General features: G+C 41.1%; 2 protein-coding genes across 2 annotated transcripts; one reads left to right on the forward strand and one right to left on the reverse strand.

The window, feature by feature from the left end:
- Nucleotides 1-684: 684 nt before the first annotated feature.
- Nucleotides 685-28,751, forward strand: shop (shopper). Its single transcript, XM_065229146.1, has 4 exons — nucleotides 685-753; nucleotides 22,092-22,291; nucleotides 22,391-22,636; nucleotides 27,298-28,751. The coding sequence occupies exons 1-4, from the start codon at nucleotides 722-724 to the stop codon at nucleotides 28,551-28,553; spliced, it is 1,734 nt and encodes a 577-aa protein (XP_065085218.1). The 5' UTR covers nucleotides 685-721; the 3' UTR covers nucleotides 28,554-28,751.
- Nucleotides 28,752-36,415: 7,664 nt separating this feature from the next.
- Hsc70-5 (Heat shock protein 70 cognate 5) lies at nucleotides 36,416-49,316 on the reverse strand. The gene is made up of 7 exons (XM_065229126.1): nucleotides 49,085-49,316; nucleotides 48,735-48,772; nucleotides 38,446-39,731; nucleotides 38,170-38,379; nucleotides 37,626-37,813; nucleotides 37,416-37,556; nucleotides 36,416-37,339 (listed from the first exon to the last, which is right to left on the reverse strand). The coding sequence occupies exons 1-7, from the start codon at nucleotides 49,145-49,147 to the stop codon at nucleotides 37,244-37,246; spliced, it is 2,022 nt and encodes a 673-aa protein (XP_065085198.1). The 5' UTR covers nucleotides 49,148-49,316; the 3' UTR covers nucleotides 36,416-37,243.
- Between the last annotated feature and the right edge of the window lie 2,394 nt (nucleotides 49,317-51,710).

Genomic DNA, 51,710 nt, shown 5'->3' on the forward strand with positions numbered 1-51,710 from the left:
GCTGTGCTCAGAAAACGAAGCTCTATCAGATGATGTATAAAAATCGGTATGTTTTTCGAAGTTAAACAACCCAATTTTTCTTCGCATCAATATACTGATACGTGTGGAGTTCGCTTTATGCCGATGGCCTGTCCAGGGTTGCCACATGCACATATTATTCTATATTTTGCAGATTTTCTTGATCATTTCTTGGCCAACAATCTGATTTACAGATTTTTAGCTAAAGCTGAGCTGTTGATTGTACATATATTGCGATTTATGTTTTTATTTGCAATGAATTTTATTTAGCGTGTACAATACGCTTATTTTTCGTTTGAATCGACGATATATGCTCTGAAAAGTAAAGAAATGGTTTAATTTACGTTTACTAACATTTTCTTCCCAAAAACTTTTTTTAAACAGATTTTTTGCCTCGCGATACAGATATGTAAATTTTTTCAAAAAAAAAATACAGGTTTAAATGTGGAAACCCTGGACCTGTTGCACTACTACCTATCATTTGAAAGCAAGCCCACATTAGTGTTATTTCCACCTTTTTGGATAGCCATCGCATTCAGTGGGTGTGTGAGTGTGTGTGAAAAATCTCCGTCGAATCGTCATAAGCCGGCTGGGAGCCAACCAACCGATAGTGACTGTGGTGTGGTGTTGTTCAGCGTTGCAAACTTCATACTTTATTTTTCATACTGCTCTTCAGTCTGTTTCGTGACGCGTAGAAGTGAACATGTTATCGCGTAGTGTCATTCAACTGAGCAGGTAGGTGGATTCAAAAGATGAAGAAGATCATATTTCAATTTCTCAAAGGTTACTGAAGTGCATGAAGATTGATCAAGTTGAAGCAAATGTCACACGAATGTAGTGATAGCTCTGTTAATGTTTTGTTTGTGTTTCAAGACCGGTGCTAGGCAATGGTGTGAGTTATCGGCTAATGGGATGAATTCATGCTGATTGACGTCAATGTTGTGGACAAACATTAGAATTTTTTTTTTAATGTTCGGTGTGAGATTATACATATTGACCTGATTTGATGCTGCAAGCTATGGTATGAATATAATTTTTGATAGTAATATTTACGTTCACTAGAGTTGGTTGTTTACGTTATTTATATTGTGACAAATGACATAATCTGAATAAAAATTGTGCGGTCATGTTCATGTTCAATGAACCTAAAAATGGTCAAACCCTCGCCCTCCTATATTTTTCCGAGCTCACACGAACTTTATGCTGTAGGAGAAACGGCTGGACCTCCGTATCTCAGTATCGATGAAGATACAATAGGTATAGCTGGAAGAGCCCTCTTGCTACTGCTGGTTCAGAGTTTGTCGGTATGATTCCAGCTACCGCCGTGATGGCCTCCCGAAAAAAATTATAATAAAATAATGAAATTACAATGATTTTTGCTGTTGAATTTCGAGTACATTAAAATTTATTGTTAAATTGTTGTATGGGAGAAAAATTTAATTTCTATTTTAAACGATGAACCATGAATATTAGTGTGATGAGATAAGATTTTTCCAAGGGGGGCGACACATCTAAATCTCAATTTTAGATGCTCAATAAATCTCACACTAGCGAATAAATTTTCGAAAAATCTTTTTTCATTTCTCGCATCTACTTGCATCGCGCATCATCTTTTTGCAGGAAATCTTCAAAATCGTGATAAATCTTCTTTCTATCTACTCAGCGTACGCGCAGCTAGCCACAGCAAAACACAATATTTCCTGCATCGTAGATAGAGTCGTCCCCCTCGGATTTTTCGAGAAAAATCTGTTTTTTTTTTATTGTTAAGATGCTTAACAACCCCCCTTTTTTACTGTAAATTTCTCAAATACCATGATTTTCATTTATGGGAACCATGAATTTCGTTGTGATTTTATGGTAATCGACAAAAATGTTCAGTGTTTTGATAGTTAATATTGTAACAGGTGGGGTACTCCACTGGTAAGCGTAACTGTTTTCTCACCGCAATGGGTCTGGGTTCAATCCCAGCCGAGGTCGGTGGGATTTTTCTGATTCATAAAAAAATCTCTGGTCACGTCTTCCTTCGGAAGGGAAGTAAAGCCGTTGTGGAAGCTGCGTTTCCTGCACATTCGATTGCCGTCGTCAATGGATGGCAATCGATGTCCGTCGGTGATTGGCACTAGATTGTGGAACAGAGACCGACGTTAAATAAAAACATAAGGTGGGTTACTTCCTGCCCAGCACTACAAAGACCCCCCTCTACACTGCCTCAGGGTCGGCATATGCGTTTGAATATAGTGACTAAAAAACACTCAAATCTAGACCAACAATTGAAATAGGCGGAACAACCAAACGTAAACAATAGGTCGTATGAATAAAAGCGTTTACTTTACTTTTCCCGTAAGAAAAGCACGGGACAGTAAAGTAAACTCTTTTTATTCATACGACCCAATGGCTTTAAACGCAAATTCCTCGAGAATCAAACCACTCCCACGCAAGCTAACCATGCCATTCAATAAAGGAAGTTTACTCTATCAGATGGTGGTGTTAGATTGCTTCGATGTGTTTTGATTATAGAGGAATTTGCGTTTAAAGCCATTGTTTACGTTTGGTTGTTCCACCTATTTCAATTGTTAGTCTAGAAATATCCTCGCAAATATCTAAAGCCTTGTTCAGACTACAAAGTTATAACATGTTAAAGCGTTATCTTGATGGTGGTTTCTGTGTTGCAATTAGTTTACAACCATTATACCACAAACGAAGTGACAGACGACTTTCTCCGAAGAAAATAATTAAAATAATGTGGTTCTTTGTAATAGAATTTTAGTCCACCTTCCGCCCCTCACCACCAGGTTCGCTAGTATTTTTGTTTTGAATTAATTCATGTTGGTTATGTGTGCAATGATCTGGCAACCCGCGTTCTCGCTCGCGTTGACGAGGTGCTGTTTTCTCACTCATCGAAGGAAATTTTTGATTAGAGTGAGAAAGTAAGGAACAGTCAGCGCGGGAGCCGTGTGCGTTACTATAGGTGCGGCAGAAGGAATGTAGTCGACTCTTTCGTTCTCACGGTGTTCTTACGCATGATCCAACGTTTCGTCACACTAGATTATGCATAAGAACGTCGTGATAATGCAAGTGCTGGCTTGTTTCCTTCTGCCTCACCAAGCACATTGATCACAGCACCTGCGATTCTCCGTCGGTTCCTGGTGCAAACACTAGAAGTTTTGGAAGGTTCTCCCTCAGTACCTGTAAGCAGCGTGATACTAGCTGACATTTGCTCAATATGGGTAGAGAAATCCGGAACATTTTCTCACCTTTGAGTATCAACGTCAACCCGGTCTCGAATCGCATTTCCGCTTGAGGTAGCACCGTTGGCAGCAATCTACTGCGCCGTGAGAAAGACCTGCTTAGTGCACTAGTGCTGGAAAATTCACCTTCTAAGGAAGGTCGTCATTAAAATGAAATCAACTTTTTTTCGCTGTAACGTACTCCGGATCAGACTCGCTGGTGGAACGTTTTCGTGGGACGGTTTTCGACCCGAAAAGCTTCTGTTTGAACTGCTTTGCAAAAGATTTCTGGGCAGGCGTCTTGAGACGCACGATCTCCTGCCCCAACGAGGCATCCGTTAGCGTGTTCGTGTCAGAACGGATGACCTCTTTGATCGACTGCAATTCTACCATCGATTTTCGGCGCTGCTTTTTGTTTAATTTCACACGATAGTTGAAATCGAACACGGTCGACGATCCGACGGAGGATGCTTCTTCTTCATTCTCCGAAGAAGTCAACGATTTGATCTTTCCGAGCTGAGCTTCTCGAGCCTTACGACCGGTTTGGCTCGAAGCAATCTTTCGACGAAAGTTCCTCGTGGCAGTGGAAACTTCTTGACCAGTTCCTTCAGACTGATTTCTTCGCTTTGAAGAAACGAACGAGGAAGAACTAGACGAAGACGTGGACAGCCGTCACTTCGACGTTGGTTTCTTTCGTGTAGAAACCAGATCGGAATCGCTGTCGTCACTGTCTATTGCGGTTCGTCTTTTCTGAGATTTGCGTTTGGTCGTCGATACAACTGACTCTTCAGAATCTGAATCATCCGATTCAATCTGACGTCTGCCACGAGATCGGCCCCTGGAACTCCCCTCTCTGCTATCGTTACCGGCTTCCGCCCATCTTGCTGCTTCCGCTCTTCGGGAAGCCTCGGCTAGGTTCAAAATCGCTTCCGGCGTCTTTCGGACAATCGGACGACAAAAGGTGCAAACATAGGTCTTCGAGGGAACCTCCATGCACTGCTCGTGGCGACAAGTCGAACCGCTCGTTGCACACAGTATCAGATCCCAACGCTTGCAATCGTCGTAATCTCGCCCATACCGACAGCAACACTCTACAGCGTCACACTCCGAAGAACGTTCCAACTGATCGTTGAATGCATTCGGTTCCAGCTCCCACGACGCATCCTTGAAACAAATAAAATAAAATATGCAGTATTCAAATACCGATTCACCCACCTCCGCCGCTTCACTTAATTTTCCGGAATATAAATGCCACGCTGATGCATCTGCTGACTAAAATCGTCCTTGCTGTTGCACAAAGGGCACTTGAGAAAGTACCTCGCCGATTGGGCAAACTGTGCCACGTAGCTCCGATGGAACCAGCTATTCTGACAGCACGGGGCATGACTCGATTCCAGCTTCCTGTACGGTCCCATATCATCGCAGAAAATCCCACAGGCTTCGGTCTCGGAGTGTTTCACCTTATCCACCAGTGCTACGTGCTTATCGCACCACGACTGGAACGTATCCACGTAATGCGACAGGCACTCATTCTGCATCCCACAAAGCGTATGGAATGAACGGAAGCACTTCTTCGCGCAACACGAAACGTGTGCATACCGTTCCTTGCAGATGTAACACTTTTGTCCTCGGATACGAGCTTCTTCATTTCTGATGTCCTCCTCCATGAATCCGAAGATTCCCTGCCCGTCTTCAGGTAACAAGGTACACGTAGCAGATATAATGACTAGTTTTGCCACGTCTAGTAGACCGGTCCAGAATAGAGCATCGTACCATCGTACCGCAATCATGCTCAAACGCGTGACATACAGCATCTTTAGCCGAAATAAATAATAAATTGAACACAATCGGTTTCATCCGATCCTCCTTCATTCTCACCTTCAGCACGTCGATCGCCTCTGATGCGATGGATCTCGGCATGATTTTGGAGTAAATTTTCCTCCTTCAGATCGCCCTCGTCGAGAGCTTTCGGTTCCGCTACGGAGGAGCGAATGCATACCGAGTATGGCCGCCCGAAAAAAAAAATAATTATAATGAAATAACTAAATTACAATGATGTTTTCGGGCACATTATAAATTTATTGTTAAATTATTGGACGGGAGAAAAAATAAATTTCGTTTTTAACGATACAATATCAATGAAAATTAATTTGATGAGATCAAATTTGTTCGAGAAAAATCAGTTATTTTATTGTTAAGATGCTTAACAACCCCCCTTTTTTACTGTACACTTCTCATATACCATGATTTTCGTTGTGATTTTATGGTAATCAACAAAAATCTCCATTCAAAATCATTGTATTTTTATAGGATTTTTTTACGGGTGGGTCCTGTTTGGCGTCCAACAACGATATCTTCTCGGTCGCGAATGACCGTGGCTTTGGTTAGGAGCACCGAATGATGAAATCTTTAGCAACAATTGCCACCAACAAGCGCGAGTCATTGACAGCTCAACATCGTTTACTTGTAAGCAAATGTTAACCCGATGTGTTTACCCCTAATCATTTTGGCCTATGGTCTTTCATTATACAAAAGAAGTGCAGATAACAACAAACACAACATAGTGATATGCACTTTGACAACAGGCTCTCCCTTTCAATTTTCGTTAGATAAAAAGAGATAAGAGGCGGTGCCCCAATAGCATCAACTTCTTTAAGCTAGTACATATGAGTAGATAGTGTTGCCGTGAGTTACACTCGAAAATTTCAAATGTAAGTGCGTCAAATCAAATTTCGAGCCGCTCCGTCTGTCACTTCGTTTGTGATTATACATGTTATAACTCTCCAGTCTGGACAGCGTATAACGCACACAACAAACTCCCACTGTTTTTTTTGTTTAGCTATACAGGTACCTTTATTCTTCCCACTTTCGTCACACTTTCATATTGTCTATCTCCTACCTCGTTTCGCCTAAAGTTTATTCTTCTTCTTGTTCTTCAGCGCGGGCCCGTTGTTGGTCCTTCCACAGTCACTCCTTCACCTTCCTCAGCTTCCTTCTGGGCACTTTTCTTCACTTTTCACACTCCAGTCGGTTCCTTGCCTTCGACTTTGAACCCTCGACGTGGTTCTCAAGCCGGTCGCGTACTTTGGGACTTTCCGTGACGGTTCTTTTATCTCTCTCTCTCTCTCTCTTTCCTCGCTATCCTCGTGGCTTTTAACGGTCGATGGGCCGTTTGGTGAGTTTTCCGGATACCTTAGTATCGGAAGATGCTCGGGGTCTAACCGCGCCGTATGCCTAATGACGGACACTACGGGGTCTGCCCACGCCGTAGATGAATTTCCAGCGGTAAACTACGGGGACATAATGGGGAATCATGATGGCGGTTATTGACGATCGAGAAGGTGTTTCTCTAGATGGGAATTTTACCTGGATGGTTCTGCACCTCACTCTTCTTCTTCACTTCTTTCCCGTCCTCTCGGTTCTTATTGAATTTAAAACTTGCTAATTTATAATTTACGAAGTATCGCTGTTGAGTATCGCCAAGCAAATGATTCTCAACGATGGCGGTTGACCTATTATTCCTCCTCCTCGAGGAGCCATCGTCCTTCCGTCCTATATTTCTCCGCATAGTGACCCACATCATGCCACCTCCTAATGGCCTCCAAATTTAGTTAGCGGTGACGTCTGGTGGTAGGTAGAGGAACTTCATGTGGCTTAGTGGTGTGACTGCGTACTGTCCAGTGGGTGATGTTGTGGGCGATGGGTGGTGTTGATGGCTTGTATTCAAACCTTTCCTTGGAATATTTTTATACACAAAATACGGAACACTAATCGCGACAATCTCACTAATCTCAAACAGGCAGACACACCTCTGGTTACAATATCATGGTTACAATGAAAATGAAAATCATTGTATTCTCGATGTGGTTGTTCAAGTACACGGTATGTCGAGGCTATGGCATCCTACCCGACAGTGAGTTCTGCCCGCAGCACCACTTTGCAATTACTGACCATTTCCGTTTTGTGGAGGACTATCTGCACCTTAGCTACTTGCATCCAGTTTCCCCTCCCCATGGACATGGAGGTTGACGGTACTGAAGCAAAGGGTTATGTTTAATTTCTTTATATTTGCAACGATGATGATTTCCTATTGGCAAATCAAAGTTGACACTCGTGGAGAATAGAAGAACTATGAAAGTGATGATGGTTTCAAAATTTTCCACGGGAAGGTATACGAATGCAATCTTGAAATGCTTTTATTTTTCAAATGGAGCATTTTATTTAAATCTGGTTTCTGCTATAGTGGTAGAAAAGCTGAAATCTATGTATACATTTAAAAATCAGGAAAGAAATTATTTTTTCTATATTATATGTTTATTGAGTAGTCCTTATGTTTTCTACTAACGTAGCATTAACCAGATTTAAATAAAATGCTCCATTTGCAAAATAGAAGCATTTTAAGATTGTACTCGTATACCTCACCGTGTAAAATTTTGAAACCATCATCACTTTCATAGTTCTTCTATTCTCCACGAGTCCAACTTTGATTTGCCAATAGTGACACATATCACCTTCTTAATGCATCAGTATACCTCAAACGATTAATTCTTGGTTGTTAATAGAACTTCCTTGATGCAATCGGTTGCATTATGCAGACTGAGCAATTCTGATTATAGTATCAGATTTGTTCTGTATACAGAGGAACTGGGAGGGCTTATTAAAAACTTCTCACCAATAAAGTAATGATCTTCTTGTAAATTTTGCATATAATTTTATTAATATTTTATTTTATTTAAGCATATTATTTTTGTTACAGTCAATTTGCATTAGCATATGATACAAGAGATTTAATATTACTTGCTCGTTTTCGCATAAAATAATCAATATTTATCTTACTTGTAATTACCTTTGAAAGTTTTTTTTTTTCAAGTTTTTTTTTGTGATCTGGAAATTTACCCAGTTTGGTTAGAAGTTTCGAAGCTAACGCATGTCCACAGGCCTAATAGAAAGATAGGCAGAAAAAGTGAAGAATGGTTGCATGCAGGGTTGCTTCCACTCACTTGCTATAGATGAGTGATTTTCGGAGTTTTGAATTCGTTAGATGTTGTAATGGAGATTTGTGCTGTTGGATGCGGGTGGAGATTGGAGGGCGGGTGTTTGACGCATAGAGCCTGTCAATTTCGCTTTCAGAGTGTCGCAGTCAGCGGTTTTATGATTCGTGAGCGCTCGCGATTCGTAGAATCGTTGATTGTGACTGCAAGTGGATTTGACGGGTTTTGTGTGTCGGACGCTTGCTTTTTGGCCTCTTCTTGTGTCTAATATGTGCAGAGTATCATTATAACGTCTAATGGTTTTGAGATTCCTGGTGGCGTGAAATATATTTGTGAGAATATCTTTTTGAGATTTTAGCAGTCACGTTTTGTTTGTAGTTTATATTTTATTTATTTCATGTAATTATCGTAAATAATAGTTATTCAAAGCGCTGTGGATTATAAGATGTTCGATGACCCTCGAGGGATCGATTTTGCTTACTGAGCAGAAAATCATGGATTTAACCCCAAGCTCTTCCACAGCACAATAAATCGCCACCATCATTTGTATATTTGATATTGAACATTAACCTCGGAAACTATTTGCATATCAAGCGAAAACGTAGTCCTGTATTGTCGCGAAGCGTTATGGTTCTGAGATGCTCGATGACCCTGGAGGGATCGTTTTTGTTTACTGAGCAGAAAATCATGGGTTTAATCCCAAGCTCTCCATCATGACTATTAAAATTCATTATCACTAAACAAAATTAATATGTTCTTTCGATAGCCGGCTATCGAGAGATTAAATAAACAACAAATAAACAATACATACTTTTGGTTGCATCGCCAACTTGAGGTGAATCCTAACCGAATACCCTACCCAACCCTCCAACTCCGTAGCACTTATGAGGGTGTCGCTAAGTCGGTGGCCTCTCGTTAAGTAAGTACTACATCAACATTTCCTTCCCTATCCCTAGTTATGGTAAAGATGGGCGTGGCCGGGAATAGCGACAGTCATGCTTCTGTTACTCTTGTTTAGATTGGAACCAATGTTTACTCCTCAGCATTATTCCTGAAAGTAGTCTAACTGAGAATTTCAGAAGAGACGTGAGTGTCGCTAGTATCCAATCTACGAAGTATATCATAACAACGCTAACGCTAACGCTAACGCTAACGCTTCGCTACTTGCATCCAGTTTCCAACCATTTCGATCGCCTCGTTTGTCAACATTTTCACCTGTTGTCGTTAATGGTGTATTCAGATTCTGAACGTGCATTAGCGGAGCGGAGCCAAATTTGCGTTGGAATGAGAGAGTCAACTAGTAGTTTTCTCTCTCTCGTACCTTCGCAAAATCTCGCCCCGCGCGTGAAATATCGCTCAGGACGGAATTCACCTTAAAGCAAACCCTACACGCATCAATATATTGACGCGAAGGGGAATTATTGACAATAATATTGATGATGTGAATTCATAAATATTGTCAATCTCGATGTATTGACGTCAATATATAATGTATTGACAATATGATTATTGTCAATAAAAGCAATCGTGTACGGTCCACTTAAGACAGCGTCGTTCACAAAGCCAACGATCTCGAAACCTTTAGGGTTTAGACAGCTTGAGCGTCAGCAGGTCATTGCACATCCCGGTCCAGAGCGTTGAACCGAGGATGATGCCTTGTGGAACTCCCTCCGTGATCCCAATCGATCGCTGTCCCATGCCTGTCTCGTGACCAACACCCAGTTCTGGAAATAACTCCCTGATATTTCGACAACACCATCCTGAACATGTCTGAGAACGCCTGGATCTCCGTTTTCAAACCAATGTTGGGGATACCTGTGACACCAAAACGGGGTAATTTGTCTCCAAATTCAAAACACACGTTCACTCCACCGTGGCTCGGATTGTTCTCGAAATTGTTCTACTCCAGCTGGGAATTAGATTCCTAATCGCGTTTCGAGTGCCAATCCACAGGATTTATTGTGCAAAGTGAGTGAAAGCCGGCTCAGTGGCCGTGAAAGTGCAGTGAATAGAGTGCCGGATCGCCATTGTGGGAAGCAGGAACTACAGGCTCAGCCAATAGAGCCAGTCTCGCCACCACAGTTAATCGTCAAGCAGGACAAAGCAGGCAGAACTTCCGGGGTTGCCTACGGCGGGTAAGCAATTCGGTGATTCGTTATCAACGTCGCCGGGGGGTTCCTCCAAACGAAGCCCGCTCATCCCCCCGCTAAATGTCAAGGACGGCTGTTAATTAGAAGAAGAAGAAAACCACTCAGCACAGTCCGTGCTTTGTAGCAGCAGAACCGCCGCCATACCGTCATCGAAGGGCCCCACCGAACAGCAGCAGCAACATCGAGGACAAAGCTAAGTAACTAATGGACGTCTGAAATTGATTCCTTCTCGTCGTTTTGTTGTTTCACCCTAATTCGAACGACTTTGAGGGAAGTACCACCAACACACAATTTGAGCTGCTTAAAGGCTGAATAAGTTTTTTTTTTTAGCTGAAGAAGCTCTTGTTCTGCTTCCAATGTTTGTTGGGACCCTACCCTAACCACAAGTTCGCAACTCTATTTAAAGTATGAAATTCATAACCAGGTTTGCGTCTACTCACTTGCTATAAAAAATGGTTTTTCGGAATTATGAAATCATTAGATATTATAATCACAGACAAACAGACATAACACATTGAATGTTTCTCAATGTAAAACATCGTCGCTAAAACATTACCGCCATCTGTTGAGTACACTGTGGTGGGTAGTACACTGAACAGATGGCGGTAGTGTGTAAACGTCAAACGCAAGGGAATTGACTATGCGTGCCACAGGTGACGGTACTGCCAACTATGATACTTTTGAATTGACCGTTAAATGCTTGTTCGATGAACAACTTGCGAGTGTTATGTCTGTTTGTCTGTGTTATAATGCTAGTTAGTTGCTGTAAGTCACAAGATAAGGTGGTAAACTAGGTGTTTGACACATAAAACCTGTCATTATTGCTTTCAGTGCGTCACAATCAGCGATTTTACGATTCGTGAGCGCTCACTCTGAGTGAACGCTCACGAGTCATAAATTCGCTGATTGTGACGCACTGAAAGCGAAATTGACAGGTTTTATGTGTCAAATACATGCCTTCCAACCTCTTCTTGTTTCTGATAAGTACAAACTTTCATAATAGCATCCAATGATTCCATAATTCCGAAAAACATTTTTTATAGCGAAGTGAGTGGAAGTAACCCTGTTCATAACCATCCACACATTACACCAAGTAATTAAGTTTTATGAAACTAAGAAGGTCAGTTATGCTTAAGAATATGATTCTCTGATTAAGAAATATTTCCTTGAATTTGAATGAAATTCCTGATTTTCCAGGTCAGTGCTGTTAATTATCAAAATCAGTTGACCATTTTTGATAAAAATGAGAAAAGCAGCTGGGTAATATCAGTTTGCTTAGTCATTTGACGAAGGCATGGATCATTCTTATTTAAGAAACGCTTGTTATCATTCAATGGAGCAAACGAAAATGCTGAGGTTTTGACAGAACTATGCTGTGGCTACCACAGTATTTTACATTTGATCGTCTATATACAATAGCGCCAAAAGCATGATTTGGTGGGTTCAAAACTTGACCTAGAAGGTTTTTTGATCAATTGAGTGTAACCTACACACGAATGGAGCTCTGGTCGACCTTAAATTTGCCTTACATTGAACCGATATCGGGTTGACATGTCTATTCTGGACCATTTTGCTGGGTTTCTTGCATACTCCACTGTCGTATATCAAATGATAGAGAGTGATTCAATTGACAGTGACGATAAGGTTCGATTGAGAAAGGGGCTCTTCAAATGATGGGCATGAGATAATTCATTACTTCATGAGATAATTTGTTTTCTACAGAAATGATTGAATGGTTGTATTGGTTAATCTTCAATCGAATGATAAGAAAATTAGCAGCACTGTTCCAGGTCCAAAAGTAAATTCCCTTAAATTCTCAGCTTTTCCAGGTTTTTTTTTTAGATAGTTAACACCCTTACTTTTCGTAAAAAAAGATACAAACATTTTTTTCTTAAGCTTCAAAAAACCCTTGAGATTGTATTTAATTTTTAATATGGTTAATTTTTGAAATGACGTATTTTTGAAAGAAACAAATAGAGGCGGTATGAATTAAGGAAAATAAGTACACAATCATCCCGGTATACCGTTTTAGATAATCGAGATTAATACTCGGTAGCAACACCGCAAAATCTAAGTCATAATACACTTTGAAAGTATCGGTATAGATAAGATATGTAGTGTGTACCACCTGCTGAGTGAGCAGAGCTATTTGCATTGTCCTTATCACGGTCAAACTCGAGAAAGCAGTAAAATACGTACCGTAAAACGGCATAACTTTGATAGATTTTTGACGTCTGTGATGTCTGTGATTTCTATATGGGCGTACACTTTGTGAAAACCGAAAATGGAACATGTAACACAATTATGAAAGATTTTGAACGTTAATAACTCAGCTGCCCCTGGACCAATTTCAAAATTTTTATCACCAATCGATCAGAAATATTTCTACGCATCTGTTGACTTTAGACATTGTCATTTTTCAAGCTGTCACTATTGAAAATTACAAGAATGTGCAACTGTTGCTATGATAGTTAAAATTATCACCGATTGCCTGCGAAAGCGATTTCCCTAACACAGATTTCAAAGTTGAATTCCATCCGGTCTCACCAAACGGTGTTTATTCTATCACCGCGTGGTAAGTGGTGGTGTTCTCCAGTACACAACCCCCACTCCCCCCCCCCCCCCAGTTTCAATCACCGTGTGTGGTGGTGTCCGGTCGTCGGCATCAGCAGCAGCAGCAGTGTTTTTGGCACGTGGTATTGAACATTGTTCTACAGTACACAACGAAAGGCTGTCTGCATGCAGCGAGCTGCAGCCCACTTGAACATCCATAGACGAAGGAAGAAGCCGCACCGTTATTGATTGGAATCAGTTGCTCTTCGTGAGTCGTCTATGTCAAGCGCGTCATGCTAAAGAGTATAAACAAAGAGAACCCCGCTCAAATTCCTATTCCTACACAAAACACAAGCTCCTGATGCAGTTAACAAATAAGATTTATTATATAAGACCACGTGACGTCCTACGTCACCATTGCGTACAACCTCACAGGGCTGTCCTTTGTAGTTTTTAGGTATATTCTAAATATTTTTTACAACAATTATTGTTTTTCAATTTTTTTTAAACTAGTTCTTGCATTTGCTTTTTGGTGCTTTGTGACCGCACATGCTACACCGATGCCAGGGAAGCAGCTCTCACACTTGGACCCTAGCTATCGACTCATCAGCTCATGAACCGGAGACCAACGGTTTTACTTCCCTAAAATTCAAAAAATCCCAGCGGTGCCGACTGGGATTGAACCCAGACCCTTTGGGATGAGAGGCAATCACGCATACCACTACATCACCGGTGCCGCTGTAATATTCAACTTTGAATGAGTATATAACATTGAATTTGTGATGGCTATATCGGTGATCCCACTCTAAACTTTAGTTCCAATATTCATTAAATATTTTTAATTATCTCGTAAGTATCGCTAAGTATTTTTAAGTATTTTATTCCTAGGTTTTTTTTTCATCGTAGTAACGTTTGTTTTATGACCGGTTGCTAGTACTGGGTTTGTTGTTTTTTGCTCCATCAGTTCGATAATTTTAGTCGCGTGATCTGATCTAGAGTATAAAATGAGTTTATTTGAAATGAAGTGTGAATTCATTGTAAGGGGTACGTATTTCAAATCTGCCTACGAAAAGATTTAACAAAATGTATGTTTTTCAGTGATCTATAATGTTAAAATGAAGTACACCAAGTCTTTTTAATCCGTTTTCTCCAACATCAGATTCCTAGAAGACGATTGTGGAACCAAAGAGCTTTAAATGTGTACAGTCCACTAGAATTAAAGAACATTTAATTACTGTACAGTTAGTCTATCGTGTTCATCATATGGAAGTGTTCCACTGTTGTGGAAGAATGTATGTTGTTGTTGGTATTATGAAATAAAAGCTGAACACAATGAAACTGTTTATTCTCAAGACTACTAAACATTTAGCAGACTAATCATACTTTACCGAACCACCGAATCTATAAATAACAATAATTTGAAAATAACAATTTGGTTTTTTAAACGACAAAATGGAAAATGGAGCATTTTTGTATGGTTATCGTTCAGCTCATTAACCCATTTAATGAGCATGCCCCCAATATCGCCACATTTTTTATAATCTGTGACGTAAAATCATTGTAGCTATCCACTAGAAGTTAGTTCAAGCCTCTAAAGGAGCATCCATTAAGTACGTCACGTTCTTAGGGGAAAATGCATTGGTTTCTTTAGGGTGAAATGATAGAATTTCTTCAAACGAAACCTGTGGACACATGGGAATGTTCAAGGTAAGCGTCTGTAAGAAAAATATCGAGTGAATTGGATGTTATGATAGTCAATTTTAATGACCGTTCTAAATTTTGTTCTGAACTGATTTTTCCATTTGAACTTGTCTAACTTGGTGACCTTTATGTGCTTCAAGTAGAAGAACATCGTATGGAGGGAATGTTGTTCATTTCTGCGGTCCATAATGCTACGGAAGCTATGAGACTTGGCTCTCCGGATGCCACAAGTTCCGATACCAGCTCCCATCAGCTTAAATGTCCGTAGTCATTATAACAGGATCAAGATCCTAGTGGGTGAAAACCTCGATAAAAACCTCCGTGACAACTATACTTATAACACGATAGTCATTTTCAGATCTGTATTTTGAACGATACATTTAAACGAGCCTTAGTCGAATGGTTTCAATGGCCATCAGTATAGTTTTCTCCTGGAACTGTATCAACGAGTCACGTACGATACGGTCAGTGGCGTGTAGTTAATTCTATTAATATTGAAACTCACAACTGTTTGACACCGGGAGCTTGTGCGCCGTCCATGAAGGGTACGTGTCTACATCCCTGACTGCTGGTCTAAGCCTGTCGGCAGTTGTTGGGGTGGGCATCAAAGGCCTCTTTTGCTCCTAAGTCTCCGGGCGTTGGTGAGGTAGGGAGAGTTTTCGGAATTATTAGAAGCTTGACAAAAAGGGTTAATTTAGGCTTTAATTGAATAGTTTTAGTGATCCAATGGCGGGTGGGAGGTGAAACACTTACGCTGCTGCAATAGAGAAACCGGCCGCTGTCTATGTCAAGCTACCGATCCTCGTTGCTATTGGCGGCTGTAGTGTGGCTGATCCCAGATCCTGGGAGACCACGGATGTTAGCTGTTCCAAAGGTTGAAATCTCGGTCTCCGAAAGGCACAGTATATAGGCTCTTCACACACTACCTTCCAAAAGTGCACTTTAACAACGTGCCTCACGTCTCTGAACCCCATCCAAATTTCACCAGATCCACTCTCTTCCAGAGCTCCAGACTCACTGACCTTTTCTCCTCTTCATCATAGCTCATCCACCACCCAGCAACTCCCTTTCGTTATGCGTTTTGCTCTATCCGCTGTTCCATCGTGGCCCTCTTCATTATGAGAGTCCAATCGCCACACGTCACGAAACGTATAGATGGCTATCAACTACAAATTGACCATTCACTTTCTGAGCATACTGAATACTGTGACCTATCGTCTCACAATTATACACAACAAAAAACTGTTACCGTTCGGTAACAATATAATAAATGTTAAATGTGCACAAAATCAGATAAACAAACAAATTAAATTTGTTTATAGGCTATAGCAACCGAGCAAACAAACCATCGCTAGATATTTCTTAAGTATTTTTTAAGTATTTATAAATATTCCCAGGTATCTATAGGTATATCGATAGAAATACAAAGTTTAGAGTGGGATGCCCCTAGGTGATAAGTGTTTGTTGATTGTTGAAGGAATGTTTCCTCTACCAGCTAGTATTCTTGATTTATAGGGGTGAGCTCTTATTTACGAGAAATCGATGGCTATAGCCATTGTTTACAAAAGTAATTACGCCCCTTTGAAATGTTGGCACTTATTTGGAAAATATGTAACACATACTATATAAAACTCTATACTATATCAAAGGTAATACCAACCGGTGAAATTCGACCGGTGGAAACTAACGATTTCAATTTGGCTCACTACTTGAATAGCCTATTGTTTCCAAGCAAATCGATTAACGTACCCCATTCTATTCAAAATTCTAGTACTACACTATGTTTGTTTTGATTCGCTATGAAATTTTGACAGATAAAATGAGGGGTTCGTGGATTTTCCTATGCTTCAAGGGGTGCATTGATTAGCTTGGGACCGAAGAGAGTACCAGAGCTGAGCCAAAAAGTACTCATTGCAAGACAGCTTATATTACATGATATAAGCCATAGTCTGTACAGGGTATAAAGGAAGCTTCATCTCATACCCGCCGTCCTCGCTGTGGTGGCTCAGCCAATAGAGCCTGCCTCGCCTCCGCAGCTAACCGTCAAGGAAGGACGAAGCAGGCAGAACCTGAGGTAAGTTCGCCTGGGCAGCATCACCATCATCACCAACGTCACCTGGTGGGGGAGGGGGGGATCCGTCAGACGAGCCCCGCTCATCCTCCCTGCCAAGTGTCAAGGACGGCTGTTATGCAGAAGAAGAAAACCGCTCAGCACAATCCGTGCTTTGTATCAGCAGAACCGCCGCCAAACTGTCATCGAAGGGCCCGACCGAACAGCAGCAGCAACAGGAGGACAAAGATTAGTAGCGAATAGACGTCTAAAATTGATTCCATCTTGTTGTTTTGTTGTTTTACCCTAATCCGAACGACTTTGGGGGAAGTACCCTTGCTCGAGGCCACTATAGACTGGCACGTAAGCGGTAACTTACAAACGAAATAACACAATGTCATATAATAGATAAATTTGATAATTTTCTTTTTGAATGTTGTTGCTTGAATGTTGTTCTACCGTCTGTGTTTTGTGAGAGGGACGTCGGTAGAGCATGAGTGTACTAATACCATAGAGGTAACTCTAAGACCACTGGGTCCCGAAGAAAATCATTATTATTTTTGGCTCACTCAGTACCAGAACACGGTCCCAAGCAGTCCCAAGCTATTTCACTCACCCCTGCATGTTCTGCATGAATCCACACACCCCTGATGTTATCTGTCAAACTTTCATAGCGAATCAAAACAAACATAGTGTAGTAATAGAATTTCAACTAGAATAGGGTACGTTAATCGTTTGCTTGGGACCAATAGGCTACTAAAGTGGTGAGCCAATTTAAAATCGTTAGTTTCGTATTGATTGTTGCTAATACCATAGAGGTAACTATAAGACCAGAAGGTCCTGAAGAAACGTGCTCAACTTTTTGGCTCAGCTCTGGTACTATCTTCGGTCCCAAGCTAATCGATGCACCCCTCGAAACATAGGAAAATCCACGAGCCCCTCATTTTATCTGTCAAACTTTCATTGGGAATCAAAACAAACATAGTGTAGTACTAGAATTTCAACTGGCATGGGGTACGTTAATCGATTTGCTTGGGACCAATAGGTAGTGAGCCAATTTAAAATCGTTACTTTCCACCGGTTGCTAATACCACAAACGAAGTGCTAATACAACAGACTATCGCGCACGACAAAAAACGTCAACAGTATCAACCCCGACCCTAAGCTACAAACTGGAATCAACGTGACCAATTCTGAAATAGAGCAAAAAGTAAATTTAATCTTTATATTTTACTATTAATGCTACCCGCATTATCAAAGATACCCCGTTTTACGGTATAAAGAAAAAAAAAAGGTGATGAACTGAACCGTGACAGGTTCTATCTCACGTGCGAATGTTGATAGCAGCTAATCAATTTATGAACTTTCCACCGTTGAGGGTTCCTAAAACTGTGTGCCTGTAGGTTGATGTTTAAGCATTTCAATATCGCGAGTCCATTTCGATCCAAACATTTCCATTCAATTGGTTGGGAGTTATTTTCTTAGATTTCTCGCGCGATAGCTTATCAATAAGGTTTATTTTTTTATCGTCATCCAGGTCAACAACAAAAATATTGCGCTACGCCTTCCAAGCACCAGAAAAAAATTTCTGCATGTTATTTGTTATCACTTTTTTGTGCGCGTGGCTATCGATTTCAAATTTGAAAACAACACGCCATTGCATTGAGAGTTCAGGTACAGTTAAACGTTTTCGTTATTGCACCGGATGTCTTGCACCGATCACTTTTATAAATTTGACAAAAGCATCAGATAACGGACGATCCGGTTCAATGTTCCTTTGGGAGTAAATTAGCACACATTCAAAATAGGCAGCTATGGAAATGTAAAATTAAAACGATAAAATGCTCCTTAAACTTTGGAAAAATACTTGCTATTCAGATTTGCTCTCCTGTCCGTGGTTTTTGACGTAGGGCTACGTCTGTGATTACTATATGGGGGTACACTTTGTGAAAACCGAAAATGGAACATGTAACAAAATTATGAAAGATTTTTAACGTTAATAACTCAGCTGCCCCTGGACCAATTTCAATAGTTTTATCACCAATCGATCAGATATACTTCTATGCATTTGAGATTTTATCATTTTTGAAAATCTCACTTTTATGAAATAATTTACCGATTGCCTGCGAAAAGCGATTTCCCTAACACAGACTTCAAAGTTGAATTCCATCCGGTCTTACCAAACGAAGTTTATTCAATCAGCACGTGGTGAGTGGTGGTGTTCTCCAGAATCAGTAGCTCTTCGTGCGTTGCTGCTTGGCCATCTATGTCAAGCGCGTCATACTTCTTCGTGTGCGATCGCTTATATTGACGAAGCAATTCGTGTTATTTTGTTCTCCCACCCTTCCCTTCATTCGCTGAGTGACCACATGCACCCATTGAGCATGGGTCACTCACTCTTAAATTTCCAGAAATACGATCCCAACAATCGTTTTTCACGAGCGATACCACTCGTAGAAGAATACACCCGGATTGATTCTCTTCATGAAGAGCATCATTGCTATTATTGTTCATGAACGAGGCTTTGTGTGGTTGCTTGTGATGACGAGTGTCTTGATTTTGATAGTGGGTTTACGTGAGCTAGTGCAAAAGGGAATATTTTTTGTTTCGTTTACACAAACATTAATGAGAAACATCGTCAGAGAAAAAATAGCATCCCGACTGAGAGACGTTTTCAGCGACAATACGCTTCGTGCGACATCATTAGAGCATATTCAAATATTATTCGTGAGGATCAAAGCATGAGCATCGCGTTGATGGGAAAAACTATTCGCATCGTCATGAAGAGCATATGAAGAACGTCTCCACCGCTCGCGATGCGAACGACAAAGAGAAGAAGAGCCGAAGGTTTGAGTATAGCATCGGCACTCACACTCCTCACTCATTGAGCATTCTGTACGATTTGCTTTTATGCACATCATTCAAGAGTTTTGCTGAGATACCGATGCTACGAGTACCGTCGCAAACGATGAACGAATATAAGAGAAATGAAGCGAATATCAGTAACCTTGCGTGAGATTTTCGACATGAATAAAGTGCATCCGCTTGGATGTAATATTAAAATTATGTTTTTGCTATGTTCTTTAGAAGTTTTTCCCGGCGACTTTACAAATAAATAAAATCAAACAAAATCATCATGCAGAACTAGCTAGGATTTGTTTTACTTCATATTTCACAAAATTGCTTTCGAGTGTTAAGACATTGTCTCCCGCAAAGTTTACATTTTCCCCTCTACCAACACATCTCCACAGGATCTATAGAATCCACGCAATTTCAAAAAACCAAAATGCACAGCATTACGAAAAGAGGTCAGGTTTCGACCAATAGCAGATAGATTTTAATTCTACAAACAAGCCAAACGATTGGAAATTTATCTACCAATCTGCTAAAATGAACTCTTAGTTAATTTTGAATAGGTCACTATTGATAAATACCAAATGTCCAACTGTTGCAATGGTGATCAAAATTATCACCGAATGTCTGAAAACAGTGCATTCCCTAACACAGACTTAAAAATCGAATTCGATGCGGTCCCACTGAACGGTGCTCATTCAATCACCGTAAGTGGTGGTGTCCAGTCCAGCAGCAGCAGTAGTAGCAGCAGCAGCAGGAGTGCTTTCAACAACAACAACAACGAAAGGCTGCCTGCAAGCAGCGAGCTGCAGAGCTCATATGAGCAACCATAGAGAAGGAGGAAGAAGTCCCACCGCTAGGCTAGGATCGGAATCAGTAGCTCGTCGTGCTCAGCTCAGCATTACTCAACCATCATTACAAAACGGCCTTTTCAGGACCACCATAAATTTGTTAAGAGTATTATTTGGACATTTGTCAAGGTCATCAGTTCCCGCAAGCAGCTAGCTATCAAGGATCAACCTGGTCTCTATAGAAGGTGTGGAATTGTAGGCCCGAATGTATTGATGAGATTAATCGTCCCACCATTTTCCAGAACACGCTGGTAGGAAGTGTTAAAAATCCATATAGCATTTGAGAGAAGTGGGAATAATTCGCTTTAGGTGTATATTCAGTCCCCAGAAAGCCAATAAAATCAAATTTGTGAGAAAATTAGCTCTCACGAGTTCGATCTCTCTTTAATACCAAAATGCACAAAACTTAAAAATTCAAAAATAACAAAAACAATCAAAATACACCTTTTAAAGTCGGGTAGATGAATCGAAAATACTCAAGTTGACAGTCCCTTGGATTCTCTTCATCAACTTTCTCTTTGAAATAAATACTACAAATTTGATACGCTTACAAATAAAAAACGGGTAGAGTTAAGATAATTGATGATTGATCAATTAAAAGAACTAAATGTTCACATTTGTTCCGTCCACTAGCGGTCCTACGTCAAGCTTCCGTTCGTGCCCCTAGGCACAGACCCTTCTTTTCTTTAGAATCTTCGTTTAGAAGCTTATTCTAGACGCTTGCCCGTCGCTCCGCTCCTCTGACAAAAAATAAACACGGGTAGGGTAGTAAATCTTGTTAGCTATGCAATAAAACTGCATTTGTCCGAGGTATAGGAGCATTTCATCGTTTTAATATACGTTTCCATACACCCAACCGAGAAATGTAAGATTCTGTTACAGATTTGCATAAAAATATGCAGAATTTGCCGAGGAATTTGCAATGTTTCGCGACACAAACATATGTAAGGGGTGATTCATATATTAAGTCTCGCTCATAAGTGGAAGTGGGGGTTTAATATTTTGTGACAAGCAATTCATTAGGTACACACACAGCAAACAAAAAATGTAATATCGATAAACGTAATTCAAGCTTATGAATGAAATAATGATGTAATAGCAAAAAGCAGATACAATATTACATCAATGGATTTAATTTTGTTCGCAAAATCGATGTACATCGTAATATTACACAACCCGCAGAATGACCTCTGTGCAGCTGTTTGGAGGTAATACTCAACAACTTTTTTCTGTGTATACGAAAAACGTGATGAAAGGGGGAGGGTGGGAAGATTTATCCTGACATACTTAATTCGTGGCCCCTAATGTGGTCGCCCGGATTTATAATAATTTAGAAATTTTTATGTTTGTTTCCCCAAATGCATTGCGTCAAGAAAATCATCTCGTGAAGGTTTTATACAAAAATATGCATTCTGTAAAAACTTGCTTGTACGCTGCAGTCCATTACAAGAATTACCATTTGTTGCATGAAAAATATGCAGAGGATGTAATAAATTCAACCTTACATTGGATGTTAAAGAAATTTATTTTGCGTGTAGTTGTCAATTAGAGCACATTCAAAATATCAAATCTTAATTCCATACTTTGCATATGCCGTCAAGACAACCATCTTGATCAAATTAGCCGATAACCGGTTGCACGACTTGTTAGCGCCATGGTTACGTAAGAGCAGCTGTGCTAAATGTTGCTTTTCGCAGGTTTCCATCAAAATCGGCTGTGGTCCAACAGCAGCACAGGTGGCTCAAAGTCAATAGTCGAGCAGCAAGCTATGATTCCAGTACTGGCTCGCACGACGGATCCCAAGATGCTAGTAGTAGTAGCAGTAGCAGCTTACTATCCACTGCTGCCACGATCGTTGGAGGCTCGCTGCTAACCTACCTGATTGTGAAGAAGCTGAGTAAGTTAACCCCTGTTTTTATTTTATTGGTTTTAAAAAAAAAAAACTTGTTCACACAACATTGACATCTCACGGTATGTTTTCTTATTTTTATTGCAGAGGATGACTCGGCGAAAGTGTACGCAAAAGCTGCCACCGATTCATCAAACGCACCGAGTGCACAAAAAGATATTAGCAAGGCACACAACGAGCTTCGCCGCGATTTGCCGGTGTATGCGATGGAAGATGTTGCCAAGCACAATTCCCCACAGGCCGGCATTTGGGTGACGTACGGTATCGGTGTGTACGACATTACCTCGTTCGTGCCGCAACATCCAGGCAGCGATAAAGTTATGCTTGCCGCAGGTAAATAGAGTGTTTTTGATATCTCGAGCTTTTAATCCAGTAATTGGGTAATTGCAATTTGGGGACGTATTCACCCTGAAATTTGAGCCTTTTGAGTACATTAAATATTTCACTTAAGCAATGGCGAATGTTATTTAATTGGGCCTAATTTCCGCGGCGTGTGAGGTGAGCTGACAGTAAAGTGACAATTGTTACCTCGGATGAGCTTAATCTTTGTGCAAATCAAATGGAGAGTCACCTCACCCAAGATGACATTTGTCACTTCACTATTGACAGCGAGTCACTTCAGCTCACACGCCGCGCAGAATAGGCCTAAATTCTAGGCGCTTTTTTCTATCAGTCTAGAAGCGCTTCTTTGAAGAAAAATAGATGCAAGAATACATGTTATGCGTTCTTATAGATTTTATTTTGTAGCTTTTGAACTAAATTATCGTACCAAACGGTAATTTCCCTAATGTCAGCCTAAGTATCCCTTATATTGGGCCTATACATAAAATGTTAAAGTATTCAAAGTGTTTTTATGTTACTTCATACGCGAAGTTAACGATTTTCAGAGTTGGTTGGAAATGCTAACATGAAGCTTTAGTGTGATGATTTATTAGCTAGAGAATGATCTTTAGAAGAGGGTAGGTGGATAGTTCCGTTAGAGTACGGCAGTATGAAAATTGAATAGAAGTTGAAAATGAGCGAAGGGCCATTAATGCGACAGTTTTTTTAAGATCGACGCACATTTTTGCCTAACCCGTACGATGTACGCGGGGACTTGAAGTATGTCTCCAAGTCCACAGGGAAAAATGTGCGTCCCTCTTTTTGCTCATAAACTGACTGCGGCTGTGGAATAGTTCTAGCGACGTTTTCATCACTACCTAATAACACATTTTTGCCTGTGGACTTGGAGACATACTTCAAGTCCCCGCGTACATCGTACGGGTTAGGCAAAAATGTGCGTCGATCTTAAAAAAACTGTCGCATTAATGGCCCTTCGCTCATTTTCAACTTCTATTCAATTTTCATACTGCCGTACTCTAACGGAACTATCCACCTACCCTCTTCTAAAGATCATTCTCTAGCTAATAAATCATCACACTAAAGCTTCATGTTAGCATTTCCAACCAACTCTGTTAAAGTATGTTTTGACATATGTTCACTAGCAACCAAAAATATACATTTATATTTCCCAGATGACGCATTTTTCTAACATTGAACTTTTTAAGAGATTTTTATCGAACTGCCCGATCTTTAAATCCATATGCTAGAAGCCTATTTGATGTATCTACTCAATAAGACGGAAATACGCACTTATGCCGAAGTAGTTCTCTACCTTACTTAATCAGTCTTGAAAAAATTGGCAATAGACTTACAGAAATCTTTCATCCGCTGAAGATCTTTCAAATACTTCAAGGTCAACCTGCCGTCTATGGGAGAATAACCAACAATCAAAACGAAACTAACGATTTTAAATTGGCTCACTACTTGACTAGCCTATTGGTCCCAAGCAAATCGATTAGCGTATCCTATTCTAGTATAAATTCCAGTACTACACAATGTTTGTTTTGATTCGCTATGAAAGTTTGACAGATAAAATGAGGGGTTCGTGGATTTTCATATGTTTCGAGGGGTGCATCGATTAGCTTGGAACCGAAGATAGTACCAGAGCTGAGCCAAAAAGTTGAGCTCGTTTCTTCGAATCTTCTGGTCTTAGAGTTCAAGTAACCCTGGTTGGAGGTAATTAAAATAACTCACATGATTATATCTGATCAACCAGCATTCTTGGGAAAATATCTGGAGGCATCGTTTTAATTGTTTGTACAATTGAAGATCTTCAGAATAATAATTGATCGAGCTGAAGTCTTGAAAAAAATAACCAAAAGACTTTACTGAAATCTTTGTTCCGATCAACTTGCCGTCTTGAAAGAAATTCTGAGCGACGACATTCGATTTCTTGCCCCTTTTTTTGTGTTACATGAATTTTTAATTAGTGTTCCTTCAACCAGGTTTTGGACCTCTTCAACCGCCGATCATCGTCATCGATTAGTTCGGTAGGCTTCTCGGGACCTAGCACCATCAACCGACCTTTTGGTTGTTCTTTCCGGCTCTTTGGGTTTTTTACGAATGGGTCAGTTCTTCCTATTATATAGCAACCTGAATCCATTCAACCGCAAGTCATCTTCGTTCACCTTTTCTACTGGCATAATTTGGCCGATCAACTGATTGACCACTAAGGGGGTAAGTCACTCAGCACATTTTGCCGAAATTAGATTCGGCACAGCTTGGGTACATCCATCGACACACCTTCAGCATACCTTCGGCACAATATCGTAGTCATTGGATTGTTGTAAATAAAATGGGAGCACACAAATGTTGGACAATTGTCATTGAAGTTGTTCACAACATTACGTGCTGTTTGATTGACTGAGGAACTCAGACCAGCAGTTCACTTATAAATCTAATTACCAAATGAAGGTGGGCTCTAGAGTGGGCTCAAGAGAAAGAGACAGTTAATTAGACCCCATTAATACCCTTAATTAAAATAATGCTGCAACTCACACAACACAAACTACAGAAGTCTATTCATCATCCTCTACAGTCGGTCTTCAACAATGTTCCCCACCGGTTTCAACTCTTTTCGGTCGCTATTGGACCGTTGTTTTTTCACATCACGAAAGGCTAGGTTTCTGGTCTGCCTTTGAGGGCATTATAAAACCCTAAAACGCAGGACTTTTATTATCCTATGGACACAAAACACCAAAATTTTGCACACCCGCCACTTCCCGCGTCATCTTCAATCCGGTTTATCCTTGCGATTTCAAACCAAAACATTCAAGGTGTCAGAAATGCCGGGTTTCCGGGATGGATATTTTACAAACAATCGCTGCTTGCTCTATGACCGGCACAATCAGCACACCTGCGGTACACTGACAAAAAATATGAGTCAAGACTGGTGTGCGGAGTGACCTACCCCTTGTTGACCACACATAATTTTTAATTCGCTTGTATTCATCATTGAACGTAATCTAATCACCAACACTAAGAATAGGCAAACCTATTATCGTGCTCAGTCAACCAACTCTTGATTAGCATGAGATTAGCATGGAGATTAGTGACGTTTAACGCACGCAAACTAGCGGAAGCATCGCCGTGTAAAGTTGTTTATTATTATCATCTGGCTAACCTAGAAAATGTATGAAATTAGATCTGTCAAAATGATTTAGACAGCGCTTTGTTATGTATTTGCCTCGGATTTTCCCAAACACGCTCTCACATATCGCACCAATACGTGATGGGCGTGGCTGGGAATAGTGTCAGTCATACTTTTGTTATCCTTGTTCAAATTGAACTAAAAATGTTTACTCCCCAGCATTATTCCTGAAAGCATCTGCTTTCAAAAAGAGACGTGAGTGTCACTAGTATCCAATCTACAAAGTATATCGTAACAATGCTAACGCTAAATTAGATTTGTTTCTTAATTGTATTGGAGGAACGAGTACTTAAAAAAAATTCGGTTGGATAAAAGAAGTAATATTTAAGTTTAAGAACAGGCGTGTGGATTGGAAATCCATGTATATCAAATCCTTCTCAAGAGAAGTAGTTGTTGTCGTCGTCGGTGAGGTCGCCGTCGGGATCGTTTTGTGATATAAGGAGCTCGGTTTTCTAGTGGCGACAGATTTTGCTTACTGAGTAGAAGACCGTGGAATTCAAACCCAAGCTACTACAATTCATTTTTTTAAATCTTTATTAAGGAGATTTTTAGCCTATGGCTAGTTCATCTCCGTGGACATCAATTCAGCATATCGTTTACCAAAACTGGAAATGCTTTATAGCGAAGTGAGTGGAAGCAACCCTGCAGGGAAATTACTTCAACTTCTACAAAGCCCCCTATACTTTTTTCTATAGCTATAGGTATATACTGCAACATAATTTACACCAAATTTGCTGAGTTTGTACGAATTTCATATAGCTATAGTTATAGTTTTACGAAGTTGTTCGAATTGCTAGGTAATTCGTCAAACCTCTGCAAAGTTTGCTGAACTACTATGAAAAGTTCGCTGCACAGAAATTTCCCTTCACTCACAAGGAATTCTCTGAACTAAGTCCTTTAAACTTTAACAAAGTTCCATGAAGTTAAAAGAAGGTCCAGGATTTTTTTTGAAGTTTTCTGAAATTGAACAAAGTTCCCATAACGTTATGGAAGTTTCCAAACTTGTGTAAAGTTCCCAGCTAGTTTCTTGGAGTTCAACAACGTTCCCTGAATGTTTACGAACTTCGCCTAACTCTTAGAAACATTTGTGTTCTCTTAGTTTCTATACGAATTGTCCTTGACTTCTAAGAAGTTCGCTAAACTTATAATAGTAACTTATAGTAGTTTTATAAATCTGAAATAATGAACACTTTTCTCCATCCGCAAGTTTTAAAAGTAGCAGTGAAGACATGTGAAGACATTTCGTCGATCTTGTTGAAGATTTTTTTTTTTCTAAATACAACTGTCATCCCTTATGATAATGGCAGACTCGGTATCCGTTAAAGTTAGCAAATTTTCGGGTTGACTACTTTTCTAAATATTGGTTTACGGGTTTACCGTCCAAGTGGGGAAGTGCTCCAAACAACAAAAGCTTGTGGACGTCTCACCTTTCTAAAGTCAACTTTCCGTTTCCATCCCGCAGGCAGCGCCATCGATCCATTTTGGCACATCTTCCAGCAGCACAACACCAAGGAGATCCTCACTCTGCTCGACACGTTCCGCATTGGAAACCTCAAGGAAGAAGACGTGATCTCAACCAAGGATCAGGCAAACCCCTGGGCCGCTGAACCAAAGCGGCACGCTATACTCAAACCGGCCACCCAAAGGCCATTCAACGCGGAGCCTCCAGCGTCAGTTTTGGTCGATGCGTTCCTCACACCGAATGAGTTCTTCTACGTCCGGAACCACCTCCCGGTACCGGAGGTCGACATCAAGGAGTACGAGCTGGAAATCGACGTGGAATTGACTGCTAAAACGAAAAGCAAATCGTTTAAATACGACGACCTACGAAAGCTTCCGAAGCACACGGTCACCGCTACGATCATGTGCGGAGGTAACCGTCGAGGAGAAATGATGGAAGTCAAACCGATCAAGGGACTCGCTTGGGGTCCATCAGCCGTTGGAAATGCCCAATGGACCGGTGTGCGATTGGCAGATGTGCTGAAAGCCATGGGTGTTGTGTCGGATGAAACCAGTCACGTCCATTTCGAGGGATTAGATACGGATCCGACCTCCACGCCGTACGGGGCATCGATTCCTCTGTCCAAGGCCATGGATCCCCGCGGTGATGTGATCCTGGCGTATGAGATGAACGGTCAACCACTGAACCGTGATCACGGCTACCCGGTGAGGGTGATCGTTCCCGGTGTTGTTGGGTCCCGGAATGTCAAATGGTTAGGTCGGATTGTCGTATCTAAGGAGGAGTCCGGTTCCCATTGGCAGCAGAATGATTACAAATCGTTCAGTCCCAGCACCGATTGGGACACGGTTGATTTCAAATCTGCTCCGGCCATTCAACATATGCCGGTTACGTCGGCTATTTGTGCTCCTGCCAATGGAGACAAGCTCAAGTCGGAGGATGGCTACATCACGGTAAAAGGGTACGCTTGGTCCGGCGGTGGTCAGGAGGTAATTCGAGTCGATTTGACGGCTGACGGTGGAAAAACTTGGATTGTGGCAGACCTGGATCAGGTGGAAAAGAATACCGGTAGGGGAAGACACTGGTCGTGGTCTTTGTGGACGGCAAAGATACCCGCTAAAGCGGGTCAGAAGTTGGAAGTTTGGTCCCGAGCCGTAGACGATAGTTACAATTCACAGCCGGAGACGTTCAAGAATATTTGGAATTTACGGGGCGTGGTGGGCAATGCCTACAGTCGCATCAAGGTCGAGGTTAAGTGAGATGAGATTTTTAGCTACCGTTAAAGGTTTAGGGGAAAGTGGGGCAGTTTGTGGCCACCCTACTTAAAGTCAGCTAATTGTATATATTTTACAATAATCTCTTGTAAGCGTAATGATTGAGGCCATGATTTATATGGGACCAGGAACTATCCAGTTGATTGGAAATTATTAGGGTGGCAAAACTGGTTCATCTCCCCCTATATGTTGTTTTGCTACATTGATATTGAAATTATTAAATATATTTTCTTTAAGAAAGAACTGTCCATAATTGTGTGCTGATTAAAGGGAATAATTCAACATAACATAAACGACAAGGATCAGTCGAAATGTAGTTTTCAAAGCCCGAATTAAAAAATATCATAGACGAACAATAACCAAAATCATAGAACTATTCTACAAATGGTTTGGATGATACGCCTTTCATCAAAACACCCATAGAAGTTTTACATGATAGTTGTACACTGGAGTCGCTTTTTACGCGGGTGATACGTCCCGCGTAAAAAAAAACCGCGTAAATTCCGGAATCCGCGTAAAAAAAAACCGCGTAAATTCCGAAATCCGCGTAAAAAAAAACCGAGTAAAAAAAGACCGTGTAAGAAAAACCCGCGTAAAAAGCGATATACCGCGTAAATTCTGAAATCCGCGTAAAAAAAAACCAAAATCCGCGTAAAAAAAAACCGCGTAAATTCCGGAATCCGCGTAAAAAAAAACCGCGTAAATTCCGAAATCCGCGTAAAAAAAACCGCGTAAAAAAAAACCGTGTAAAAAAAAACCGCGTAAAAAGCGACTCCAGTGTACGTTACTATTCGAAAAAATGATTACTTTACCTGCATTTGAAAAAGCGAACAATGAAGATTTTCAATAGCGTTAAAAACCATGCGATTTAATCACTTTTGAACAAACAAACCGGTACCTATGGCGTACAAATTAGAAAGTGTCTCCTTCACCCTGCCTTCACAACCCAAAGTAAGTCGAACAGTGGGTGGTGGCAGAAACAGAAGTGAAGTAACTACAACGATGCAAACGAACGAACCTGGAACGGGACCCGTACAGAAGGCCGAAAATATTCTAAGGTACCACAAAAGGCCGAAAACCAAAAAGGCCGAAAATTTATCAAAAACCGAATTTGTTGAAACCCGCATCCAAACAATCTGTTAGCCTTTCTGCTCGCACAACTGACTCGGCTCGTTAGATGGTTTGCATTCACAAAAAATGAAGCGAAGATGACATTAGATACAGAGGTATTCTCACTTGCTGACTTTTTGGGTAAGTGGTAAGCTGCGGGTAAGAGAAGGGCAAGGAAATAAGAGATGCGATAGAGGCGAACGGTTTATTTACGCAACATTCTGATTGGGTAGCGAGTTGCGCAAGCAGTTGAATGTGTGTAACTAGACCGTTCAGCAAAACGGACCAAGAGTACTATCGCTGCTAATGACGATTTTCGATTTGAGAATACCTCCCATATTGAATTTCATCTTGAACGAAGCCATCATTGTCATTCCATACTCAAACATCTGGAAAAATAAAGCTCTTACAACTGAGTCACCTCGTTGAATTGTCTGCATTCACACAAAACGAAGCCATCTTGTCATTAAATCGTCGTTAAACACTCAAACAAACATAAAACTAAAGCTACCCAAATTTTAAGTTTTTTTTTTCATTACGGAAATCGAATGGCTATTAAGTAGCTTCTATTACATTTTATTTCGAAGATGCAGAATAATAATTATTGTAACTTTACTTTAATAATGTAATTTAATTTATTAAAAACAAATTAACAAAAGCCTGAATCGGGAAAGCGACAAAGTGGACCGGTGTGAGCGCGCGCGTCCACTGTCGCTTTCCCGAGCTTTTTCGGCCTTTCGTGATTCGTCCTTCTGGGATTCGGCCTTTTGTGTATTTCGGCCTTTTGTGATTCGGTCTTTCGTAGTACTCTCCCTGGAACGCCTACTCTTTTTTTTGCATGCCTACTTCTATTTAACCGAATTCAAAATTTTCTTCCTTCAACACCAAGAGTAAGTGACGTATGAAGGAGCCTCTATGTACAAATGCAAGAAACCGATTATCTGTACACGGTTTACTATAGTTTGGTAATAAGCAGATCAGCAGAGAATACTAAAGAAGACTAATTATTTGGTATGCATTGGGCAGCATTTTAAGTATATTTTGCCCAACTTCGAGCTATTGACCTTGGAAATAGTGCTATTTTTTTTTCGAGAGTTGACTTGCTGCAGTCTTAATAGGCTAGCATCTCGGTTGGGCACAATACTAACAGATGACTCGAGCTATGGTGCTCACTAGGTCACTGCATCTTTTAGGCTCGTATTGTGATCAAATATGTGTATTAGATCACGACCATAAATCCGGAGAACCCTGAGATCTGGACGTAATCGCCCCTGCAAACAAACACGTCAATCGCCGGTCTTCCGCGAACAAAAGAACAATCCTGCAAACAAACTATACCAAACCATAGAGGAACTATTCCTCTACCTATTTGTGTTATTAGTTTTTCCAGACTGAGCCCCAATTCGCGAGAAACCGGCAAATGACGTGCCCATCTACAAAAGCAACCACGCCCCAACCTCGAAGTTCTCGGGAAATATGTGATAAATCATGTAAATGTAAATGGAATACAGTAATGTCCCGATTTTGTCAGCCCCCTTTTTTGAAAATGTTTTCCAATGTCCTACAAAACCCATGCCCTTTTCCAATAACCTTCTTGAACCTATTGCACCAAAGTATACTGTAAATATCCCTCTTAACGATGAATGAGAAAAATTTAGATTTATGGGTATGTGAAATTATTGAAATAAAAAAGTCTGAAGCGCGCAGGGTCTGACAAAATCGGGTCATTACTGTATTTAAAATAAATAAATTAATTCTTACCTGTTTATGGTTGTTTTATTATTAATTGCTACTATTACCTGCTTAGAGTTGGCTCCTTTAAAATACTGTGTAGAATTTACCTCATTATTCCTCAGCTCCATCGATTTCCGTTCCTGCGTGGTTTTTGTGATAGAACCACGCTCGGCATATTACCCTGTAGTACGACTTGGGCGTGCACCATGCAAGTAACGCATCTTTCGTCAAGATGATGGGATATGGGGTGATGGTGAAGGGATATAGAAAACGAATAAAAGAACAGAGAGAAAGGTATTAGTATTGCTAATACACCCCTTAATACACCCCCCCCCCCCCCCCCACACACACACACACACACAACGAAAAGAAACTTAGATGCAACAGACAATCAGAAATAACACATTTAATATTGAATATTTAAAAAAAATCGCCAAATGATTCAGAGCCTAAGTGCACAAACTTCTCCCAAGACACAACTTCACTTCACGGAAAGACGAAACAACTCAAAACCGAGATATAAAGTACTTAAAAATGAATACGATCAGTGTTCACTCGGCTGTCGACAAAAGCAGGCCACTCTCGATGTGTGCTACGCGATCGTCTGTTTTCTCGGCAGCAACCATTGTGTGGTCCTCCTCATTGTTCTTCATCAGCAGTTCTTTCGGTCGATGCCTCGTCGACTTTGGAAAGCAACCGTTTTGTGATGAGTGTGTGAGTGCTGACCACGTTTTCCGTCCATTGCTGCAATGGACGCGCTCTGACCCTCGTTGGTGTACAACAATTTGCCTTACAATGAAACCACTGGAAGCGGCTCCAGTTCTGATGGAGGAGGCTTTTTGGATAGCGGAAGATAAAGTGTTTATTGTGTTGTACCTTTTGACTATAGTTTTAAGATGTATTGTATAGTGACCAAGAATCTTGTGAATGAGTACTTATAAGTTAATCCTGAAGTACAACCAGAACTCTTACTTTTTGTGAATTGTACTCAACCAGTAGTCTTGAGAGAGTTCTTATTTTTGAGTACATTGTATCTAGATTTTGAATTGTTTTGTCTCCCGCGCTATGAAAGTATCCAAAATCAAGTGTTGCGATTGCACTTAGTTTTGGATGAAAAATCGTAGTCTGCGCCATGTTGCGAATTTCCCATGCGCTGGATGGGCTCAAGATTCTTGAGGTGATGACTATTGGACCAACCTCGAAACCAACGGACTATTCGACACACAATTGTTATACGTCAATCTATAGATTTCCTCTATTTTGATAGAAAAACATTACACTGTAATAAAATTGCATACAATTTTAGAAAACTCATCCTCCATTAATAGGAACACTGTTCCAATAGTTGTAGTTCTTTATTGAATAGATTTGTCTCCTTTAGTTTACTTAAATCTTTGGTTTTAATTAGTTAGGTAGGTTCCGATTCAACACATTGTAGTTTCATTTTTATACCTGTGATCTTGACTTTTTTACCTAGGAGATGAGTACTTAAGGGGGTTAGATTTAGATAAGTTCTTTAGTCGTAATGACACTGATGAAGACTGCACATTGTAGTCGAAATACGTATCTGTCATGGATACCAAAATTAATTAAGTGGAATTAAACGGAGGATAACCTTTTTTTTGCTGTTTTATTTAGGCATTCAGCTAACAACCCAATTTCATTACTTCGCGGAATGCGTTGGTTTCTTATGGGTTCCACTACCGCAACTATATAGGTGCAAAGGAGTGAAAATATTAAGGAAAATGAATGATTTTCCGTAATTTTTGGGATAATTTTAAGTTTGAAATATGAAAATATGCTTTATTTTAGGACAGCAACCGATGAAAAATAATCTTATCCGGGTCCTCCTCACTATTCCGGCACAACCTCCATACCGCAACTATAGGTACACCACTATTACTGGAACACCTACCCTTCAACAATCGACACAGAACTCTGATATCCTTAAACTATGTAACAAACACTATGTAATTTATTTATCTTTTTCTCTCCGGGACCCCCTCAGGAGTTCCTTCCCTCCAAAGAGACGAACTAGCTAAAGTCTGAAAGTCTCTATAATAAAGCAAAAGAAGAATAAGTTGTTTGTCGTTTTAATTAAGTTAAAATCAATTCTCCACCAGTAGAGGTGTTTACTGACATTACATATAGTGTGAACGGGGTATTAGACACTTTCTACACGTAACGTAAATTAATTATAAAAATGTGTTTCACTTATACATTTTTGCCTGGAAATAAGCTGAGATGTTTCTAGTGCATGAGAAGGGATGCAAAAGATACATCGACAACTATCGCGGCATCACATCGTTGTGTGCCATATCTAAACTGTTCGAGTTGGTCGTTATGGAACCATTAGTTTCTCACTTCAAGCAGCACATGGTTTCATGGCAGGGCGGTCGACTACTTCCAACCTTCTGTGTCTTACCTCGTACATTACGGAGAGCATGACAGACCATATGCAAACAGATGTCATCTGCACTGACCTATCCTGCCTGTAATCTCATATCAGTCCCATATGGAAAAAGTAGGCATTGGCAAAATGGCAGTTGAAGTTGCGAAGTGCAATTCCCACGTAAATATTTTTAAAATCATAGTAAATTAATTGACAATTCTTTCAAGTTGAAATCAGTTACAATGAAGCTTGCATGTTTTGTTATATCACCGAAAAATATGGTGATGCAAAAGGTAGAACTGTAACTTGACCTCTGGACGTTTGAATTTCAGGATGGGACTGATATGCGATTACTTTGCATGATGGGACAAACTATCTTGATGCTGTTTTCACATTTTTCATGATCATAGTCCGTAATTTACCACGTAATATGTAAGGAGATGCCAATTAATAGTGTATAACGTTGTAATCTTAAAATTAACGAAAATCCATATGGGACTGATATGCGATTATAGGCAGTATCAGCCGCCTTCGACAAGTTAAACCATCATATAGCGATCGCCAAACTGGATAGGCTCGGTATAAACGGCAGTCTCCTACGATGGTTCGCATCCTATCTATCTGATCGTCAGTTGGAAGCTGCAATCGACGACTGCCGATCTCCTTCGTTCCCTGCCATTTCGGGTATTCCGCAAGGTAGCCACCTCGGCCCGTTGATATTTCTTGTGTATTTTTTGACGTCAATTTCGTCCTCGACTATCGTTCGCAGACGACATGAAAATCTATCTCCGAATCCGAGCCATCGCTGACTGCCACCTTCTTCAACTCCAACCTCCAACTCAACGCTTTTGCTAATTGGTGCCGCATGGTTGTAAATCCAACAAAATGTTTTTTTTTAATCTTTATTTTAGAGATTTTTAGCCTAAGGCTAGTTCATCTCTGCCAACAAAATGTTCAGTAATCACGTTCTCACGGAAGAAACATCCAATTACATTCAGTTATATCCTAGAAGGTGTTGACGTACATCGTGTGAATCACATTAAGGATCTGGGAGTCATCTTAGATTGTCAACTCACATACAGCCAGCGTATCTCGTACGTGATCGACAAGGCATCCAGAACGCTCGGCTTCATTTTCAGGATAGCTAAAAGTTTCACGGACATCTACTGTTTGCTGCTCCCTCGACCGGTCGGTGTTAGAATACTACTGCCCAGTATGGAATCCCAAGCAGTGCTGAGATTTGTCATTGTCCTTGACAGACTTTCACGCGTACATCGTACGGGCTAGGCAAAAATGTGCGTCATCTTGAAAAACTGTCGCTTTAATGGCCCTTCGCTCATTTTCAACTTCTATTCAATTTTCATACTGCCGTACTCTAACGGAACTATCCACCTACATTCTTCTAAAGATCATTCTCTAGCTAATAAATCATCACACTAAAGCTTCATGTTAGCATTTCCAACCAACTCTTTCACGCGATATTGACAAAATTGTTCGTCACATAGTCACTGACAGACTTGATCCTCAAAAAAACCTTCGTCAAAATCTCATTCATTTTTTCGTCAATGACAAAGATTCACCTGGTAACAAAAAGTGTAATTTAGTACATTCTGTGTCACATTATTGTTATCCAAGTAGCTCAGGACGTAGATACTTTTTCACTAAAATGGATCCATGTAATTGTTTTGCTCAAGTCATTTAATTTTGTTACAAATTTAGCTAATAAACAAATCTGCACATGTTCGTCACTGACACCATTGTCATTGACAATTGACATGGTTTGTCTTGACTATGACTGTTAGCTAAAATGAGTGACCAAAGCAGAATTGTCAATATTACCGTGTACTGTCGAGATTTTGCAGCACTGATCCCAAGTACCAAAACAGTGAACAAAGAGTAGAGTCTATTCAACGACGATTCATCTGGTTTGCCCTTTGACGATTGCCTTGAAGGGATCCTCATCGCCAACCAAGCTACGAAAGTCGGTGCCAGTTAATGGATCAATGAAAATGCTGAGGTTTTGACAGAACTATGCTGTGACTACCACAGTATTTTACGTATGATCGTCCATGTACAGTAGCGCCAAAAGCATGCTGTGGTGGGTTCAAAACTTGAGCATCTAAATTGATCAATTCACCTGGATCCTTTGTGGAGTCGAAGAGATACGACAAGGGCCCTGTTTGTGACAGACATTCTACAGGGCAGAATCGATTGTCCTTCTATTCTACAACAAATCGACATTACGTTCAACCACGAGCACTCCGTAACAACGCAATGCTGAGGATTCCTTATCGTCGTACAAACTATAGTTCGTATGGTGCTATCAACGGGCTACAAAGGGTTTTCAATCGTGTTGCTTCCTTATTTGATTTTCACTTGGCACACGAGACGCTGCGTTAGAGATTCCGTTATATATTTTTAAGAATTAGGAATTAAGTTGGACTTCACGGCTTTGCAGCTTGTTACTTCTGAACTATATTGTATTTCCTAGTATTGCTTAATCCATCATTAGGACTAAACCCAGTCTGTTTATGTAAAACCAAAGAAACAAACAAATACACTTTAATAATCAGGGAATTTCTCTACTTCTCAATAAACGAAAAACATCTACCACGGTTCACATTATGGTATTCTTATTCATATTGCAGTAAAAATCATTTCCATCGAGCAGCGATGTCTTCCTTCACTGGTATGCCACAGCAGTTCAGTTTTATCTACAACAGCTTTTCATAATCTTGTTTTCAAACGAGTAAATTCGTTCAATATAATTATTAGGTTATCATTTGGTTTTCAGAGTCGAAACATAATGATCAACATTATTCGATAATTTCTCTTACCTACCAAGCCGCCAAAGAGAAGCCAGAGTACTCTCACACACAAACGGAAGGATGCTCAGAAATAACTACGTTTCTTTCTCGCCCATGTAACAACCAACTGGGAGACGATATTCAAACCTTCGATAGCTATTTTGTTTTGCTTGGAATTGATGTTCTGTTTCGTCCTCATCTTTTGTACTCACTAACAATTGTAATAAAACAATAAAAAATAACTAACACATGGAACCCCACTGGACGAAAGATAATTGATAACACAGATTCTGAAGCAATGGCTGACTATTTTAAGTGGGGGAGTATGTACGAACGCGTGTCCTAATGCAATTTCCGAGATGTCCTCTTGTGGCTGGTACGCACGAAAAAAAAACTGGCTTACTCGCTAAAGGCTTCCAAACAGACAGCTCTTCCTACCACAACTAGTAGAGTAACTCTAGTTCCTAAATAAATTGTATGTGTGCTGTTCTGTTGTTGTGTTGAGTGTTGCGGTTTGTTCCAATGTCCGGCGAAATTTTGCTAAACGCTATCAAGTCTACAACTATATTTTACAGGATATTTTGTTGATTAGAAGAAGTTAGGAAAGGAGAGATGGGAAACGTCTTACACGCTTAGTTTTTGTTTTCCTTCTTCTCTGCGCTATCTTCGCTACTGCTGCTGCTACTGCTGCTTGAGCTGCTACCGCTGCTTTCCCGCTCGGAAGCCATCTGTGAAATGATTTAATTTATTGGGATTAGAAAATAGAAACCTACTAGTGAGCAGTGGCAATTTGGCAGAACAAACCTTCTTGTAAGCCATCTCGAACAGTTTCAGGGAGGACTGCTGCAGGGTGCTGACGGTCTTGCGGATTTCCTCTGGATCGGCTTCATCCTTGTTGACCAGGATTTCACGCACCTTGGCGATTTCTTCGCGCAGTTTGTCGCACTGCAAGAGGGAAGGGGTAAAACTTAAAATCGACCCTAAATTTCATCGGTAGAAGGTTTGGAAACGTACCTCATCCTTGGGCAACTGTTCTTTGAATTCCTCCATCTTGGATTCGGTGTCGTGCACAATACCTTCGGCCTGGTTGATTGCCTCGATGCGTTCCTTCTTCAGCTTGTCGGTGGCGGCGTACTGTTCGGCGTTCTTGACCATGTTTTCGATTTCGTCCTTGCTCAGACCACCGGATGATTGGATGACGACTGCGAAGCGGAAATGGGCACATTGTTATTACGAGGGAACTGCCATGTTATTTGGATGGCAAATTAGATTACTTTCACGTTCAATCGTTGCTATTCGTGGGGTTGTTGTTTAACTTAATTTTAATCTGGGAAACTGGAAGATTGAAGATTTGAGAAACCTCGGAACTTCAAGGGCAGATCCAGAAGAATTTTCAGAAAATTCGGTAACAGTCAAAGAAGCTACTATTATTGCATATACTTCCTCTTCCTCTTCATATTGAAGTTTACAAGTATTTCAGAGCATTTCCCGCACCCCTATAGCAACGCACTGGTGATCTTGGTAAAACAATCAAAACTTTTTCCACGAAGCTACTCACTTTGCTGTTCCTTTCCGGTTCCCTTGTCTCTGGCCGACACATGCACAATACCGTTGGCGTCGATATCGAACACGACCTCAATCTGTGGTACACCGCGAGGTGCCGGTGGAATACCAACCAATGTGAACGATCCCAGCATCTTGTTGTCGGCGGCCATCTCACGCTCTCCCTGGTGGCACTTGATTTCAACCTGGGTCTGACCATCGGCGGCTGTAAACAAAAAAACAAGAATTTACAATCAATACAATCACCCGACAGCCATCGGTAGCAACTTACCCGTCGAGAAGACCTGCGACTTCTTCGTTGGAATGGTGGTATTACGAGTGATCAACCGGGTGAACACACCGCCAAGGGTTTCGATACCCAACGACAGAGGAGTGACGTCCAGCAGCAGCACATCGGTAACGTCACCAGCCAGGACACCACCCTGCACGGCAGCACCGACGGCGACAGCCTCATCCGGATTCACGGCACGGGAAGGCTGGCGACCGAAGATATCCTGCACGGTTTGCTGAACCTTTGGCATACGGGACATACCACCGACCAGCAGAACCTCGCCGATGTCCGACTTGGCCACCTCGGCATCCGCCAGAGCCTTCTGGCAGGGGCCGATCGTGCGCTTGATCAAATCTCCAACCAACTGTTCCAGCTTGGCACGAGTGAACTTCAGGTTCAAATGCTTCGGTCCAGAGGCATCCATGGTGATGTACGGCAGATTGATATCGGTCTGCACGGACGAAGACAGCTCGCACTTGGCCTTTTCAGCGGCTTCCTTCAGACGCTGCATGGCCATGGCATCCTTGGTGATGTCAACTCCCTGGTCTTTCTTGAATTCCTGAACCAAGTAGTTCACAATGTGGTGATCGAAGTCCTCTCCTCCCAGCATAGTGTCACCATTGGTCGACTTGACCTCGAATACACCCTTTTGGATCTCAAGGATCGAAATATCGAAAGTACCACCTCCCAAATCGTATACAGCAATGATCTTATCTTCGCTCTTGTCCATACCATAGGCCAGCGCAGCGGCCGTTGGTTCGTTGATCACACGCAACACATTCAGACCGGCAATCTGTCCAGCGTCCTTGGTAGCCTGACGCTGAGAGTCGTTGAAGTAAGCTGGCACCGTAACGACGGCATTCTTAACGTTGGTGTTCAGATAGGCTTCGGCCGTTTCCTTCATCTTCATCAGCACGAAGGCACCAATCTGACTGGGCGAGTAGACCTTACCGTCACCGCCCTGAACCCAGGCATCACCATTGGAAGCCTTCACCACCTTGTAGGACAGGTTCTTCATGTCCTTCTTGATTTCCGGATCCTCGAAGCGACGGCCGATCAATCGTTTGGTGGCGTAGAAGGTGTTTACCGAGTTTGTGACAGCCTGACGTTTCGCTGGCATACCGACCAGCCGTTCGCCATCCTTGGTGAAGGCCACGTGCGATGGAGTTGTGCGGGCACCTTCGGCATTTTCGATTACCTTGGCCTGTTTGCCCTCCATGACGGCCACGCACGAGTTGGTCGTTCCCAGATCGATACCGATGACGGCACCCTTCACCGTGTCGGACCTGTTGTGTGGGGCGCGAGGAGAAGAAACGGTTGAATGTTTGTGTTCGATAGATGATTTCTGAAAGGTGGATGACATTCTCTTTTTTTCGAGTGTTTTAATGTTATATAGGTATTAGACCTGTTCATTTTTACAAAAAAAAAATCCGGATCCGGGCTTCTGGACAAATTTTCAGCAAAATCAGAAATGATTTAGAGGTGGTTCGAGTCAGTTTTGTAATTTTCAGGTAACTGCTGTCTTATAATATTTGTATCTCAAGACTGAAAGCAAGACAACTGCTGTAACAACTTACATACTAAAGATAAATATGTTATCTACCAACTCTGTAAAAAGAATGTGTCGATTTAGGATGATTTGATTACATTTTGACTTAGTTTCATGGTTAGAGATATTCTGAAGCAAATTTTTTACAGTATTTGTTCTACGATTTTTTGCCCTTGTGACATAAACATATGCATGATGTTTTTTGCACTTTTCTCGACATTTCATTCTAACATAGTTGTTATATGTCTCGTTGAAGCCTTCATCACGCACAGAGACTAACTCGCACAAACCCTCAATACTACGTGAAACGGCTCGGTTTCCTCTGCCGATAGCTCTAGACCCCTCTGCCCATGGAGCTCTGCTGAGGTTCGTACCTCCTACCTCACTCAACAAGAACGACAGTTCGAAATCCATTACCACATCCTACCGAAAATCGGAGAGACTACGAAATGTATGCCAACCACCAACTAACACTCAAGCCAATGACACAACTTACAGCCAGCTGGTGACCCAGCGAACGATATTCTCCAAGCTGACGATCCTCTCAATAGAAAATCGTCCACGCGACTAACGGTGCTCAAGGTCAAATATGGACCCAGAATCACCCTACCCATTCGGCTCATGCTTTGCCATCCAATGGAACATGAACGGATACCAAAACAACCTTAGCGACCTGGAGATTTTCGTCCGGGATCATGACCCATCTATTCTGGCTATCCAAGAAGTGCATCGTGCTAGCACTGATAGAATGGACCGGACTCTCGCGGGACAATATCGTTGGGTGTAGGGAACCAACCACAATACTCGCCACGGCACTGCTATCGGCATGCAACTCTTCCCTTCACCACCACTCCGCTATTTACTGAGCTACCTGTGGCTGCTATAATACTCGAATATCCACTTGCAGTCACTGTAATCTCTGTTTACCTTCCCTGTCAGAAGATCCCTGGAATTAAAGGAAAGTTAATTGACCTACTCCTCTCCATCGACGGCCCAATACTTCTTCTGGGTGATGTAAACGGCCATCACCAAGCATGGGGCAGCCCTCTAAACAACCGCAGGGGCATCGATGTCCTGGAAGCGGCTGAAACTGTTGATCTAACTCCTCTAAATGATGGATCCACAACCTTCATAAGTGGACAAAGGTCTTTCGCCAGCTCAGGAACAATCCATCGCCTTCTATGGAAGGTCATGGAAGACCCGATGGGTAGCGACCACCACCCCATCGAAATCCGACTCGACTGTAGACCAACCGAAGCCTCCCGTAGACCACGCTGGATCTACAATCAAGCAGATTGGACAAGTTATCAAGAGGCAATCACCGGTACCTGCGGAGATTCCAAAACGACCAACCTCTCGGGTTCAATTGTTCAAGCGGTAACAGACACTATGCCTCGATCTAGTACCATCCCAGGACGAAAAGCCCTTCCGTGGTGGGGGACAAACACAAAGATCGCTGTGAAAGCCAGGAGAAAGGCTCTTCGTGCCGCTAAGCGATTAAATAAAAACCACCTTGACTAGGAGATTGCTTTGGCTCACTACCGTGCAAAAAGGAACGAATGTCGGCAAACTATAGGGGAAGCGGAATCGGAAACGGAATCAGCCCAAACCAAACGGCAGCTGATCTGGTGGGAAGAGAAAAAACCGGGAAATCGCACTTAAATATGAAGGAGGAATTACTCGCGATTCAGATACTATTGCCGATGTGCTTGGAGAATACTTCGCCTCTCTATCAGCCATAGAAGGCTACGACGAGGAACGTTTCCGTAGGAAAAAAGTTGCTTCGACACCCCCATAGCATGCCAATTCCAGAGGAAGCAATTGTGTCTCGGAAATAAACGAACCCTTCTGGTTCCGGTTGAACGAGCTCGCTCTAGCCTTATCAAAGGCTAAAGGCAATACTGCGGGCCCGGACGAGGGGGGCTATCCTTTACTCCGGAATCTACCACCAGAAGGAAGACGCAAGCTTCTAGATCTAATGGCTGCACAACTCCCTGCCTCAGGATTGGAAGCACAGTCTCGTGGTCCCGATCCTCAAGCAAGGAAAGCCAGGCAGACAAGCTAGTGATTTCAGTCCGATCTCCCTCACATGCTGTGCATCCAAAATCGTGGAAAGGATGGTAAATACGCGACTGATGAACTTTCTAGATCCAGGGACCTACTTGACCACCGTCAACACGCCTTTCGTCCAGGACACGGTACTAACACGTACTTCGCCACACTTGCTCAAGCCCTTGATGACGCTACCTCGGGTGGACAGCACGTCGAACTGGCAGCTTTAGACATAGCAAAAGCTTATAATAGAGCTTGGATGCCAGATTTTTTTTTCTTGGATTTGTTTTCCGTCGATCTTGTTTTCCGTGCTGAGCACCAATGCTACCGACGCCAGGAAGGCAGCTCCCACACCTGGACCCTACCTATCGACCCATCAACTCATAAACCGGGGACCAACGGCTTTACTTCCCTTCCGAAGGAAGGCGGGATCAGAGATGTTATGCCTCAGAACATCCCGGCGGCGCCGACTGGGATTGAACCCAGGCCTGCTGGGGGTGAGAGGTAATCACGCTTACCACTACACCACCGGCGCCGCTACTTGGAAGCCAGATGTCATCCGACAAATGGCTGATTGGGGCCTTGGCGGGCACCTGTTGCATTTCGTGAAGAATTTCTTGGCAAAGGTACTTCTGGGAAACCACCGTTTCGCAACATTCCGAGAGGAGACTGGCGTACCACAGGGTTCGGTTATCGCGGTCACCCTTTTCTTAATTTGTATGAATGGGGTTTTCGTTAACCTTCTTAAGGAAATTTACATCTTTGTGTTCGCTGACAACATTATCCACAACCATAAAGGCACTACGTAGAAAGATGGGCGCTGCCACAAGGGCAGTCTCCCTGTGGACATCACTGACTGGCTTCCAACTCTCAGCCGAAAAATGCACACTAGTGCACATCTGCTCTCACCATCTTGCCGTCCTTAACACTCCCGTCTGTATCAATGGTACAGCTATTCCCATCAGGAGTTCAACCCGTATCCTCGGAGTTCGAATTGACCGTTATTTGACCTCTTCTGTCCACTTCGACGATGTCAAGAACGCCTGCAAGACACGTCTTAATCTGCTACGATCCATTGCAGGTCGACACCCAGACAGTAACCGGCCCATTCGGCTTCAAATTGCTAGAGCAATTTTGGAATCACGGCTCCTTTATGGAATCGAAGTTACCTGTCTCGCTCGCGAACAACTTATTACGAAACTAGCCTCTACATACCATCAAGCTATCCGTATCTCATCCGGCCTACTACCATTCAACCTTCTAGTTACTCAGACCATCTGCAACCGATCAACTAGCTTCGAGGAGAAGACAGCTGGCTCAGATGAAGGAGTTTTCCTCCTTGCCGAAGCTAAACAACTCCTTTCAGCCATCGCCAATCTGGAGCTCCCCCCGGTGTCTAGCATACATTGGTGTGGGCCCATTATCGAGTTGGCGATAAAGAAGAAGTTCAAGACAGAACCCAACTCTACGTCACTTGTGAGATCCGTCGCGGAACTCCAGAGAACCAGATACTGCAACCACACTATCCGTTACTCCGATGGATCGCTTTCCCGTGAAGGGATTGTCATCGGCATATCGGGCCCCCAAATGTCCGTACTTCATCGACTTCCAGACCAGTACACTATATTCTCGACATAAGCGGTCTCTGCTTTTATTGCTGCTACCACTCTCTCAAACAAGCCGATTGCCGTATTTACGGACTCCGCAAGTGTAGTATGCCCCCAGAAACACTACATTTGTATGGATTCCGGGTCACTGCGGCATTCGTGGTAATACGGAGGCGGATCATCTAGCGGCTTCTGGAAGACAAGCCCAACTGTTTACCAAGGAGGTTCCATCGGGAGACCTGAAAAAATGGGTTGCCAACAAAATCTGGGACATACATACATGTTCCCAATCAACAAGCAATTTCCTTAGAAAAGTGAAGGCTGACACACGAAGATGGGAAGACCCCCCTGACCACCGAACTGAGGTTAAACTGGCAAGACTCAGAACAGGCCATCTCACAGTCTCGCATAACTTTTCAGGGAGCGACCCGTTCCGGAAATTTTGCGAGCTCTGCCGCACCAACTGTTCAGTGGAACACATAATCTGGGACTGTACTCAATACGAAGGCTCACGAGAGCTGTACGGCATACCGGGCAGCATTAGAGACGCACTGAGTTACGACCCGACTAGAATCACAGCATTGATGGGCCGCGAGGCCGGCCTCTTCGATCAAATATGAAACCTGCCAAAATCCCGACGACCGCAATACAAATGGACTTTCTCTTATGACCCAACATCTTAAACCAAAGCAAGATCCTCAGCCTCAGTACTTAACTAGAAGAGGCGTCCTAACATGATAAGAAAAGAAAAAAAACTTTGTAACTAGATGAGGTCCCTTCTGGACCTCACACTATCTTTTCACAGACGAACCAGTCGACGGCTGAAAGTCCCTATAGTAAAGAAATCAATTAATCAATTAATTGATAGAAATCTAAAAAGGGGTTGTAATGGATAAAATCCACTGCACAACACAGTCAGAAAGAACGGCAATCAGATTAACAAAACAAAGTAGCATTGCGTTTCACTGACCTCAGACTTTAGGTACCTCATATTGAATTGAATAGAGAACCACTCTTGATTCCTTTAATCACGAAAACTTTGTTTGTTGATCTCTAGAACTATATAGTATATTTTTTAAACTTTCCGCAATTTTACTGAAGTTATGTGAATTATCTTGCAGTTCCTTGATCTTCCTTGAGGTTCCCACACTTTCAGAAGTTTTGAAAACGGCACTTTGTCAAAAATCTCTCATTCTCTCTGAACTTCTTTGGACTTCCATGAAGTTTTTAATCTTTCTTGAAGTTAACTAATCATATTCATAAATTTTCCTGAATACCCCGCATTGTTTCTGAAGTATCGTAAAATTCGTGAAATTCTTGGAACATTCCACAATTCTTTGAGAAATCCTGCAAAAGTTTTTCTAAAGTTTATGGAATTAACGGAATTTATCGGAACTTACTGAAATTCTTTTGACTTCCTTAAAGTGCTCTGGATATCCCTGAATTTCTCAGATTTTCTTAAAAGTTCCTACAGTTTCCTGAAGCTATTGGAACCACTTCGAAATTCCTGAAAATTGCCTGGATTTCAAAAAAGTTTCCAGAAGTTTTCGGAACTTCCCTTTCGTTCCCACAGTTTGCTTAAGGAACTTCCCTGAAATTATCAGTATTTCTTTTCATTCCTCAGACTCTCCTGAAGATCTCTAATGTTTCCTGAAGTTTACGGAACTTCTCTAATGTTCTCGCTATTCTTCTGATGATGTTTCTGGATTTGTCCAGAAATTAATGGAATTACACAGAAGATCTTAAAACTTCCCTAGCAATCAGAACTTCTTAAGGTGATTCCCTGTAGCGTCCTTGTTCGTGTTACATTTCGCAATTTCGCATGTAAAAATATTAAGTTTTCTGTGAATGCACGTAGCTGAAACTACTACTTGTTGTTTGCTGCGGAGAAGCAAGCAATTACTGAAATTTGCAGATGTATAAACCTCGTAGATCTTGAGTTGTGTGCTCTTGAATTTGCGAGGTGTGATGGAAAAATGGACCCTACAAGGAAACACCTTAAAGGTTCCAACAGTTTTTTTTTTTATGTTTATAGATCTACCGTGTTATATTCGACCAACCGAGATTGATACATTCACAAGATAAAATATGTAATTTAGTAATCCAGATGGGCATCCAAAAATCCCTTGATGCATTTTGGTACGCAACTTTTATAAATGAGACCACTTTTACGTCAGCATCTACCAGCATGAGATTTCAGAAACAACTGAAATTCGTGCTAGTTGGTTGAGCTAGTGAACTAGCATAAGCGTAAACAGTCCATAATGCATTGATTTCTAAACATGTCGATATCACTAGCACGACAAAACTCGTTAAATAGTGCACCCAAAAGCTTGCTTTTTTTGTGGCGGGTGGCAAGTTTGTGAATGGTCAAATCAAGCTGAACATTCGCTCAGATCTGAATACACCTTAAAGCGTGCACTACTCGCTGTGCACTTGGATATCAGAGTGTAGGCAAACAGAGAAAAAGAGTGCAAAAGCTTTCTCAAAACGTTCATTTTTCTCGCATTCCCGTGTAGGAAGAGGAAATATGGATCGTTACGGTTTCCAAACATTCCCTTTCCGCTAAAAGTGTGTCGTAATTTATAATCGTGCTCATAACCACAAGGCCTCTCATAAGGTGTGATCGAACAATAATTTTATGATTTGAACCATATTGAAACGTTTGTCTCAATGTTCAATACTATTTGACTTACTGTTCCTGCCTGGTGGGGAACAATGAGACAAACATTTAGCTTTACATTTCTGGTTGTAACTAAATTAGATTACAACCAATCTGCCTGAAACTTGTTTTAAGTCAACTAGAAACCTATTACATTCGAATGGAGTCAAAAGTATGCTTGTAGCTTTCAACGAAAAAAATTGAAAAATTTTGAACAAAAACTATTAGACTACATTCCCTTAAGAGATAGAGTTTCGATCGTAAAATTTTAATTAGTACGGTGTATTAATTTCTCACGCAACTTTTCAAATAGTCGAATCTAGATGGCTCGAGTCCCTTCATCGACTTCTCTTTCGTTAATAACTCGGTTACAAAAACGATTACAATCGTGTTTGTCGTATTGTATTCGATGTATAGTTGATTCATCGATCTGTTAGTCAAAAATATCCGGAAATATTGTAATACAGCCGTGTCGATCCAAAACGATAGTCGACGGAAAAAAGATTGGACTATTTGAAATATTACGCGAGATTTGTTTTTTCAGTGATCAAGTAATTAGTGTTTTCATGATATTGAATTGTGAAATAAATACGACACTGAACTATGATTATAATAAAACAAAATCAAAACTTGAAAGTTGGAAATTTTTTAAGATTTTGGACATATGGCCACTGAGAATAACTCAAAGAGAGAGAGAGTCACTTCTACTCAGAGGTATGAAGACATTTCTAAAAACTGCAGGAACTTTGCGCTGTAGAGAGTAGAAGTGACTCTGTCTCTAAGTTATTCTCAGTGGCACTTACACATTTCAGCAAGTCTCTTGACTAAAAAACAAGGCCTGGAAACCTGAAAATTTACGATTCAGAGGAGGGTCCAGTAGCCTTTAAGGTAAGTCCAGAGAGCTTCCTAGACCAGTCCAGATGATCTCTGGATCAAATCTGGGAGGCTCCAGACCAGCGCAATTTATTGACTAGTCCTGTAGAAAGGTTCGGAAAAAAGCGAATTCTGATAATCAATCCCATGAATTCTGATGTGAATTCAAAGGTAAATTTGGGACAATCCTGTGTGAATTGCTTGAGGATAATATTCCAAGAGCAGGAGAATCCTGAGGATAATTCCTATATAATTCTGATGAGAATTTTATGAAAATTCTGAGATAAACTTTATGGAAATTCTGAGGAGATTTTCATGCTAAAGAATGGAGACATTTTCTAGATTCTGTGACATGGAATGTTTTCTAGGTTCTAAAATAAACAAAGTTATTCTAACTGCCGGATATCAGACATCGGAAAACTTTTGAGGTAAGAAAACTCAACATGGGTAGGTTGAGAAAATGTACCTAAGTTAATATATATATTCGGTAGGTTACGATGGTTTTTTCAGTTGAATATTAGTAGAATACACTGAATAAGTCTGCACATTGTAGACAAAATACACGTATATGTCAAGGATAAGCAAATAAGGTAGTTGAATTAATTGGAAATAAGTAATCCTTATATATTTCTTTATACAGGTATTCCACTATAGACGCCCTAACTCATCAGGATGCTACGTCATTTAAGGATGGTCCCAAAGATTAGATTTTTCACAATATCTCAACAGTTTGTGACTCTTCATCAAATCTAACAGTACGAATGGAAAGGTAAACACATGTAGATGTAATATGTAGTAGAAACATTCTATTTTGTGAAAAAAATCCACTTGAAATGCAAAAATGCGTTTTTGAAAGAAGTGCTAGAACAAAACATGAAAGTATCGAATTAAATAAACACGTTTTTTATTGAAATCAATAGTATTTAAATTGTTTTCAATAGTTGAACTGCTGGAACGACCAGAAGAAATATTAAGGAAAATAATAAAGCTTAAATCAATGCTGACTATTTTAAGCAGTATTGACAAACTTTAGACGGACAGATTCGAACTACATCAAAAATTGTATATTGAAAGCCATATTAATGGTTCAAGTGTAATGCCAAATCAATGCGTAGATTTAATTGCGATTCAATTGAACTTAAGAAGATTTTTTTCATGTCCTACTAATGGGTTTAATCTACCAGAATTAAATTACAATAACAATTAGACATGGAAATAATACTAAATTTCATTCAGCAACAAAGTTGCCAGATGCATAGAATACTGTTAATTACGTAATAATTGCGAACATTCTACAAGAACACCTAATCTTTGTAACCTTGAATTCACGCATTACACTGTCGTAGCACTTCTTATTAGACATAAACGAGTTTCATTCTTCCGCAAACGATTGTTTAACACGGACTTCTCCAATAGATGAAACATCTTTCAACATAATCAATTACATACAGTAAATACCGACGTCATCTTGCTGCCGCAAAATTTCACAACTGATCATCATCCACCTTCCCTTCCATCCGTGGTTCGATAAAAAAAAAATACTCACTTGAGCCGAGCCTGCATGCTGTTGCCGAGGATTCCTCCCTACGCAAGAGAAAGACAAGAAAAGGAAAGCATTGATAAGTCGGTCCGATTTTTCGCGATCAAGTTCAAAGTTCACGCTCAAATTGCCACCCTGCATAGGAACATGGAAGCACCCTTGATTTCGCTAGGGAAACATTGCAAATTGGATTTTAATGCTGCATTCAGGCGAATATTATACTAGAACGCAGGAGATTACACAAGCACCTTAACCTCACTCTTGTGCTCATTCCATGTTCCCCCAGCGGGGCCCTGTCTGTTTTCCGCAAGCCGATCACAGAAAAGCCTAGAAATTTCAGACTTTCAACTACTTACATTCTGCAACAGAGAACGGTTCTCCGTCAGGGCGCGGGTCACGAATTTCGCTGCCTTCAACATTTTCTTCTACACTGCGCTGGGACTCGGTGTGAAATTAAAGCACGATTCACGAAAATCACGTTTCTGGAAACTATGATGCAATTATTTGGAGAATCGCCTTTCAGCCAGCTTTTTTTTTGACAGCTTCTCTGCTCTCTGCTCTGAAACGCACACACACGTCTGACTGCGCACTCGGTTCGACTTCAAATGAACGATAATTTTGACGTCCGTCTTTGCGGTCGTGCGAGCAACGAAGATGAACATTTCTCGCGTCACTTTTCAAATAGACCAATGTAACATATCCACCATTTTGAGAAAATCGAAGTTGAAGTTCGACAGATTATTATTTTAACTGTTTAAAAACAATACATTTTGCATTACTATTTTTAATGTAGTCAGCATATAATAACGTTGAAAATTCAGAAGAAACGGTAAAATCACAATTTTACTTTGAATTTCATGCTACAACATAGAAAAAATCACATAGGACGTTTTGACAAGTCGAGTTGTACATCGGACATGTTACATTGGACGATTTTTCTCAATGACATAATCAATGAGTGTTACATTGGACGTTTTGTCCACATGATACTAGATTCCCTTTCACAGATTTCAGAGTATAGTACCTAACTTTAGATTGGCCCCGCCTTTGGAAAATGAGCACCAATCATGTTAGGCAGTCCGAATGACCGAAGTAACAATCATATACCCATCATTTCAAACTGTACATTGGACAATTTTTGATCAATGATTATTTTAAATAAATGAAAGTAAATTTGGATGGATGTTTTTGTATCACATGCAATGACAGAAGGGCAATAGTTTGTATCGCTTAACTCGATTTGTGTACATTTGTTACATTGGTCTATTTGAAAAGTGACGCGAGATTTGAATGAATGCCGGCATTTCCCCAGGCGGTAAACTTCGATTATGTAACAAAACAAAAAATCGGTTGAAACCTTAGGGGCCGTTAAAATATTACGTAAAAGCCTGTATTGAGATCGAAGCGAAGCGAAAATCTCATACAAAATACTAAATTTTTCACCTGCGTGAAAAACGCAAATGGCAAATTTTTCACTTCGCTTTGAACTGAAGCGAAATCTAATTTTGTGGATCGTATCTTTTTCGCTTACGTTTATTTTTTTCACGCATGCAGCGCTAGCAAAAAGAGCAGCACCTAAGGGCATCTTTAGCGGTGGTCTGATCTAGATTAAAATTTATGTCACATTTGAACCAGCTAAAATTAAAAGGATCAAGCCAAAATAGATCAAACTGTGTGCGTACGCACCGGTTGGTCTATTTTTGGCCGTTCTATTTCAAACGTCAAAACCCGAGTCAAAACCAACTCACACCCTGATTTCGTGGTCAGCCATTTTTTAATCTCGTACTCATTCGTACATGGTTTTTATCCGGCAATTACCGTGAAATTGACTTCCGAAGGCCTCTCTCCGGGATTGATGTGCGGCTTTAACAAAAAGCCTTGGACTGCTCGTCCTCCTGCTCCTCGTGCTTCCCAGTGAAATAATAATAAAAACCTGTATTTATTGAAATTTGTCTGGTATGTTGTTGCGTGTTGGGTTTTGGCCCAAGTCAGAAACTGGACAATTTTCTGGGGGGTACCCGGAACATACCAGAATGTGGCCAATGTGGATCTGGACACTATATTTGACTTCTGACTAACTGATTTTGTTTTTTTTTTTAATTTCTGTGAGATTTGACACATCACAGGGTTTGGACCATATCAGAAACTAGTCACTTCCCTAGGGGTTCCTGAGAGATGCTTGGAAGTAAGAAAGGTGGTCCTGGGCACATTATTTGACTTCCATAGATCTTGGTTTTGAAATCTAATGTGATTTGCTATGTGGCGCATGATGGGTTTTGGATTAAATCAGAAAGTGGCCATTTCCTTGGAGGTGCCCGGAACATATTCGATAGGGGTCATCATGATTCTGTGCACTATTGTGACTACCATTGATATTGCTTTCGAAGTCTAATGTGTTTTGATGTGTCACATGATAAGTTTTGGACAAAGTCAGAAACTGGCCACTTCGTTGGGAGTTTCCAGAACATGCCCGGAAAATCCTGCAGAACAGAAGCGTCCAGATGTCTCCCTTGTGATCCTTTCGCAGCTGCGACGACAGAACCGGCAGCAACAGCAGCACCGATAGCGCGATAGAGCTGGAACTACACACTTAAAAATTTTCGCCGAGATTCCAACATCCGAGTAATTCTGCAATTTTTTTGGCTGAGATTTAGTCAAACAATTGCCGAGACTCAGCTAACAAATAACATTTTACTGAGATATCAGCTAACAAACAGATATTTTGCAGAGATATCAGCAAAAGTAAATGCCGAGGTTATCGGCTGTTGGAGATTTTACCGAGCTAGATTAAGTTTGTACACCAATGTTAACAGCAGTCGATTGTTCCGCCCACGTTTCATAGAAAATCGGGGAACTAAATTGGTTTGTTTTGCTGAAAAAAAAACCCAACAACGAAACAAAACAAAACAAAATCTCGAGTGCGACAGCTGCCAAACTAGTTTGGAACAGTGCTTGCCTTGATCCAAATTTAGTTCAAAGTAG

The sequence above is a fragment of the Ochlerotatus camptorhynchus genome, unplaced genomic scaffold (genome assembly GCF_037179485.1).
Source record: "Ochlerotatus camptorhynchus isolate MF236.1 unplaced genomic scaffold, CSIRO-AGI_Acam_v1.1 ptg000308l, whole genome shotgun sequence".
NCBI lineage: Eukaryota > Metazoa > Arthropoda > Insecta > Diptera > Culicidae > Ochlerotatus > Ochlerotatus camptorhynchus.

What these genes read in the sequence shown, in the direction of transcription:
- shop (XM_065229146.1), top strand. Translation starts at nt 722, where the DNA reads ATGTTATCGCGTAGTGTCATTCAACTGAGCAG. An exon ending in AGTGTCATTCAACTGAGCAG is followed by an intron (nt 754 to 22,091) that starts GTAGGTGGATTC and finishes TGCTTTTCGCAG; the next exon opens with GTTTCCATCAAAATCGGCTG. An exon ending in TAAAGTTATGCTTGCCGCAG is followed by an intron (nt 22,637 to 27,297) that starts GTAAATAGAGTG and finishes TCCATCCCGCAG; the next exon opens with GCAGCGCCATCGATCCATTT.
- Hsc70-5 (XM_065229126.1), bottom strand. Translation starts at nt 49,147, where the DNA reads ATGTTGAAGGCAGCGAAATTCGTGACCCGCGCCCTGACGGAGAACCGT. An exon ending in AGCATGCAGGCTCGGCTCAA is followed by an intron (nt 39,732 to 48,734) that starts GTGAGTATTTTT and finishes CCCACACAACAG; the next exon opens with GTCCGACACGGTGAAGGGTG. An exon ending in GTCGCAGGTCTTCTCGACGG is followed by an intron (nt 38,380 to 38,445) that starts GTAAGTTGCTAC and finishes TTTTGTTTACAG; the next exon opens with CCGCCGATGGTCAGACCCAG.